The sequence below is a fragment of the Rhamphochromis longiceps genome, linkage group LG5 (assembly GCF_057381845.1).
Source record: "Rhamphochromis longiceps isolate RC_006_pf linkage group LG5, R_longiceps_female_GT1.1, whole genome shotgun sequence".
Lineage (NCBI taxonomy): Eukaryota > Metazoa > Chordata > Actinopteri > Cichliformes > Cichlidae > Rhamphochromis > Rhamphochromis longiceps.
Window position 1 is genome coordinate 14097483 of NC_140561.1, and position 55024 is coordinate 14152506.

General features: G+C 43.5%; 3 protein-coding genes across 7 annotated transcripts; all 3 read right to left on the reverse strand.

The window, feature by feature from the left end:
• Nucleotides 1–1528: 1528 nt before the first annotated feature.
• LOC146669419 (interferon-induced GTP-binding protein Mx-like) lies at nucleotides 1529–41853 on the reverse strand. Of its 5 annotated transcripts, none has more exons than XM_085405993.1 (18): nucleotides 41703–41853; nucleotides 32025–32057; nucleotides 23143–23206; nucleotides 14190–14291; nucleotides 13444–14105; nucleotides 13209–13352; nucleotides 8659–8763; nucleotides 7408–7545; nucleotides 7137–7291; nucleotides 6694–6832; nucleotides 4230–4428; nucleotides 4059–4137; nucleotides 3844–3966; nucleotides 3619–3760; nucleotides 3303–3461; nucleotides 3126–3202; nucleotides 2839–3042; nucleotides 1529–2137 (listed from the first exon to the last, which is right to left on the reverse strand). In XM_085405993.1, the coding sequence occupies exons 8-18, from the start codon at nucleotides 7511–7513 to the stop codon at nucleotides 1892–1894; spliced, it is 1629 nt and encodes a 542-aa protein (XP_085262119.1). In that variant the 5' UTR covers nucleotides 7514–7545; nucleotides 8659–8763; nucleotides 13209–13352; nucleotides 13444–14105; nucleotides 14190–14291; nucleotides 23143–23206; nucleotides 32025–32057; nucleotides 41703–41853; the 3' UTR covers nucleotides 1529–1891. The 5 variants fall into 5 exon arrangements, with proteins under 5 accessions (XP_085262119.1, XP_085262117.1, XP_085262120.1 ...); XM_085405991.1 differs by having other exon boundaries at nucleotides 13444–14120; XM_085405994.1 differs by having other exon boundaries at nucleotides 13444–13470; nucleotides 13561–14291.
• On the reverse strand, nucleotides 12976–21464 carry LOC146669420 (uncharacterized). The gene is made up of 5 exons (XM_085407799.1): nucleotides 20496–21464; nucleotides 14190–14291; nucleotides 14071–14138; nucleotides 13209–13352; nucleotides 12976–12984 (listed from the first exon to the last, which is right to left on the reverse strand). Exons 1-5 carry the CDS (start codon nucleotides 20848–20850, stop codon nucleotides 12976–12978), a joined length of 678 nt encoding a protein of 225 aa, XP_085263925.1. The 5' UTR covers nucleotides 20851–21464.
• Nucleotides 41854–48401: 6548 nt separating the features above from the next.
• LOC146669421 (uncharacterized) lies at nucleotides 48402–50709 on the reverse strand. Its single transcript, XM_085407873.1, has 3 exons — nucleotides 50517–50709; nucleotides 50109–50435; nucleotides 48402–49702 (listed from the first exon to the last, which is right to left on the reverse strand). The coding sequence occupies exons 1-3, from the start codon at nucleotides 50698–50700 to the stop codon at nucleotides 48867–48869; spliced, it is 1347 nt and encodes a 448-aa protein (XP_085263999.1). The 5' UTR covers nucleotides 50701–50709; the 3' UTR covers nucleotides 48402–48866.
• Nucleotides 50710–55024: the final 4315 nt, after the last annotated feature.

Genomic DNA, 55024 nt, shown 5'->3' on the forward strand with positions numbered 1-55024 from the left:
TCCCTTGCTGCTTTCCTGTCCCACAGTTTTCATTCTCTTGAACCTGAAAAGTGGACATGGATCAGGGACTTACCACACGTTTTGGTAGAATCGTTAAACCAGTTTGTCGCTTGATTGAATCAATGGCTCCACCTGAAACACTTCTTGGGCTTGAACCTGTTCGAGCAGCGGTTATTGATGTGTGAATTTGTTCATTACTGTATGTTGCCAATCGGTATTGTTTTTGGAAAAGGAAAATCACATCACAGAGTTGTCTGCACCTCTGTGAGGTCTGATTGCTTTATGGTGATGCCCATAGATATTATGGTCTGTTTTGTGTGGTGTAAACTGCACCTCATTTTGTCTATAGTGTGTCCTGGGATCTTTCTAGACGCTGAGCAGGTCTCAGATCATTTATAATCTTTGGAGGTAGTTATGTTGCTGATCTAATTCATTGTACATGTGATGTGAATTTGTTTGACATGACATGTATTATTATTATTATCACATGTGTTATTTGTTAATGTGGGTGTATTTATACATATATTTTTTGTATTTGTGTGTGTGTGTGTGCTCTTCAGGATTTTATGTAATTCTTGAGGGGTGAATGTAATCAGGTCACAAATGACATATTGTTATAATTACACAAAATGTGTTCGAAACCCAAGCTGTACCTGGTATACCTTACTTTTAGGACTACTAAGCCTGTAGTTATGTTGATTATAAGTTAGAGCCCTTCCTCATCCCTTTCTTCTTCTTTGGTTCAACCCTGTACCCCTTTGGCCTCTCCCCTTTTCTACACTTCTCATGTGGGAGAGGAGCTGGTGTGGGCAAGTTATTTACTTGGAAGTCTTTCTTTTTACCTTTCATTGTCAGACATACGGTTACATATACTCTTCCTGTTATTCTGGTACATCTTGGTGTTTTTGGTTAATGTCACAGCTGTCTGATTTTATGAGGCTATACTGGATAAAAGAGGCTGGTGTGGTGTAGAGATTTACTTTAATTTGCCAGTTTTATTTGACTTTACATTTACGGAGAGAAATTTTCAATAAATAGTGTTAGAAACGCAGCAGCTTATGTAGTTTAAATACTAACCTTTATGGGCTATTGTAAAAGCGTGAGGGATCACTATGTATTCAAATTTGAAATTTGCGTTTGTAAAATAGTTTAGAGTGTGGTCAGAGTCCTCAAAAGTTGCGCATAAATTACTGCACACAAGCGTTTGTAATACATTTCAGCTAAGTTTCACCATGTAAGGGTTCAACCAGCCACAAAGGGAATGGGTCAAGGTTAGAGGAAAATCAGATGTCAAGAGGGAATGTGACACTCTATCTTGAAAGATGATGGCTAATTCAAACTTTTTTTTAGTTCATGTTTATCAATTCTAGGAACATGACCACATTATTGACGTTTACAGAGTTCCTTTGACTGCATGGCCTGATTTTTGTCCAGAAGCAATGTGACATCTGTATGTACACAGCTGTGGTTCAGTGCAGTTATGTGGAGCCTCAGCAAAAATGAATACTGTCAGAAACATCAGTTTTATTGTTTCACTGCATTTTATTAATTTATGTATTTAATACAACTGAAGATGAATAGGAAACCTATAACAGATGATAAAACACGTGAAGATACAGAGCACATAATAATGAAAAAGTATTCCTGTCCAAAACACAGAATCTGATTCAGTTGAGCAGAAATCTGAAAACTCTGGATGTGTGTTGTTTTTCTGTTTTTCTTCTTCTAGCACTTAAGACTTCTTTGTGCAACAGTATCTGTTTTTTATGATACCTGTATAGAAATATTCCTTTCTTATAAATGACTATAGGTGCAAAACCCAACCCTTTCAATTCTAGTAATACTTGGAGAGATTGCAGTGAGGTCCAACCTCGTGCTTTGTGCTGCCAGGTTAGGAATCTGGTTGAAAGTTTTGAATGTCAGACAGCAGAATGTGAGCTTGTGAGAGACGCTCAAGGCGCATCTTAAGATCTTCTCTTTTATTTTTTGTGCCACTATCCTCTTGAAGCAGGTACTCTTTTCTTTCCTTGTCCAAAAATGCGTCCAGCATCTTACTCTGCAGCTCGCTGGCAAACTCCTGCAGCATCTGATACCGGATCACCAGGGGGATCTGGTCAGCAAGACGCTGACCAGCAATCTGTAAGCAGAGAAGACAAAAATAAGAAGTACTAAAGAGCTCACTGGTTTAGGACTGAATTTGAGACATTTTCTAGTTTGCTTATTAAAAAATTCCTTAAGGTTTTATTGCAAATTACATGTAGTTATCAAAAAATATTTCAGGTCACTCTAGACATATTTAATCACACCATAAAATAATAGATCTTATTTTATGCATCTAAAAGTGTGATTCATGGGTGACCATGGCTCAGGGGGTTGGGAAGCGCATCTGTAACCGGAAGGTCACTGGCTTGATCCCCGTACTCTCTGTCCTGGTTGTTGTGTCCTTGGGCAAGACACTTTACCCTACTGCCTACTGGTGTTGGCCAGAGGGGCTGATGGCGCGATATGGCAGCCTCGCTTCTGTCAGTCTGCCCCAGGGCAGCTGTGGCTACAACTCTAGCTGCCTCCACCAGTGTGTGAATGCGAGAGTGAATGAATAGTGGCATTGTAAAGCGCTTTGGGTGCCTTGAAAAGCGCTATATAAATCCAATCCATTATTATTATAAAATATGTAAGTTTTAGGTATTATTTTTTTCTCTACGAGGTTTCAGTGTTTGCTTTTCTTAATATGTTAAAAAAAAACTAAAGTCAACTATTTCAATGGGATACATGTGGATACAATGAATTACATGCTTCAAACAAACAAAAGCATTAAAAAAGCAATTGAGTGACATTTACATTGTAATATGCTTCAAAATGTCTCATCATCTCCTTTGAGGTCATCCCACCAAAGTACAGCTGGCCGTATTTGGAAATTCCATTTCGTATATCTGTGATGTATTTGCTGTCCTGAGTGTAAACAAGCATCTCCATCTTAAACTGCATCCCCAGAATGGACTTTGCTTCCTCTTCCCTTTCATTCCTGATGGTTTCAATGTTCATCTAAATCACACAAAAAATGTCAATAAATATTCATTACCGTTTAGTAATATGTGCACAGTAATACATTATAAAGAAGACGATACCTTCGCTGTATTGATGAGGTTCGGAAAGCCCACAAAGCTGTTTTGTGCCAGTTCAAACAGCTCTTTCCTCACAACCTCTAAAAGCAATAAAACGATAATAAGTTAGTCAAAAAAATGTACCAAATGAAAGATTACCTGCAAAGTAAGATTCAAGTATTTTGAGAAAAAAAAACATGCCTGACACTTCCTTGAGTTTCTGGATAGCAGGCTCCTCCAGCTGTTTGATCTGCTTCTGGATTATGGACTCAAAAGTACTGTAGCTCACAAACAATGGCAGTTCTCTTCCACGGTACGTGCGCTCAAACTGAGACTCTTCTCTCAGAATGTGCTCTTTGACTGCAGTGCAATGAAAGTTAAGTGAAGATGTAAAATATGTTTTTTTAATGACAGTAATTTTTTTACTTTAAATGTTAGAGTTACTTTATGTAGTAGCTTGTAAGCAACAGAGGGAATCTTAAAAACTGATGAATGAAAAAGTGGTTAATTAACTTACATGATGATGCAGAGTCTTTTATGATTTTCTCCCATGCTTCAAACTTATTTCTGAGTGTGAAAAAGATGCTGGAGTTGTATCCACATTTTAATTCTTCACCTTTGGTCAGACTGATAGCATCCTGTGCGAATGCTAACACAAGCTAAGATAGAACAGATTCAATTAAATGAACAGGACGTGTGTTTTCCAGAAGCTCTTATTCATTTTGCTTACACTTCTACTCACATCACTGAGAAACTTTTGTCTCTGAGTTGCATCAGATGGGGGTCCAGTCCTTAATTTTTTTAGGTTTTCCTGAGTCTGTTCCAGTTTCTTATGTGTCTGCTCATCAAGCCGTGGCAGAGATTTCTACAAATCACATGGACAAATCACATCAAAGTTGGAGTGGGTTAAAGCTCTCCCCAGTAACCTACAAAGGTAAAACAGTAATAGGTATTCACCTGAATATGATGCACCAGTTCAAGAGTGAGTTTTTCTGCCAGTTTAGGAACAGAGGCCTTGCCCTCATCAAAGAGAGTCCTACAGTACAAACAAAAGGTTAGAGTATAAGCAACACAGCCTAACACACCACAAACACTTCTTTGCATAATTTCCAAAAAGAGCAAACTTACTGGAAATGGGCATGCTCTTTGAAGAAGGCTTCCTCGTTTTTTAGTGCTTCAGAAAGTGAAACCTTCCCTGTGATCTCCTTCTGACCCCTGCATTTGACCACCATGTAGCCCTTCTTCAGCGGGATGACTTCATTATGGACAATTTTAACCACGTTCTCTTCTGTGCCTTTGTCCACCAGGTCAGGTTTAGTCAAGACACCTGACAGAGAGAGAGAGTGTTGGATTCCCCACCTTATGAGAAGACTGATAATTTGTATTGATCACTGCAAGCTCCAGTCAGAGTTTGGTGCCAGTCATCAAATGTTGCCAACGTTGTTTGCTCAGCAGGAAAGGGATCTTTAACATGATCACAGATGTTTGCAAAAGAAATCCAGTGGATGTCAGAAATGTTTTGGAGACATATAAATGCAGCGTTTCACATTACTGGACATGTTTGTCTGGCAGTGATTGCTTGTACTCAGTCAGTTAAAATCCATCAGGAATGCACTGTTTATTTAACAGTGCATTCTTTCTTTCATTTTACTGTCTCATGACACGTTACCTTTAAATTGTTTATATATAGCTGTCGCTCCATTCATTTATGGTTTTATCTTTAATAGTAATTCAGATGTACATGTTAAAACACTGCCTCAGATATCATTTTGCAGGGATTAAAGTAAGTGGATCCAACAGGTTTTTAACAAATTGGTCAAAAGTTTTAGAACACCCCCATTTTCCCAGTTATTTTTTGCAATTCAAGTAGTTCAGGTCCGATAAATGGTTAGAAAGGCCAGAGGTAAAAAAAAATTAAAAAGTAAGGTTAGCCAAAAAGGAAAAAAGTACATTTCAGAATTATACAAAAAGGTCTTTTTCAGGGAACACAAAATGGGTTAATAAATTTCAAGCCTTGAAAGCTGGTGTTCCAACTTTTCAGGATTACCTACAACCCCCTCTGTCTGCATAAAAGCAGTGTTGGAGCATGTCAAGGTGCCTTTTTTCACCATCAAAAGGCACTCTGAAACTGGGGCAAACTCTGATAGGAAGAGGTCTGGCAGACCCAAAGCCAACTGAATTTGAGGACAGGTTTCTGAGAGTTGATAGCTTGCGTAACTTTGCTAAGACATCAGAATAAGACAAAGAAGCTTGCCTGGGCCATGAAACACCACCATTGGACTACTGTAGACAGGAAGATGGTATTATAGACTGATGAATCAAAATTTGAAATCTGTTGCTCATCACGCAGGATCCTTGTACACCGTCGAGTAGGTGAAAGGATGGTTCCACAGTGTGTGGCATCACCTGCCAAACATGGAGGAGGAAGTGTGACGGTCTGGGGCTGTTTTGATGGATCCAGGGTCGGTGACTTGTACAGACTGAGAGGCACCCTGAACTAAAACAGCTACCTTAGCATTCTTCAGTACCATGCAATACCCTTTTGTATGTGTCCAGTTGGTCAGGGGTTCATCCTACAGCAAGATCATGACCCAAAACATAAGTCCAAACTATGCCATAACTACCTCAGGAAAAAAACCCAAACATGGTAAGCTTCAAAACATGGAGTAGCCAGCACAGTCTCCAGACTTAATCCCCATCGAGCTGGTTTGGGATGAACTGGACAGAAGAGTCAAGGAAACGAAACCTACAAGTGCCACACATTTATGGGAGCTTCTGCAACAGATATGGGAAGGTGGGGCCAGGTACTTTGATGAGTCACAGTGTGTGAATGTGTGTGTGAATGGGTGAATGACTGAGTGTGAAGCGCTTTGGGGTCCTTAAGGACTGAGTAAAGCGCTATACAAATGCAGGCCATTTACCATTTATTTAACGGTTTAGAATAAATGATTGTCTATAAATTTATGCCATGATTTCTTCTCCAATTGCATATTTGGACTTAGTTTTAATTTCAGGGTGCAATGAGACATTAAACTGAATAATTTTAATAAATATTTTTCATAATTATCAATTGGAAAAAGTGGGGTGTCCTAAAACTTTTGACCGGTAATGTAGGTTCAAGATTTGGACCACAAAATCTTCATGCAAATCAGAGATGGTCAAACAGAAGGCCTGTATTGACTAAAGATGGAATGACCAATAGAAAAAACATGTATTTCCTTCTGAAAGTCTCTCTCAATAAGTTGCTGTCCTATTTTTAACTTGTTCCTCTTGAATATTAGTGTACCTGAGTCAAATTTGTAGGCTCAGTTTTTTATACCAGTTTTTTCTTTTCTGCCCAAATTTTCTATTGAATTACCAACAGGGCTTTGCCATGACCACTACAACTTGTGCTAAAGCGATTTGGCCACAACTTTGGAAATGTGCATGGGGTGATTGCCTGTGTGGAAGAGCAATCTGTGGCTCTTCTCCAACTTCCAGGCTGATGTGCTGCGTTTGTGGTTCACTGCATCCATATGATGTTAATCACTTGGCAGCAGAAACAGAATCCAAAGTAAAGAAACTAAATGACTTAAGAGAGACACTTGCTTACCCAAAGTCCTCTCTCCATCAGGATCCACCAGCTTAGCCATATTCAAAGCCTCTGTAGTTGCAATGTCCACGTTGCATGGAACAACCACCAGGTTGATAGTTTCTTGTTTACTGATGGCAGTCTGGATTATAGTTTTAATCTGAAAGTATCCATTCAAAATAAAGTATAAAGATTAAAAATATTATTTCATAAATTGCATAAATGCAGTTATGAACAATACAACCAAATAACTGATGTAAGCAGGAATGTCCAGATAAAGTAGCAAACTCATAACAATAAATACATATAATACCAAAAACCAGCAGTCACACTGGTGTGTCAGTGTTGTCCCTTTTTAACACTAACATGCCAATGCCTATCAAACTCTGGGTTTGTGTTTTATTGGATGAAATTTCTACCAAAGAAATGGCCTTAAAATTGTGAGGGAGACTAAGGTATCATACCTTATCACCAATGTCTGCCGACTGCCCATCTACAGCCACCCGGGCAATGCCAGGCAGGTCGATGAGAGTAAGGTCTGGAACATCCGGGGAGGCAATCTCCAGACTGATGAGCTCACTGCTGATCCCCATCTCATTCCCGATCAATTTAAGTTGAGCTAAAGAGAGAATATGATGTCACGTATGCCCAAGCAACACATTTAACTTGCCTACTTTGTGCTTCCACCTTTTACGTGGTTTTTAGTAGTGACATGAAAGAATTATGTAGACTCACCTTCTCGAATCATTTTCTCGACGACTGCAGGCTCTTTTATCTTTTCTTCAAAGTCGCGGTAGCTTATCTTTCCATACCACGCCTCTCCTTTCTTCTTTCTCATCATCTTCAGTTCCAGTGGACATCTTGTCACAATACCTGTGTTTTAAAACACTGAGTGTCAGACAATTTCTCTCTCTCTTTTTTGGACAAATTAATGAACGATTTCCGATGTTTTCTATTATGACATTTAGCCTCCCGTGATTTTGGTGATACAAATATGTAAAAGGTTGTTTTTTTTCTAGTTGGAGTCTAATGCTCTGATAGACGGTTTGATTTGTACAAGATCAGGGGAGAATCCATCTTGCCGAAATGCTTTCAGCCAGAGTGATTTGGACTAATCAGCTTCCTGTGAGCATTCTGTTTTCCAGCCATGCTTCACCCTTTAAAATAAACCGTTTTTAACAACAGAGGGGAGGTCATGGACAGAAGGGAGGAGCTGCTTTAACAGCAAGCAGCTCCTAACCTAACCAGGTAGTTTAGATTCCTAAAACTAAAATCATAAATGTAACTGAAAAGAAAGCTTAAAGTTTCTGGCAGAAAACTCCTAGGCTAAACCTTTTCCATTAGTCTGAAGCAGAGGAGTTTCTCTACCAAAGGTGAAACTGAGCAAGGTTAGCTTGAAACAGAGCTGCACTTTGTTCAGCATTAACGAGTTTGCAGGTTCAGACTAGTTTTTTCTGTGGTCTCCATTTCCTTCCCTCCTTTGACTTGTTTGAAACTTCAATTTATAAGAAATAGGCCCCAAACCCAGACCAACCTCCTTCCTCTACAACTCATACACACACACACACGCACACACACATATGTTTTCATATCTTAGTAATGATGGTTTATTTGATCCAATTGATATTTGTTCTTATGGATCACCAGCAACACTTCAGCTGAAAATCTGTCACATTTGTAATTTTAGTTCAAATGTACCATTATGTACATTAAAAAAATTCAAAATAACAAAACAAAGTCATGAAATTGTCAACTCAAAGTTCAAACCCTGTTCTAGTTATTTTAATGAAATAAAGTAAAATAGCGTGTCATTAAATTAATCAAGTCATTAAATATAGATTTTAAGGAACAGGCTAGTTCCCAAAGAATGTGTTTTGCTGCCTGATACACGCCCTGCACCACCCCCACCTCTCTGCCAGTCTTGATACAGTTCCGTTATCTGCTTCACTTTGACACTTCTAATGTACGGAAAGTTTCTGAGCTCACCGCTGCCTCTCGGCAGTGCCACCCCGGACAGCGCCTCCAACACAGAGCTCTTCCCCGAGCTTTGGTCTCCAATCACAGCGATAGCAGGCAGCGCCAGGTCCTTCTCTACACCGAGAGAGCGGAGAGAGTCAATGAGGTCGATGAGGGGACGGACCTTCTCATCATACTGCTGGTTCAGAGTGCTCATGCTGGTCTCAGCTTGTCTTACGACAAAAATAAAAATTAAAAATGGACAAAGTGATAACATGCTTCGTGAAAAGCAGACCGTGGGTTCGAAGAGAAAGAAAAAGTGATGTGTTTTGTTTCACTTTCTGTACCTCGTGGTGTCTGTTTCATTCAAAAATACAGGAAGCAGCAACAGATGGCATGTCCCTTATTAAGCTGTCACACTTCTTCCTTTAATTCCAGGACTTTCACAAAGTGCATTAACCGTTCAGAAACGACAGCCATTTTCATGCACTGTCCCCCAATTTCAGAGGCTCAAAAGTACCTTTGACACCCTGATATGACTTTAAATGAAATCATTGTGTTTAAAACTTTGATGAAAATCCTTGGCAGTCAGTGACTGACTGAAGTCTAAATGCTCTGCTGGACTTTTTGGCTTGTGTGTGTGTGTGTGTGTGTGTGTGTGTGTGTGTGTGTGTGTCTGTGTGTGTGTGTGTGTGTGTGTGTGTGTGTGTGTCTGCCTTCAGTTTTGTTTTTAGTAACTGAAGAGCGAGCTCTGTTGGCCTCAGATCATGTGATTGGTTTGAACATTTAAGAATATCCCATTTCTTTGCCTTGGGATATTTTGGGTTGTTTTTGCAGTACACTTTGGGTCCTTATGTAGTAACACTGTTTAAATGCTTTCCAATCAACCAACATCAGCCAAATCTCTGAGTTTGAGCAGATTACAGTACTCGCTGCACATTTCTGAATTCATCACGCTGCTCCTATCAGCAGTCACATCATGTGAGGGGAACCAGTGCCCTGATTCCACAGCAGGCAGTATGGTATAACATTGCTTCCATCATGTTTGACAGATAATGTGGAATATACTTTAGATTATGAGCTGTTTGTATCCTTCTCCATACTTGAAATTTGCACTGTCCACTTTCTGCTGTGGCACAACAAATTTCCCACGTGTGGGACTAGTAAAGGTTAATCTAATCTTAAGCGTTAGCAGTTCGTCTTGTAATCAAAAGGTTGCCGGTTCGAACCCCGGCTCCGACAGTCTTGGTCGTTGTGTCTTTGAGCAAGACACCGGTTGCGTACTGGTGGTGGTCAGAAGACCCGGCATCACCAGCGTGTGAATGTGTGTTAATGGGTGGATGACTGAATGTAGTGTAAAGCGCTTTGGGGTCTATAGTATGGAGGACCATAAGAGCCACGCGCATCGAAATAAAGAATTCTGTGCTTAAATAATGAATTGTAGAATAAATTCTGCATTTGTAAATTCATTTTTGAATTCCAATTTAATAAACTGCATTTCAAAAACCTTTTTCCCATTTGCACTTTTATATGTACTAAACGCTGGCTACGTAAACGCTGGCCCTCCTCTCAGAGCCTACGCTCTATCTGCTATTCCCGAACAGAGATACGCAAGTTTCTCCGTGACCGCAGCTGCCAGTCAAAGCTGCTATGATGACGTTTCACCCCAATTTAACATCACTGCGAAATAAGAGCTGCTTCATCCAAAGTCGGATTGTCTCCCAACAAGACCAAGTTTCCTCCAGAAAGTTTCCCAATTATCTATAAAACCCACATCGTTTCTTGGACACCAGTCACACAGCCAGCAATTTAAGGAGAACATGCTTAGCCGCATGACACTCCTGGTCTGATTGGAGAGGGGACTACAGAGTCTGACATTGTTTTGGCAAAGTTACACACTGATTCAATATTGATTTTAGTGACATCTGATTGATGTAACCGGGTGTCATTATTGCTGATGTGAATTATACTTTTACTGAATTCAGGTTTACCCTCAGCCAGCATGTTTTATTTCCCTCAGTGTTGCCTGCTCTGGCCCCTGGAAGACAATTGACTATGGTTGCTGCTGTCTTCATGTGTCTCAGAACAGAATCAGCAATTACCAGAGTTTGATCCCTGGCGGGTGTGTCGCCGAGTGGAGGAAACAGTTAGACACATGAACACGGTGGTGGTGTACCAGGGCTTCTGTTTAAGACTATGCTCCCTCCTCACCGTCACCCAGCCATCATGTTTTCCTGTCTGCTGAGGATAACCTGCTGGGAGACAGTTAGCAGGGCCTACGCCACCTTCCGCTGCTCCGGCTACAGGGGCCTGACCAGCTACGGGGTTTTCAAGGGTGGGATTTCAAGTGTCCAATTCAGCAATCCAGGCCTCCAGAGCTGCATAAAGGCTACATTTATTACAAGTATCATTACTGCTCATTTAAAAAAACAGAAAGCATAACTCTTCTCCAGAGTCAGAGCAGTCTTCAACAATAATTGGGTTTGACATATCAGGTTAAATAAAGACTGCTGAGGAGCAAGCATGGCTTGGGCCCATCTCAGAGCTCACCTTTGCAGCAGAATAACCATGAAAGAAATTTTACACAGTCTAAGGAATAAATTCTCCTTTGTTGATTAAACACTAGGAAACACTGTGAGGAAACCTCAGTTCTTTTCACTGGTAAAAACCTCAGGTGTAGGATAGGGCCTCTCCAGAGGTACAACCTCCCTGAGCTGTGCTGCTGACCATGCCCATCATTTTATGACCACAGTATACTCATCTTATAACAGATGTCAATCCAGCAGATTATCTTTGGCATGTGGTGGATCAGTAGATTTGCAACATGGATGCACAGCCGACAAATCTGAAGCAACTGTGTGATGCTATCATGTCAATATGAAACTAAATCTGTGAGGAATGTTTCCAGGTCTTTGTTGAATCTGCGCCACAATGAATTAAGGCAGTTCTGAAGGTGAAAGAAGGTCCAAAACAGTACTGGCAAGGTGTAACTAATGAAGTGGCCAGTGACTGTATTTAGTGTCTAGATGTTTTTTCAGTATTTTATTCACTTAATAGCAGGACAGAATACCACATGACTGTGGCCTTGTGTTATACCCTCTCTGCTCCAGTGATGCTGCAGACAAACACAAACATCGTGATCAGACATTTAAGAAGAGCCTCTTGAAGATGAAGTTCTGTGTCTCTTGACCTAAACACATAATCCAGTTAAATCTAATTTATGTTAATCAATGTCCCTCACACTGTAACTTGAAGTAATAAATTGGTTACTGATTAATTACAGAAGTATATTTGTGAGCTTAAAGATGTAAGCCTTGGACCATCGAGATGAAATGTGGTTGGGAAGCATTAATAAAACTTCATCAGTAGCTCGAGCAAGACCTCAAAACCTTCGCTCACCACGGGTGGTTAGCAGACTGTGGTTGTACCATGCAGCCTAACAACATGCAGTAAATTGCAGGTTAAAGCAGTCTGCTTACACGTTGTTAAACGAGGGAACTAATGTGTCTGTCACATTACCCTTTTGTCCCATTACATCCCAGGACTCAATTAAATTGCTGCTCACTTTCTACAGTACTTAAAACTGATCAGTAGGACCTGAAACTGCAAACATTCAAACATTCAGGCCAAGTAAGAATCAGCAGGTGAACGTATTAATCTTCTAAAAGTTTTTGACCAGGAGGTTAAACTCATACAAATTAGCTTCACCCAGGCTCATGAAAACATTTTCCTGCTTACAGATAGCAGATCATTTGTGTCAGTAAGGTTTATATTTGAGCTTCTTGTTCACACAGAACAATTTTTCTTCATTTTTTTAACGATTACCAAAGTCTGTGAATCCCAAAATTGTTCAGTTGTTCTTTTTGCTCCCCCCGAGGTCACTTTCACCATGTGACAAAAACAACACCCCACCGTACACACTCGGGCCACCAGCAGCTTTCTAAATCCTCAATAAAAAGCTGACAGGTTGCAATGATGTTCCAAATAACTTATTAAAAAAACAACTAAAGAGACAGAAACTATTATGAAAACTGGTTTATTTTAAATGTCCTAGTTTGAAATGAAGCAATAAAAACATGTATAAAACATCACAAACTGTAATATTATACAAATGCTTACGTCCTGTCCTGCTGATGCAATAGAGACATCTTCCAGTGACAGTCTTCATCCGTGCGTGTGTGAGGAGGCTCCTAAACCCACCGGTACAGAAGTGCATGTTCACAACTCCCTCTGTGCAGGCGGGGTCAGGACCCTCCTCACCCTGGGTGAAGAAGGGTGGTGCTGTGGCCAGTCAGGTATGAAGTGCTGAGAGTGGATCTTTGGTCCTCTGTGCAGCTCTGTCCACTCTCAGCTGCCCTGCAAAGCAATAACACAAGAAAGATGTAATTTTAACACAAAACAGCATTTCCATTGTTGGCAGCTGCAGCATGTTGTTAAAATGCTATTTTAAACTCAACATATACACACAATAACTATAAATAAACTTAGACCTACAGTACTGTAGGACGATGATTTATACCAGCTTTTGGAAGGATTTAGTCTTCAAGACAGTTTGTAGCCAATGTGAGGTGATAACTTACATAGCTGGAACACAGCACCACTCTCCAGTTTGTAATTTGGTCATCCATCCTTCTCATCGGGTTGGGGTAAGGCTGTCTTCTGGGTAGAGCATCTCTCTGTGTTAGTGCCGTCTGGAATGCTGGGAGAGGACAAGTGTAAAGCACCTGAAGACAAAAAGACAAAGACAAAAGGATGAATTCACAGATCACTGATTTGTTCAATTTACTTTTCTTCTGTTATGTGTTTTTACCTTACCTCTGATCCCTTAGCCACAGGCTATACCTTATGTATAAACAAGAGACTACAGTCAGTTCACGACATCATTTTTGAACCTTTTCTACTCATTTGTGTTGACATTAATTACGGACTTACCTTTGTCCTGCATGGTGAGCTAGCGCTTGAGAAAAAATATGTAAGTCATTTAAACAGTTACCTGTGATATTAACAAAAATAGAAGTAACAACACCTAAAACACTACCTTACAGTCACACAGGCAATGTCACATATTAAGAAAAAAACAATACATTTCACATGTGTTAGTTAATATTCTTTAAAAGTCAGATATTCTTAGTTAGCTGTGTTACAAACATCACAAGACACAAAGGCTTAAGTTAAACATTACAAAGTTATTTAAAAAGTAAAGGATATTTACAAGAAGCTGTCCTCAAAGCAAGAAAGTGTCTTATAAACACTGCAAGATGCAAAGGCCAACTTAAACGTTTAAAGTTTAAAAACAAGTTCTAACATTACCTAGTCAGAGTCCCTGTCATCAAGTGAAAGGTTAAAAGGCCTTTCCCAGAAGCGTCTGACACCAAAAGAACCTGATGATGTTGAAGGGCCACAGAACGTGCCATCACTTACCTTGCACCTTTTTGCACTTACCTCTTCAGTGCAGATGTCTTCTCTGCTTCTCTTTGCTGAGGAGGTGAGAACTGAGGTTGAAGGAGAAGCTTCGTGAGAAGAGGGGGAGGATGAGAGAAGGATATACTCACCATACTCACCTTTACTGACACGCTGGGCATCAGTGTCCTGTTCTTCATCAGAAGAGATGGTGCTCGGGAGTCTGTCATCCAGAATCCTGATGACTTCAGGAAGGCCTTCTTCTGCGGGACGTTCAACCACGTAGTCAAGACGACATGTGAGGAAATAAGTTTAAAATAACATTAGGAATGTAATAAACACCAAGTGCTAAAGGAACAGAGCTACATCTGTTAGTTTCAGCAGATGATGAGAGAAAAGCATTTTAGGCTACATTTATGTCAGACTGAATGACACAAGTTTGACTTTATTTGACCTTGAAGGAGAGGTCAGAGGTCAGATGTAATGTGATATTTTAAATCTTTACACAGTACTTTTGTATATGACCACAGACTCCACACTTTTAAGAATCATAGCTTCTAAATTGTAAAGATTTTTCTTCATTTTTGACCAATAATAAAGTTAACCTTGAAGTGGGTGTAAGCTAAATTTACATAACCCCACTCTACACCCCTACAAAGTTTGATCAGGATTAATTCAATTTTTTTCAGCTATGATGTTTACAAAAAAATAACAGGCAAGCAAAAGTTACTAAAAACATAACCTCCTTGGCATAAGTAAAAATTGCAAACACACAAAGCTGTGCAGGTATGTCTCAAAACCATGGTCAAGCAAAAAACAAACAAATAAAAACTCTTAACACAAAATCTGCATTATTAGGAATGTGCACAAGGACTGTGATAGGTTTGTAGCTTGAATCTATCCGCTGGAACGTTGAAGACAATATAATTACACTGCAAAGCAAGACACAAGTAGGCAAGCTTCTTCATGTTTCTCGTGCACGGGAGAGAACCGGACAGGCACCGTTCCTTCGCTTGACCCCAGTTGCTCTCGTCCGTTCTCCCGTACCACTGTTCTTTTATTGAGGTTACATGAATATGCATAAGTTCATTAACATATGACGTCTACATACACACAAAGAGTACCTTGCCTGTGTGTGTGTGTGTGTGTGTGTGTGTGTGTGTGTGTGTGTGTGTGTGTGTGGACTGCTGATCAAAGGGTCAAACATCCTTGGTCAGGAAGAGGGTAGCCTCCCCCTCACCCTAGATGGTTCATCCTAGATAACACGGTGAGGAAGTCCTGCAGTTCATCTAAACAAAGAGCACTTAGACTAGAACAGACGCAACTACGTTAATCCTACCATAAAACAATAAGACACGGTATGACCTCTCATGCTCCCAAAGTGCTGTCTAATACACACAAAGTTTGCAGACTATCAAGGATCAAAACCTCTACCAATCTACAACTAATTACAAAACTCTAAGCATATATAAGTAAATATTTCTAAGCATAAATGACAATCAACAATACAAACCTAACATTCTCCCCTTTTTGACCTTTATGCTTGAAAAGTTCCCAGGTATGAACACCTCATGTCTGACAGTTTCAATGCAAACATTTTTATACTCAGCATATGTCAAATCACCCTAAATTACTGAAAAGGTACACAGTTTAACAAATGTATTAGCAGTTATCCCATTCCTCATTGATCTCATCTCATGGCAAACTGCATCCCACAAACAAACAAAGAAATTGTTAATTTAATAGTGAAAATAAGAAGATAACATTTTCAAAAACATCTCAGCTTGGTGGTGCTTCCTCCGGGTGTGCACATCACATGTCTCTCTGCAGAGTGGTTTAAGCTCTGCAGGGCGTCATGAATGTCTCTTCCAGTTGTTTCCATCACTGTCCATAGGACCAGAGTCCAAATGTATGTAGGATAGACATTCAAACATACCAGTTGGTTTTGTTGTTCGTCAACATGGGTCTCAGCTATTTCCAAGCTGCAGACCTCTCAGCACTCCAGTTTTATGGCCTCTTACCAGCCCCCATCACCTGACTTCAGACCTTCGTCTTGTGAGGGGGATATTTATGACTCTGCCATTGTCCACGCTCTGCAGAAAAAGCTCTCTGTGGAAAGGGTGCTGGGTTCCGTCATCTTACTGCTGTTATGATCCCAGCAGCCTTCAGAGTGTCATCGTATGCACAGTACAGTGGCACAGCGTTAGGTGATGTTCATAGGAAACTGCTGTTATCACCACCATAGCTTCTGGTTCCTGTGCTTTTCACAGAATCATGATGTCATCCTCGAACTCCTTCTGCGCTGTCGATGGAGCTTGGCACGCTCCCCTCATCCCTCGAGTTTTCATATCCCAACGCTGCTGAAGATTTAAGGCAGAGCACGTCGTACACCTTAATTGTCTTTCTCAGCGTCAATATTGAATCTTTCATTTTATTTAAAATCTTGCTGTGGGAAGTCTCCTCTTGCTGTCCTGGAAGCTCAGTAGCACAGCTCTCTGTGTGATGTCTGCTGTGCTGAAGATGATCTCTGATCCTCCTGAAGCCTCTCTCCTGGCCTCAGCTCCCATCCTGTGGACGATCCTCTCAGGCACTCCTTCTCGTCATGCATAGTCCTGATTTTGGGCCTGCTGGATCTGTCTCTCTTAGGTGAGAGTTGTCATGTGTCCATCTCCTCTGCCTTCCTCCTGGTTCAGCTGTTTCCGGCACCAGCTGGGGTCCTATAAGGATGAGCGTCGTAGTCAAGGTAACCAAGAGGGTCCTGGTCGCACACAGGTCCGTCACGCCTCGCACTTGGTTGCCCTAGAGTTGATCAGAGGCTGGAGGTTGAAGTGCGAGCTTACCCTACGGGGGCTCAATCAGCACTCCCCCCTCACCACTGAAACAACCAAGTGTGAGATTTCTCTATTGTGCTGTCTTGAGGGTGCCGGGGTTTCCTGGGACCTCGACCTCTTGCAGTGGCTCTGATAAATCCAGGAGGGTCTCTCGCTATTTTGCAGGCAGTTAAAATGGTCCTTGCTGTGGCTCCAAGGTCTGATCTCATGATGGGCCCCAACCAGCTTGACCTTTGACCTCAACCACTGCCTGGTCCTGTCAGCTATGCGCTTCTCACTGGGCCTCTGAAGATTTCTCAGGAGATTACTGCTGCACTTGTATTTCCTTGCTAGGAAGACAAACTATTTGGAGAGTATGTCAACAATCATCAAACCACATTCTTTAGTTCAGTGAACTTCACTTATAGGCCATCAAAGCCTCATCTGAACATGGGTGCACCACTTGCATAGGTTTAATATTTGTAAATAAAACGGCTAATCACACAAATCACTGCAACAATAATAAAAAAACATTGTTTAATGTTAATCCTTGGACCCCTCCTCTTGACGCATGGACACACCCATGCGTCAACTCACCAAACCTGGATTCCTGTCTTAAAGAAAAAGATTAGCTAGATCATATCCCAGGCAACATCAGGGCATCTCCTCCCCTGGAGCAGCACCACCCTGGACCTATAATCCTGCAATAAAAATGTTAGTGTGTTTTGCATATTAAGGTTGCTTAACACCTGGCTCTCCCAGGAGCCTGCATACACACCATCATGGCCTGGAAAGCAAAATCTGGAAGTAAAATCAAACTTCATACCTGTAAACAATTGTATCATAAGAACAAGAAGCATTCAACATCAGCAAGACAAGTGTCATGTGCAGGTTTTCTCAAATCAGTAAACTACAATTATTTTCATAAGTCGCCTCAGACATGGATCATCCCATGTACTCAGGCAACATTAATGTAATCGGTGACTGCTCTTAAGCAAAGTCACTCCACTTATATATTACTATGGGCTCAAAAGTGGCCAGCTAATGAGCCCATATCAAACTATCCCAGAAACACTGTATCTCTTATTTGTTTTTCTCATGTCACTTGTCCGTGTCTGCCGAATCCTCTACACGCAGTCATAGAAAAACAAACATTAGCAACACAGTGACCATTGGTGGTCAGACGCAGGTCGACAGGTTCCAGAGGTGCCATAAAAAGACCATAAAGTTAGCCATCTATAGCTGTGGAAAGAAGTAACACCAGTTCTCAACACAGGAAATTTCACACATGTTATTCACATTATCAAAGTAACCTTCACATTTTCCCATCAACACAATGCAACAGCATCACCACTCATAACCTGTAAACACAGTTTTCCTCACACATAAACCCAGAAATCCTGTAGTAGGAAAAAACATCAACCAGTTGTCCTGGTATAAATCGCATCATCAATTCACATGAAGAACTGGCATGCTGTAAGAAAAGAAAATGCAAATATTAGCGCTCGCGCAGGCGTATGCATACTTTGTCACAGTTATCTCTGTGAGCAACACAAGCCTATGAATAACACACCTGATAAATGCACAGACACAGAAAATGGCATTTAAAAGGTTAAATCATCATGCAACCTCGAGTGTTGCTGTCATCTTTCCGCTCCTGTAAAAGGAAACACATGGGTTCATCTGCACCTTTGTCAGGTGGGGGTTAACTTCACACAATCATATTCAGTCAGTCAGTCAGTTATTTTAAAATTCTCACTCATCCACTCAGTGGTTCCTTCTTTTGCTAATTGTGGAAATTATCATCGCATTCGTTTCCACGCTCAGCAAAACGACGTTATTTCAAAAAGAAAAATAATTTAGACTGGATTTCCTCGTTGAATCCTTTTTGGGGGGGACTCTCATTTCCTAATTGTCCCAAATAAGTGGCTTTCTCCTGAGCCCATTTTAAATGTGGAGAAACTCACTTGCAACAATTTTCTTGACGACGTGTAACGCTTTTAATTCCCGACTTGCAGATCTGCTCAAAGAAAAGAAATTCACAAGCAAAAATCAGTTCTTGTTCAAAAATGAAAAATAAAAAATAACAGAGATTATCAAACCAAACTTTCAGTGCACTGTGAAAGTATCAAAATAAAAAGGCCTTGTTAAGTCATGACACAAACTCCTCATCAATGTCACAACAGGAGAAGAATCATCAGCTAGATTCACTCCAAACCAACCATCAACTGCACAACACACAACATAACCCTAATGTCTTATTAGCTATGAGTTTAATCACCCGGTCTGTGCTCTTCACTCATTTAGGCCACAGATCTATTTTATTCAATTTTCCTTTTTTTCCCCGTCATCATAAAACATGTGACATGCTGTCATGCACTTCACAAAAGACGTTTGTTCTGACGTATTCAGAGTTGTGTATCTAAATACAGGATTCACTCGCACATCAAAACAGGAAACTCAGTGTTTTAGAGTCTCCACTCTAACAAACCCCAACACATCCCATTCACTCGTGCTAGAATTCAGTCACCTTTCATTAATCTAAAAACCAATCAAATAATTTGCATATCGGCTATTAACCCACTAAGTTGACAGGACAACAGAAATGCATGTTCAAAATAGTATCACAAAAGACAATTTCCCTCATACAGTAAATTACTTGTGCTGCTCAATCAAGCAGGAAGCTTCTCCCAATTTACTATATCAACAACTAAATTTATTGTCTGATCTCTGGTTGGTCAAACCAGGATCTTTTTTCCCCACAAAAGTTAAATTGTTGTCCTGCAACCTAGAGAGTCAATTTTTTGCATTGGATAAATTCAGCATTTGATAACAAGTGTCTGCTAAATTGACACTATTTTAACACTGATGAAAGATAACAAGCTAATTTTCATTGCATGTGTGTTTGTGTTATTAGGCAGGTCTAATGCATGTCTGTGGAGCTGCATATCCAGCAGAGCATGTTCATAAAGCTGCCTTTCCTACACATTTCTCTACTATTATTTAATTATTTCTTAACTAATGTGCTGTGAGTCCACTGGTCTTTGCATCACACTAAGTGACTTGGACAAGATGATAAACAGACTCACATGCTGAAGATGTTGTCTAATCTTCATAAGCTCTCTTGTGTTTGTGTTAGTAGGGTTAATGCATGTTCTGCTTGTGTGTTGTGATTCTGTATATATTTCTATTTTCGCAGTGTTTCAGACTCCTTCACAATTTTCCAACTTAAGCAGTCAGTTTTGTTTTCCCCAGGTTTGCTAACCCAAATTTTGATTTCCCACATTTAATAACAAAATTTGTGTTCTCACCACTCTCACTATTGTCCTCTGCCACTTCAATAGTCCAATAGCAGGCAGTTTCTCCTTCAGCTTTGTCCTGTCCCTCCTCTGATAATAATAATAATAATAATAATAATAATAATGGATACTTTATTGATCCCCATGGGGAAATTACTTGTTTTTCTCTGCATTTGACCCATTCACTCAGTGAAGCAGTGGGCAGCCCACTAAGCAGGCGCCCGGGGAGCAGTGTGTAGGGATGGTACCTTGCTCAGGGGTACCTCAGGGTAGCCGTTAAGTGGATTCGAACCGCCGACCTTCCGATCATGGGGCGACCACTTTACCTACTGAGCTATCCCTGCCCTATGCGGTTGACTTTGTGCTAGTGGCTGAAGTGGTGCCGCTGCCTTCTTGGGCGACTTCTTAGCAGCTGCTGCCGGTCTCTTGGCTTTGGCCGCGGCGGGCTTCTTGGCTTTGCTCTCAGTAGCCTTGTTCATCTTGAAGGATCCGGAGGCCCCGGTGCCCTTGGTCTGCACCAGAGTGCCCTTCGCCACCAGGCTCTTGATGGCGGTCTTGACACGGGCCTTGTTCTTGTCCACATCGTAGCCTCCGGCAGCCAGAGCCTTCTTGAGAGCGGCCACGGACAGGCCGTTGCGCTCCTTGGAAGCGGCCACGGCTTTCACAATCAGCTCGCCCACGCTGAGGCCGACCTTCTTGGGCTTGGAAGTCATCGTCTTCTTCTTCTTGGCCTGAACCTCTGCACAGGGCGCAGGGCGTGTTTATGATGGAGCCTTTCCCACCACAGCGCTGGCACGTTGAACGCATCATGAAGGGTCCATTTCTTTCATGTCGCTAGCCAGCATGCTAGCCGCATGTGGCTTGCCCGAGTCACTCAGTCCTTTCTGAGCATTTCAACATGCTGCCACCGCCATCTTGCTCGCCCCTCCGTGGAATTCATCCAATCAGACAGGAAGATGGGTTTGCTTTCTTCTGCTGCTGCTGTTTATCCACATTGCTGCTGCTTTGCTGGGACTTTTTGTGCTCAGGACTTGCTGCTGTCTCTTTATCATGTTATTGCTTTGGAGCTGCATTCCTTATCTTCAGGGAGGAGTGAGCTCGCTTGTGAGGTTGAGAAACACATGGCACTGTAAATAAGTCAGCCAGAAACTTGGCCTGCATGTTTCCAATGATGTTAAAGTATAACTTTCTTCCGACTGCTGCATGTGGAAAATTGATTCAGGTCTGCTTTTCACCTGAAAGTGACAAACTAAAACATGTTCATTATTATCATCACTGCTTAATCAACACACATCTCTCTCTCTCTCTCTCTCTCTCTCTCTCTCTCTCTCTGTGTTTTTGTGAACAATCCTTTCTTAAAAGCAGAAAATGAAATTGTAGTTGTCTTTTGGCTGATCAACACAAAACCTTTTTCCTATGATTTATTTTTCATCTACAATATAAATTCTTCCTCTTTTTCATCTGCATAAATAAATCACATGGCTGATGATACCATGGTGATCCATAAATATAATCACCAGTTTATTTAATTATTTTTAACCCAACAAAACAAATAAACAAAAACATGATGCTGATGTTATGAACACTCTACACACAAGTCAAGATGCGGGAAAACTGCTCACGGAAACGCTGCACACTCTCTGTTTCCCCCTCTTTGAGTAGTTCCCAGACAGCTCTTGATCTGATAATGTGTAGCTTGCTCATCAGCTCAGAAAAAAACTGCAACGCAACATCACACAGTAGTTGCATGCTCTGCCCACAGCGGCAAAGTCTTACACTTTCATATTCAACACAGCTTCTCCATCATGTACTTTTAGATGTTTCATACAGGGTTCAGCATATTAGTTGTTTTTACAGGTGTGCTCCATATCTCAACAATGGCGCATAACAAGACGACAGTCTTTCACACAGGTCAAGTGCCTCTATGCACTTCATTAGTTTAAATATTTACCTATATCACTTCACCTCACATGTCATTGTACTGAATTTAAGCAACCACAAGCTTAATGTAGATTACTTTTAACAACTATCCACCTCAATTACGTCTATGGTCTGGCACACAGGCTGCTGTCGATCAGGGCAAGCTAAAGAATAAACATTTTGTGTCAGCAAGGGGGTGGGGGAAAGCCATTCACCAGAGCACATCTTATGTGCTGCTGATGTGGCAGGCCCTCTCCACACGCTCTTCTTTTATTCATTTAAATACTTTGTGCTGCCAGGAGCAAAGTCCAGCACAAACGTCTGTCTCCCTCCGACTCACTCTTGGTTGCTTAGAAACCCATGATAACAACAACAGTCGGTGTCACAGACCACGTGTTCTGCTCCACACACACTCACACAACAACAACAACAACAAAAACGACGATGACAACAATGACAACAACACAAAATAGGCCTACTCCGGACTCACACCGGACCGCTCGGGACCCTGACCCAGTTGTGGGACGCTCACCCACTCGCGCGACAAAACCCAATGAAGGGACGCTCGGGACACACACCCAGGGCGATTTCAAAACCGGACACTCACCGGACGCTTGGGACCCTTGGGCGATTTAACCAAAACCTCTTTTTCGGGACACAAACCCAGTTATCGCTCCACAAAGTAGCGAACTTCTCAACGCCTCACCAAATGGCGGAGACTGCACAACGACACGGTTATAGAGTCGGCCTCTTTAAACTTACTTGGCGTTGCTTAGCGTGTAATATCAGCTTTGGGGCATTTTACAAATTTTTGTCCATTAAGCTATTTTTAACCATTTCATTTAAAAAGTGTCAAATTTGAAGCCTTCAAATCAAAGTAACAACTTTTTTTCAAATTCATACACCAGTCGTTAATAATTTATACACCTCTCCCAGAAAATTTAAAGCATACAAACAATTTATGGGGAAAAATCTTGGAATACACATATTTTGATAACATTAAAACGTGACATTCACACTAGAACTTATAAATTATTACAGTCATTTAGTGACTCTTAAAATAACTGAAGAAATGTTAAAAGTACCTGCAGCGAAGTCCAGGGGACTGTCGAGGAGTCGGGGTCCACGACAAGCCATTTTCAGGCTTTGCTGTTGAGATGAAAAACGAGTACAAACAATCCAAAGATGAAGTACTTGTTGTGGCTTGCAAGTAAACTCCGCTTTCAGAAAAATATTTTCCAAAACTTAGCTTTCCACAGGCTGAGGATGGAGCAAGTCAAAACAAGTCCAATAGCAAGGGACGAATGGAACATTGTGCAGCATTTATATACCCTCTGCAGGCCATGGTTACAACTATATAAATGGAGCTCACCGCAATGTAATTTACAGTTAATTCATGATCATTTATACTTACTGCCTTTGTCAGCCTTTATGTAACATGTATACTAACCACATAGGTATAGGTATACCAGGAAATAAACACAGATATTAGAAAGCAGCAAATCACTCAAGCAAACATCTGGTGACTAACATTAGCATATAGCTCATGCTAATATTACGTCTTCACATTTTTCTTTTCAAAGCTAACAATAACTTAGCGTTCTCGCTACTCACCATGCTTTTAAACAGTTATATGTTAGCAATGACAACATTTAACAAATGTTTTTAAAATGCTAGCCATGCTAATTAGCCTTAGCAATTGCTTGAGGTCTTGTTTCCAGCTCTAGTGGTCATTAGTGAGCCAGCTTTTGGCATGAAAATCAATCTTGTAAAGCTCACTGACAAAAAGCCTTAGAACCTAGAAACTATGATACTTACAACTTTGCTATGTTTGTGTCATAACATATAGCAAGACCCCATAACGATAACTGACCTTTGACCTCTTCTCAAGATTAATCTTAAGGTTAAAGAAATAATGCTATATAGAGCTATTTTAACACTATATTTTTTACTGCCATTGTTTGACAACATATAAGCATAAAGGAAATAGGGATTCTAAATATCAGGTTATTATGACTTTATTATAACCTTTACAGTAACAGGTTAGAAGTGTTAAGCAAGGATTAGTTTAGGAAAAATCACATTTGTGATTAAAACTTTTTACTTCATATTTATTACTAAATAATTCAATAAATTGCACTCAAGTACTGAATTCTCACAAAAAAATAGTAATTATACTGAAAATTATGTCAAGTATTAAAATAGTTTTCAACTGAGCATATAAACCATTGACTGTAGAAAAGATCTTTTAGAAAAACGCTTAGCCGTGTAACTTCAGAGGTAATGTTCATGTGTTGATTAATGGTTTTCTTTTATTTTTGATGTACTGCAGAATATTTTTATAAAATCCAGGCCAGGAAAAATCACCTTCATGTTTTTCTGTGTTTTATCTTCAGCTACTTTGACACACAGGCCTCTGCTGTGATGCTCACACCTTTGATAAAGTCTTGCGTGTGTCAGCTTCCTTTTTATAGATACAAAAATATGTAAATGTACTGATCTGAATTATAATATTTCTGACTGTCAAAATTTCCCAGATTCAAATCGAATTGAATTAAATCGAATCGTGGATCGAATCGATTCAGGACCTTGTGAATCGGAATTGAATTGATTCTAGAAATCAGTGACGATACCCAGCCCTAATTTTGACTATACCGCTCTATCGTGATAGCGCATGTCGATGATGTCATCAAGCTGCGCCTGTTTTGGTCGAAAGCATCGCAGCGGGTACAACCATTATCATCTGCAAATTATGCCGGGATGACAGTCTTAGCAAAGAGATGAAGCACTTTTGAAATATTGGGAAAGCCAAAAACTGCGCTTCCTCCACTTCCGTAACATCCATCCATCTTCATCCGCTTTATCCGAGGCCGGGTCGCGGGGGCAGCAGCCTAAGCAAAGAGGCCCAGACCTCCCTCTCCCCAGCCACCTCCTCCAGCTTATCCGGGGGAATACCAAGGCGTTCCCAGGCCAGCCGAGAGATATAATCTCTCCAGCGTGTCCTGGGTCTGCCCCGGGGCCTCCTCCTGGTGGGACATGCCTGGAACACCTCACCCAGGAGGCGCCCAGGGGGCATCCTTGTCAGATGCCCGAACCACCTCAGCTGGCTCCTTTCGATGTGGAGCAGCAGCGGCTCTACTCTGAGCCCCTCCCGGATGGCCGAACTTCTCACCCTATCTCTAAGGGAGAGGCCAGCCACCCTTCGGAGGAAGCTCATTTCTGCCGCTTGTATCCGCGATCTTGTTCTTTCGGTCACTACCCACAGTTTGTGGCCATAGGTGAGGGTAGGGACGTAGATTGACCGGTAAATTGAGAGCTTCGCTTTTACACTCAGCTCCCTCTTCACCACGACGGACCGGTGCAGCGTCTGCATTACTGCAGCTGCAGCCCCAATCCGTCTGTCGATCTCCGGCTCCCTTCTCCCATCACTCACGAACAAGACCCCGAGATACTTGAACTCCTCCACTTGGGACAGGAACTCATCCCCGACCCGGAGTGGGCACTCCACCCTTTTCCGGCTGAGAACCATGGCCTCAGATTTGGAGGTGCTGATCCTCATTCCCGCTGCTTCACACTCGGCTGCGAACCGTTCCAGTGCGAGCTGGAGGCCCTCACCCGATGAAGCCAACAGAACCACATCATCCACAAAAATCAGAGATGAGATTCTGAGGCCACCAAGCCGAAAGCCCTCCGCCACTTGGCTGCGCCTAGAAATCCTGTCCATAAAAATTATGAACAGAACCGGAGACAAACGGCAGCCCTGGCGGAGCCCATCACCCACCGGGAACGAGTCCGACTTATTGCCGGCAATGCGAACCAAGCTCTTGCAACGGTTGTATAGGGATCGAATGGCCCGTAGCAATGGGCCAGACACCCCATACTCCTGCAACACCTCCCACAGGACACCCCGAGGGACATGGTCGAATGCCTTCTCCAAGTCCACAAAACACATGTAGACTGGTTGGGCAAACTCCCATGCACCCTGAAGTATCCTCGAGAGGATAAAGAACGCTGGTCCAGTGTTACTGCCTGACAATTTTCTCAGTCGACGTCAGCAGCGCTCCGCCAGCACTATACACAGTGCCGGTAGAGCACCGCTTTCCCCTCCTGAGACGCCTGACGGTTTGCCAGAATCTCTTCGAGGCAGTCCGAAAGTCTTTTTCTATGGCCTCTCCGAACTCCTCCCACACCCGAGTTTTTGCTTCAGCCACTGCCCGAGCCGCATTCCGCTTGGCCTGTCGATACCTGTCGGCTGCCTCCGGAGTCCCACAGGCTAACCAAGCCCGATAGGACTCCTTCTTCAGCCTGGTGGCTCCCTTCACCTCTGGTGTCCACCATTTGGTTCGGGGATTACCACCACGGCAGGCACCAACCACCTTGCGTCCGCAGATCAATGCAGCAGCTTCGGCAATGGAGACGCTGAACATGGTCCATTCGGACTCAATATCCCCAGTCTCCCTCGGAATGCTGTTGAAGCTCTGCCGGAGGTGTGCGTTGAAGATCTCGCGGACTGGGGCCTCTGCTAGACGTTCCCAGCACACCCTCACTACGCATTTAGGTGCACCAGCATCCTCCCCCGCCACCTGATCCAACTCACCACCAGGTGGTGATCAGTTGACAGCTCAGCCCCTCTCTTTACCCAAGTGTCCAGAACATATGGTCGCAGGTCTGGTGATACGATTACAAAATCGATCATCGACCTATGGCCTAGAGCGTCCTGGTGCCACGTGCACTTATGGACACTCTTATGTTCGAACAAGGTGTTCGTTATGGCCAAACTGTGATTAGCACAGAAGTCCAATAACAAAGCACCGCTCGGGTTCAGATCAGGGAGGCCGCTCCTCCCAATCACGCCCCTCCAGGTCTCGCTGTCGTTACCCACGTGGGCATTGAAGTCTCCCAGCAGGACAACAGAGCCTCCAGGTGGAGCACCTTCCAGCACCCCCCCCCCCAGGGACTCTAAGAAGGCTGGGTACTCCGAACTGCCACTCGGTGCATAAGCGCAGATGACAGTCAGGACCCGTTCCCCGACCCTAAGGCGCAGGGAACAAACCCTCTCATCCACCGGGAAAAACCCCAACGTACCCGCAGCAAGACTGAGGGTATATTAGAATACCCACCCCAGCCCGCCGCCTCTCCCCAGGGGCAACTCCAGACTGAGACAGAGTCCAGCCCCTCTCCAGGAGACTGGTTCCAGAGCCCAAGCCATGCATAGAGGTGAGCCCGACTATATCTAGCCGGTACCTCTCAACCTCACGCACTAACTCAGGCTCCTTGCCCACCAGAGAGATGACATTCCATGTCCCTATTGCCAGTCTTGGCAGCCGGGGGTCAATCCGCCAGGGCCTCCGCTCCTGGCCGCCACCCGGCACACAATGCACCCAGGCCCCATGGACTAAGGCCCGGCCACCAGACGCTCGCCCTCGGGCACCCTCCCTGGGCCTGGCTCCAGGGCGGGGCCCCGGTAACCCTATCCCGGGCAGGGTAAACTGTTCCCTCGATGTTCTTTTCATAAGGGTCTTCTGAATCGCTCTTTGTCTGGTCCCTCACCCAGGACCAATTTGCCATGGGAGACCCTACCAGGGGGCAAAAGCCCCCAGACAACATAGCCCCTGGGATCCCTGGGACACACAAACCCCTCTACCACGATAAGATAAGATAAGATAAGATAAGATAAGATAAGATAAGATAAGATAAGATAACCTTTATTAGTCCCACACGTGGGAAATTTGTTTTGTCACAGCAGGAGTGGACAGTGCAAAAGTCATGAGGCAAAAATTAGAATACAATAAGAATAAATACAGTACACAACTGTACAGAATAGAATAAAATAAAATACTATATACAGTAGAATAAAATAAAATAAATATGCAATGAGATAAAAATAGAATACAAATACAAATACTATATACAACTGAGTAAAAATACAACGATGACAGAAAGGATTATTGCACTTAGTATTATTGCATATGTATGGATGTGTGTGCTTGATCAGTTAAAGTCTTTATTATGGAGTCTGACAGCAGTGGGGAGGAAAGACCTGCGAAATCTCTCCGTCCCACACCGTGGATGCCGCAGTCTCCCACTGAAGGAGCTGCTCAGTGCTGTCACAGTCTGCTGCATGGGGTGGGAGATGTTGTCCATCAGGGATGACAGCTTAGCCGCCGTTCTCCTGTCACTCACCACCTCCACTGGGTCCAGAGGGCATCCTAGAACAGAGCTGGCCCTTCGGATCACCCTGTTCAGTCTCTTCCTGTCCCCAGCAGAGATGCTGCCGCCCCAGCAGACCACGCCATAAAAGATAGCAGAAGCCACAACAGAGTCATAGAAGGTCTTCAGGAGTGGGCCCTCCACTCCAAACGACCTGAGTCTCCGCAGCAGGTACAGCCTGCTCTGCCCTTTCCTGTAGAGGGCGTCTGAGTTATGAGTCCAGTCCAGTCTATTGTTCAGATGAACACCAAGGTACCTGTAGCTGTCCACAGCCTCAATGTCCATACCTTGGATGTTCAGTGGTTGCAGTGGAGAATGCTTGTGCCTGCGGAAGTCTACCACCAGTTCCTTGGTTTTACTGGCGTTGATCTGGAGGTAGTTCAGCTGGCACCAGTCCACAAAGGCTTGGGTCAGACCTCTGTACTCCTTGTCGTCCCCATCAGTGATGAGGCCGACTATTGCAGAGTCATCAGAGAACTTCTGCAGGAAGCACTGGGTGGAATTGTGGGAGAAGTCTGCAGTGTAGATGGTGAAGAGGAACGGAGCCAGAACCGTTCCCTGTGGGGCCCCCGTACTGCAGACGACCCTGTCCGACACACAGCCCTGAGTCCTCACATACTGTGGTCGGTCGGTGAGGTAGTCCAGGATCCAGGTAGTGAGGTGATGGTCCACTCCAGAGTTCACCAGCTTGTCCTTTAGAACCGAGGGAAGAATAGTGTTGAAGGCACTGGAGAAATCAAAGAACATGATTCTCACAGTGCTTAAGGTAGCGATTCAAGGAGGAGAATCAATGTTACTTCCGTAACATTGATTCATTAATGTTGAATTCTCTCGCAGCTGTTCTATTCCCATGTTGTTGCAGTATATTAATAACTAACCTTGTATTGTGGATGAATAATCTCAGTTGTTCTCCTGACTGAAGTTTGGCCCGTGTATAGCATCCTGCTATGCGATTGCATTTGTCCCTAACCACCAGAATCCCTCACGTTAACTTTTATCGAGTGGAAAAAAAGTTGGTGTTCATCCTCCAGCTTCACTGTGCTAATGTTATGCTAACATAGCTGTGTCGCTAGCAATCACGTAGCACAACATTATATACCAGGTAGTCCAACTTCATTAACCCTGCAAATGCCACTGCTGTTTAGTTTCCTGTCTTCATTTATGTTGGAAGTGACAGCAGAGATGTACGTTTTACTTAGTTTCAAAAATCTCTCAGTCAGAACATGGTATGTCTTGTTTAGGTGGAAACTAGCGAGCTAACTTCCTGTTAACTTCTAACTCCGTTAAATTTAATAACTTCTGTTTTCATGGATGCATGGATGTTAAACTTAATTGTTACACCTGCTAAAGCAGCAACACTGATGATTTTATTAAAGATTAAAGAATTTAGACCGTTTTTAACTCTCAGTGTTCGTTTGACTTTGGGACCTGAAAGGGATGGAGTTTTGGACCCAGATTACTCCGCGAAGCTTCTCACTACGGCAGCCGTAATGCTCTGACAATCAACCAAAACATTTTTAGCAGATTTCTGCTCGCCAAAATCAGTTCGAGGTCAGTAAGCACAACCAGAATTCATACATAAGGCACACTCAATTTTTGAGAAAATGAAAGGATTTTAAGTGTGCCTTATAGTGTGGAAACTACGTTATACAGAAAAAAGAATACATCGCGATATATATCGTTACGCACATGCTTCAAATTATATCAAGATATGGATTTTAGGCCAGATCGCCCAGCCCTAATTATATTAATAATTAAATTTCATTATCTGTGTCTTTGCCACACAGGTGTAGATACTGTAGGTTCAGTGAATGCTTAAATTGCATTGATTAGAATATACTGGACCAAAAAAAAAAAAAAATATATATATATATATATAAACACCCAGCACGCCCCTGCGGGCGGTTTATCCTTCAAGCTCGGGTCCTCTACCAGAGGCCTGGGAGCTTGAGGGTCCTGCGCAGTATCTTAGCTGTTCCCAGGACTGCGCTCTTCTGGACAGAGATCTCCGATGTTATTCCCGGGATCTGCTGGAGCCACTCGCCTAGCTTGGGAGTCACCGCACCTAGTGCTCCGATTACCACGGGGACCACCGTTACCTTCACCCTCCACATCCTCTCGAGCTCTTCTCTGAGCCCTTGGTATTTCTCCAGCTTCTCGTGTTCCTTCTTCCTGATATTGCTGTCATTCGGAACCGCTACATCGATCACTACGGCCGTCTTCTTCTGTTTGTCTACCACCACTATGTCCGGTTGGTTAGCCACCACCATTTTGTCCGTCTGTATCTGGAAGTCCCACAGGATCTTAGCTCGGTCATTCTCCACCACCCTTGGGGGCATCTCCCATTTTGACCTCGGGACTTCCAGGTTATACTCGGCACAGATGTTCCTGTACACTATGCCGGCCACTTGGTTATGGCGTTCCATGTATGCCTTGCCTGCTAGCATCTTGCACCCTGCTGTTATGTGCTGGATTGTCTCTGGGGCATCTTTACACAGCCTGCACCTGGGGTCTTGCCTGGTGTGATAGACCCCAGCCTCTATGGATCTTGTACTCAGAGCTTGTTCTTGTGCTGCCATGATTAGTGCCTCTGTGCTGTCTTTCAGTCCAGCTTTGTCCAGCCACTGGTAGGATTTCTGGATATCAGCCACCTCCTCTATCTGCCGGTGGTACATACCGTGCAGGGGCCTGTCCTTCCATGATGGTTCCTCGTCTCCCTCCTCTTTCTTGGGTTTCTGCTGCCTGAGGTATTCACTGAGCACTCGGTCAGTTGGGGCCATCTTCCCAATGTATTCTTGGATGTTCCTTGTCTCATCCTGGACTGTGGTGCTGACACTCACCAGTCCCCGGCCCCCTTCCTTCCGCTTAGCGTACAGCCTCAGGGTGCTGGACTTGGGGTGAAACCCTCCATGCATGGTAAGGAGCTTTCTTGTCTTTATGTCAGTGGCTTCTATCTCCTCCTTTGGCCAGCCTATTACCCCAGCAGGGTACCTGATCACGGGCAGGGCGTACGTGTTGATGGCCCGGATCTTGTTCTTACCATTCAGCTGACTCCTCAGGACTTGCCTGACCCTCTGCAGGTACTTGGTGGTTGCAGCCTTTCTAGCGGCCTCTTCATGGTTCCCATTTGCCTGCGGGATCCCCAGGCAAATATATATATATATATATATATATATATATATATATATATATATATATATATATATATATATATATATATATATATATATATATATATATATATTATACTGGACATTCAAAGCTAAGATTCAGCGCACTGTGTTAGAGGCTGGGATTTGATGATATGATATTTGATGATCATATATACAACCTTTGATCATTCTTTATGTCCAGTTGAGAATGAATCTGTGCACTCAAATATTAAATGAACTGAAATCAGTAGTGTGGTCTCCAGTCTTGATATAAGGAATGAGAGAACTGACAGCTGTTATTTTAATCAGCCTGTCTCAGTTGTTTTAACTCTAAGTACCATAGAGTAATGTGGTAACATCTGGACTGACGAGTTTACTGTCAGCATTTTAATCTCTAGTTTAAAGGCTGTAGGCTGCAGCCATTGCTCTAACACTGTATAAATGTAACAGGGCTCAGTGCTGGTTCTAGTAGTCTGAGCTGCTTCCAGCTTTATTTGTGAAGAGCACAGCAGTTTACAAAACACGTAGCTAGCTCGTACAGCTGCGACCTTAAAATAACGGGGCTACATAAGGTGATGCTAGCGTTAGCCATGTTAGCACGTTACCTTCAACAGGTGGTCAGACTCAGTTGTGTGATTCTTACTCTGAATCTGAATAAGTACGCGGGACCACTGTGTGCGGTAAGACCATCTCTTTTACTTCCTGTATTACCCTCTACCGGCACGCATTGCCAGTGCGTAACACGTAATTACACAATCAAACAATGAACACATACTGCCCATACAACAAATGTACCAGAGACAATTATGAATACACCACATCTCCCCTTGTAAACAAAAACAGAATATTACTTTTCTCAGGACAGAACTTTCAACCAGACTACCTCTTGATTTTTTTTTTTCTCTTTTTCAAAGCCATACAAGAACATCTGGCAAACAATCTGCATTACATTTTTAACCTTTTGTTTTTGTTTTCTTTTTCTTTTCTTTTTTTGACAACTCTCTTTAGATTTATTTTACTGTGCTCTACAAAACCATTATAACACAGTTATATAACAACTTTTTTTTCTCTTACAGATCTAACTTTTTAGGTTTAACTATTGGCCTCCCTCAGGGCCGGCCCGTGGCATAGGCCGTATAGGCAAATGCTAAGGGCGCCGTCCATCAGGGGGCGCCACGCCAGTGCCACAAATGTTGAAAAAAAAAAAAAGAAAAAAAAAAGTTCGTACTATTATTTCTAAATACAAAAAATAATCCCACGTTAATTAAAATGCAAAGTAAAGCTTATTTAATAGAAATATTATTTGTTACAACATTACACTACACTGCTGATGTAGGGGGGCGCCACCTAAAATCTTGCCTAGGGCGCCAGATTGGTTAGGGCCGTTTCTGGCCTCCCTGACTTGGTTCTGACCACATTAGTGTTAACAGGTGTAGCAGGGATCACACTGGGTGTTTGAGGCTTCTGCAACACAGGCACATTAGCAGGTTCATGCACAGGTGAACTTAAAGGAATCAAATGCACACGATTACGCCTCACAGTCCCTTGTGCTAACTCCACTGTGTATGATCGGGGTGTAGAGTGCTTTTGGATAACAGTGCCTGGAGTTTTGACATCAGTCACCCAAACTTGCTCTCCTGGGGACAGGCTGCATAAAGGTTTTGCGCGGTGGCGCCTGTTGAAGTTTGCCATGTCCATCATCCTCTTCTCCCTTTCCTTTTGAGCGAGCAGTGCGTTGTCCGGCAGTGTAGGCTCCAGCTGCAATGGAAGCATCGGCAGTGTGGTTTGCAGACGTCTGCCCATTAAAAGCTCTGCAGGGCTGTATCCGGACTGCAGTGGTGTAGCTCTATAGGCAAGAAGAGCTAGATAAGGATCAGCTGCTTTTTTCAGAAGATTTTTTACAGTCTGCACAGCACGTTCTGCTTCTCCATTACTTTGCGGAAATTTGGGACTGCTTGTGATGTGTTTAAAGCCGTATGCTGCTGCAAAGTCTGTAAAGATTTGACCTGAATACTGTGGCCCATTATCAGACATGAGGACCTCTGGGATGCCATGACGGGCAAAGAAAGATTTCAGGTGAGTAATGACGTCGTTTGATTTTGTCCTGTTTAACAAAGCAATCTCGACAAATCTAGAGTGATAGTCAAGAGCGAGAAGGTAAGTTTTCCCTCCCAGCTCGAAAAGATCTGTGCCCACTCTCTGCCATGGGCGGGCAGGGTATTCTGTTGGCATGAGTGGCTCACTGTTATTGTGTCTTTCTTGAATACACGTTTTGCACTTGAGCACCATCTCAGAGATTTGTTGACTCAACCCGGACCACCACACTGTTTGGCGTGCACGTGCTTTACATTTTACAACACCTTGGTGTCCTTCGTGTAGTTTTTCCAGCACCTCGTTTCTCATTGCTGAAGGAATGACAAGCCGTGTGTCTTTTAACAAAAGGCCGTCTTCAACAGTGAGTGTGACTCGGTTAGGCCAGTAATTTCGCAGTAAAGGCTCTTGTTTTGCATGTTCTGGCCAGCCTTCGGTGCACATGTCCATGACGCGAGCACACACACTGTCGCTTTTCAGTTGCTCCTTCAGTGTTTGCATATATGATGAACTGACAGGCATGTTTGCTACAATACTGTCCACATATATGTCTGTGCTTTCCATTAGCTCTTTGTCTGACAGGTTCATTGGTTTTTTTCAGAGGTGAGCGGGACAAAGTATCTGCTGTCCAGAGCGATTCCCCTGGGGCGTACTGCACAGTGTACGAGTAATGCATGAGTCTCATTCTGAATCGCTGGATCCTGGGTGGCAAGAGATCCAGAGCTTGTCCTCCCAGTAAGGAAACAAGAGGTTTGTGGTTCGTTTCAAGACAAAAATGTTTACCAATCAGGAAATCACGAAAACGCTCACACGCCCATGTAGATGCCAGTGCCTCTTTTTCCACTTGTGCGTATCGTTGTTCTGTAGGAGAAAGGGACCTCGATGCATACGCCACTGGTCGCCATCCTTCTTCCCACAGCTGCAAAAGAACACCTCCGAGACCATAGGATGAAGCATCTGCTGATACTTTAATGTCTCTGTTCGGGTCATACATTGCGAGCACTGGGGGTGAGGTCAGGGCATCTCGTAATGTTTTGAAAGCTCTCACTTGGTCAGTTCCCCAATACCATGCGTTCTTTTTGGAAAGAAGATCTCGCAGGGCTTTGTCTTTTTCAGCTAAATGGGGGATGAACTTGCCCACTTGATTCACCATGCCCAGAAAACTGCGCAACTCTGACACATTAGTTGGCTCTGTCATTTCTGTAATTGCCTCCGTTTTCTTCGGGTCAGGACTGATTCCTGTATCCGCTATGATGTGACCCAAGAAAGCAACCTTGCTCTGGGAGAGCTCGCATTTTTCAACATTCAGCATTATGCCTGCTTTTTCCAGTATTTGCAGTGTAGCATGGAGACGGGAATCATGCTCCTGATGGTTACGTCCCCACACCAACACATCGTCAATGTGACACACCACTCCTTCGAGACCCTCGACGACCTCCGCCATCATGCGCTGAAAGTGTTCGGGTGCTGAGTTGATCCCAAACGATAGGCGGTTAAAGTGGAACCGCCCAAAGGGTGTGATGAAGGTGGTGAGTTTGGCAGACTCATTGGACAGGGGAATCTGCCAGAAGCCCATGTTGGCATCCAGTTTGCTAAACACTTTGGCTCCTGCGAGCATTCCGAGACTTTGTTCAACCGATGGCAGCACATATTTTTCCCTGCACACATACTCATTTAGTCCGGTAAAGTCTACGCAAAGTCTTAGCCTAGGGCTGTTTTTCTTTGGAACAACAACCATGCCGGCACACCAATCCGTTGGTTCCTCAACTCGGGTAATGACACCAAGCTCTTCCATTCGTTGGAGTTCCTCCTTTACCCTTCCCATTAGAGGCAGAGGAAGCCTTCGCGGAGTTTTGAGTGAGCACGGCACAGCATTGAGTTTAATGTGAAAGGCCCGCTGCACTTTCCCTAGACCATTGCAAAGTTTAGGGTAAGTAGTCTTCAGAGTGTCCATTGAAACCGCGTCAACTCGCACCAGCAGGCCAAGAGCTGTAATGGCGGGCAGGCCTAGCAGTGGAGTGCTCAGGTTTCTTACAACATAGACCTTCTCTGTTGTCTGTTTCGCTCCATACTTGAGCTGTAGCTTTGTAAAACCTGCAACTTCCAGTGGTGTTTTTCCAGGGCCTAACAAAGGTTTTTTTGGCTGCTGGAGAACTGGTCGGTGCTCATTAGCAAAAATCTTTGATAAGTCCGAGTCAGCTATTACAGTCACATCTGCTCCAGTATCCAGTTTGAAAGTGATTTTTGCATCTTTCACTTGTATGATGGCTGTCCACGCCTGGCCGTCACTGGAAACTGAGCCTAGGAAGAAACCTTGCTCCTCTTCCTCCTCAATACTTTGCACTGTCTTGCTTTGTCTGCAGACTCGCTGGTAGTGACCTTTTTTTCCACATAAATGACATTTTGCATCATTTGCTGGGCACTCAGGTTTCGGATGTGGAGAGCCTCCGCACTTGTAGCATTTATTACTTTGTCTCTTGCTATATTGCTGTTGTGTTTTGACAGTTTTATTTTTGAACATGTTGAACTTTGTTTTGTCGTGCTTTTGTATCACTCAACTGTTTTCGCATTTACATGCATTACATTTGTTTCACTTCTCAAAGCTGACTGTTGCTTTTTGATTTCTTCTGACTGCCTGGCCATATTTATAGCTTTATCCAAGTCCAAGTCTTTTTCCATCTGCATGCGCTCAGACAGCCTTGTGTCGGCCAAGCCCACTACTATTCTGTCTCTTATCAGCTCATCGTGGAGCGGTCCGTAGTTACAGTGCTCTGCTAATGCATGCAAGGCAGTCACGAATGCATCAACAGTCTCATTCGGCTCTTGTTTGCGCATATTAAAACGTGCGCGCTCATAAACAACATTTTTCCTGACAATGAAAAAGTTGTGGAAGCTATCTCTCACTTTAGCATAGTCCCGTTGGTCTACATCACTTAACTTTAGTCCTCTCAGGACGTCATCCGCTTCGTCTCCCATACAATATATGAGAGCGTTCACTTGATTTTCCTCCGAACTCGAAGACAGATTACTTGCCTGACGGAATCTCTCGAAGCGACGGACCCATCTTGTCCATTCGTGTGGTTTGGAAAAATCAAAGGGCTCCGGTGGTTGGATGCTAAATGTAGCGTTGGGATTGCTAGCTGCGGTGCTAACTCCTGCCCTCGGACGATCGTCTACGTCGTCATTCGGCATTTTGTTTCCACCTTCCCCTTCTCCTCACACTCGGCAGATGTATGGAGCCTTACAAGTCACACAGCACTTCTGACACCATGTGTGATTCTTACTCTGAATCTGAATAAGTACGTGGGACCACTGTGTGCGGTAAGACCATCTCTTTTACTTCCTGTATTACCCTCTACCGGCATGCATTGCCAGTGCGTAACACGTAATTACACAATCAAACAATGAACACATACTGCCCATACAACAAATGTACCAGAGACAATTATGAATACACCACATCTCCCCTTGTAAACAAAAACAGAATATTACTTTTCTCAGGACAGAACTTTCAACCAGACTACCTCTTGATTTTTTTTTTTCTCTTTTTCAAAGCCATACAAGAACATCTGGCAAACAATCTGCATTACATTTTTAACCTTTTGTTTTTGTTTTCTTTTTCTTTTCTTTTTTTGACAACTCTCTTTAGATTTATTTTACTGTGCTCTACAAAACCATTATAACACAGTTATATAACAACTTTTTTTTCTCTTACAGATCTAACTTTTTAGGTTTAACTATTGGCCTCCCTCAGGGCCGGCCCGTGGCATAGGCCGTATAGGCAAATGCTAAGGGCGCCGTCCATCAGGGGGCGCCACGCCAGTGCCACAAATGTTGAAAAAAAAAAAAAGAAAAAAAAAAGTTCGTACTATTATTTCTAAATACAAAAAATAATCCCACGTTAATTAAAATGCAAAGTAAAGCTTATTTAATAGAAATATTATTTGTTACAACATTACACTACACTGCTGATGTAGGGGGGCGCCACCTAAAATCTTGCCTAGGGCGCCAGATTGGTTAGGGCCGTTTCTGGCCTCCCTGACTTGGTTCTGACCACATTAGTGTTAACAGGTGTAGCAGGGATCACACTGGGTGTTTGAGGCTTCTGCAACACAGGCACATTAGCAGGTTCATGCACAGGTGAACTTAAAGGAATCAAATGCACACGATTACGCCTCACAGTCCCTTGTGCTAACTCCACTGTGTATGATCGGGGTGTAGAGTGCTTTTGGATAACAGTGCCTGGAGTTTTGACATCAGTCACCCAAACTTGCTCTCCTGGGGACAGGCTGCATAAAGGTTTTGCGCGGTGGCGCCTGTTGAAGTTTGCCATGTCCATCATCCTCTTCTCCCTTTCCTTTTGAGCGAGCAGTGCGTTGTCCGGCAGTGTAGGCTCCAGCTGCAATGGAAGCATCGGCAGTGTGGTTTGCAGACGTCTGCCCATTAAAAGCTCTGCAGGGCTGTATCCGGACTGCAGTGGTGTAGCTCTATAGGCAAGAAGAGCTAGATAAGGATCAGCTGCTTTTTTCAGAAGATTTTTTACAGTCTGCACAGCACGTTCTGCTTCTCCATTACTTTGCGGAAATTTGGGACTGCTTGTGATGTGTTTAAAGCCGTATGCTGCTGCAAAGTCTGTAAAGATTTGACCTGAATACTGTGGCCCATTATCAGACATGAGGACCTCTGGGATGCCATGACGGGCAAAGAAAGATTTCAGGTGAGTAATGACGTCGTTTGATTTTGTCCTGTTTAACAAAGCAATCTCGACAAATCTAGAGTGATAGTCAAGAGCGAGAAGGTAAGTTTTCCCTCCCAGCTCGAAAAGATCTGTGCCCACTCTCTGCCATGGGCGGGCAGGGTATTCTGTTGGCATGAGTGGCTCACTGTTATTGTGTCTTTCTTGAATACACGTTTTGCACTTGAGCACCATCTCAGAGATTTGTTGACTCAACCCGGACCACCACACTGTTTGGCGTGCACGTGCTTTACATTTTACAACACCTTGGTGTCCTTCGTGTAGTTTTTCCAGCACCTCGTTTCTCATTGCTGAAGGAATGACAAGCCGTGTGTCTTTTAACAAAAGGCCGTCTTCAACAGTGAGTGTGACTCGGTTAGGCCAGTAATTTCGCAGTAAAGGCTCTTGTTTTGCATGTTCTGGCCAGCCTTCGGTGCACATGTCCATGACGCGAGCACACACACTGTCGCTTTTCAGTTGCTCCTTCAGTGTTTGCATATATGATGAACTGACAGGCATGTTTGCTACAATACTGTCCACATATATGTCTGTGCTTTCCATTAGCTCTTTGTCTGACAGGTTCATTGGTTTTTTTCAGAGGTGAGCGGGACAAAGTATCTGCTGTCCAGAGCGATTCCCCTGGGGCGTACTGCACAGTGTACGAGTAATGCATGAGTCTCATTCTGAATCGCTGGATCCTGGGTGGCAAGAGATCCAGAGCTTGTCCTCCCAGTAAGGAAACAAGAGGTTTGTGGTTCGTTTCAAGACAAAAATGTTTACCAATCAGGAAATCACGAAAACGCTCACACGCCCATGTAGATGCCAGTGCCTCTTTTTCCACTTGTGCGTATCGTTGTTCTGTAGGAGAAAGGGACCTCGATGCATACGCCACTGGTCGCCATCCTTCTTCCCACAGCTGCAAAAGAACACCTCCGAGACCATAGGATGAAGCATCTGCTGATACTTTAATGTCTCTGTTCGGGTCATACATTGCGAGCACTGGGGGTGAGGTCAGGGCATCTCGTAATGTTTTGAAAGCTCTCACTTGGTCAGTTCCCCAATACCATGCGTTCTTTTTGGAAAGAAGATCTCGCAGGGCTTTGTCTTTTTCAGCTAAATGGGGGATGAACTTGCCCACTTGATTCACCATGCCCAGAAAACTGCGCAACTCTGACACATTAGTTGGCTCTGTCATTTCTGTAATTGCCTCCGTTTTCTTCGGGTCAGGACTGATTCCTGTATCCGCTATGATGTGACCCAAGAAAGCAACCTTGCTCTGGGAGAGCTCGCATTTTTCAACATTCAGCATTATGCCTGCTTTTTCCAGTATTTGCAGTGTAGCATGGAGACGGGAATCATGCTCCTGATGGTTACGTCCCCACACCAACACATCGTCAATGTGACACACCACTCCTTCGAGACCCTCGACGACCTCCGCCATCATGCGCTGAAAGTGTTCGGGTGCTGAGTTGATCCCAAACGATAGGCGGTTAAAGTGGAACCGCCCAAAGGGTGTGATGAAGGTGGTGAGTTTGGCAGACTCATTGGACAGGGGAATCTGCCAGAAGCCCATGTTGGCATCCAGTTTGCTAAACACTTTGGCTCCTGCGAGCATTCCGAGACTTTGTTCAACCAATGGCAGCACATATTTTTCCCTGCACACATACTCATTTAGTCCGGTAAAGTCTACGCAAAGTCTTAGCCTAGGGCTGTTTTTCTTTGGAACAACAACCATGCCGGCACACCAATCCGTTGGTTCCTCAACTCGGGTAATGACACCAAGCTCTTCCATTCGTTGGAGTTCCTCCTTTACCCTTCCCATTAGAGGCAGAGGAAGCCTTCGCGGAGTTTTGAGTGAGCACGGCACAGCATTGAGTTTAATGTGAAAGGCCCGCTGCACTTTCCCTAGACCATTGCAAAGTTTAGGGTAAGTAGTCTTCAGAGTGTCCATTGAAACCGCGTCAACTCGCACCAGCAGGCCAAGAGCTGTAATGGCGGGCAGGCCTAGCAGTGGAGTGCTCAGGTTTCTTACAACATAGACCTTCTCTGTTGTCTGTTTCGCTCCATACTTGAGCTGTAGCTTTGTAAAACCTGCAACTTCCAGTGGTGTTTTTCCAGGGCCTAACAAAGGTTTTTTTGGCTGCTGGAGAACTGGTCGGTGCTCATTAGCAAAAATCTTTGATAAGTCCGAGTCAGCTATTACAGTCACATCTGCTCCAGTATCCAGTTTGAAAGTGATTTTTGCATCTTTCACTTGTATGATGGCTGTCCACGCCTGGCCGTCACTGGAAACTGAGCCTAGGAAGAAACCTTGCTCCTCTTCCTCCTCAATACTTTGCACTGTCTTGCTTTGTCTGCAGACTCGCTGGTAGTGACCTTTTTTTCCACATAAATGACATTTTGCATCATTTGCTGGGCACTCAGGTTTCGGATGTGGAGAGCCTCCGCACTTGTAGCATTTATTACTTTGTCTCTTGCTATATTGCTGTTGTGTTTTGACAGTTTTATTTTTGAACATGTTGAACTTTGTTTTGTCGTGCTTTTGTATCACTCAACTGTTTTCGCATTTACATGCATTACATTTGTTTCACTTCTCAAAGCTGACTGTTGCTTTTTGATTTCTTCTGACTGCCTGGCCATATTTATAGCTTTATCCAAGTCCAAGTCTTTTTCCATCTGCATGCGCTCAGACAGCCTTGTGTCGGCCAAGCCCACTACTATTCTGTCTCTTATCAGCTCATCGTGGAGCGGTCCGTAGTTACAGTGCTCTGCTAATGCATGCAAGGCAGTCACGAATGCATCAACAGTCTCATTCGGCTCTTGTTTGCGCATATTAAAACGTGCGCGCTCATAAACAACATTTTTCCTGACAATGAAAAAGTTGTGGAAGCTATCTCTCACTTTAGCATAGTCCCGTTGGTCTACATCACTTAACTTTAGTCCTCTCAGGACGTCATCCGCTTCGTCTCCCATACAATATATGAGAGCGTTCACTTGATTTTCCTCCGAACTCGAAGACAGATTACTTGCCTGACGGAATCTCTCGAAGCGACGGACCCATCTTGTCCATTCGTGTGGTTTGGAAAAATCAAAGGGCTCCGGTGGTTGGATGCTAAATGTAGCGTTGGGATTGCTAGCTGCGGTGCTAACTCCTGCCCTCGGACGATCGTCTACGTCGTCATTCGGCATTTTGTTTCCACCTTCCCCTTCTCCTCACACTCGGCAGATGTATGGAGCCTTACAAGTCACACAGCACTTCTGACACCATGTGTGATTCTTACTCTGAATCTGAATAAGTACGTGGGACCACTGTGTGCGGTAAGACCATCTCTTTTACTTCCTGTATTACCCTCTACCGGCATGCATTGCCAGTGCGTAACACGTAATTACACAATCAAACAATGAACACATACTGCCCATACAACAAATGTACCAGAGACAATTATGAATACACCACATCAGTCAGAGGTTGGGCTCTCCGTTGCGCTGCAGGGTCCCTTCATTCTTCACATATCCGTGTCGAGCCGAGTGGTCATCCTGAGGCTGAACGGCCTTTGTACAAGCACACACGCTTCTTAGCAGGGCGAAGCTATGAGCTAGAAAAATCCAGGCAGACAGCCTGTATCTGTCCAACCAATCAGAGAGCTCCTTACATCCCATGGTGTGGCTAATTTGAATAGCCGCAAAGAAGTTGTTAATTGAAAAGGTAATCCAGCAGCTAATCCCAGAGCGAACAGGAAAAAGAAATGGATTTTGAAATGCAGTTTATTAAAGTGCAAATGGAAAAAGGATTTTGAAATGCAGATTATTAAGTTGGAATTAAAAAATATATTTTGAAATGCAATTGGAAAAATGATTTTGAAATGCAGTTTATTAAATTGGAATTCAAAAATGAATTTACAAATGCAGAATTTATTCTACAATTCATTATTTTAGCACAGAATTCTTTATTTCGATGCGTGGCTCTTGTGGTCCTCCATACCATAAGGATTAAGTACGGCGCTATAAAAATACAGGCAATTTAATCGAATCAATTATTCCCGTTATTCTGGTACATTTAGGTGTTTTTGGTTAATGTCACATCTGTCTGATTTTATGATGCTATACTGGATAAAAGACGCTGTACAGTTACTTTAATTTTCCCGTTTTATTTGGCTTTCATTTGACTTTACAACGTTTGCTGAGAGAAATTTTCAATAAACGCAGCATCTTATTTAGTTTAAATACTAACCTTTATAGGTTATTGTAAAATCGTAACCAGTAGCGGTTTTTACACGGTTGCCCAGGGCGGCATCATGGGCATCGGCTGCCCCGACATCCTGCCAGCGCATTTTAGGGATGGCAAACCAATAGAAACCAATTGGTTTTCTATCGCCCATTTAGTAAGGGCGCCCTCCGTTTGCGAAGTGTGCCTGCTGCTTGCGGCACAGGGAGGAGAGGGCGGGGCGGCGGGGGATTCACTGGCTGGCTGGAGCAGCATCTAATAACCAGGGCCCTGTTTCAGGAAGCCGGTTTAGTGGAAAAACTGAGTAAGTATACCCTGAGTTAACGAAAACTCTGGGTTTTCGGTTTCACAAAGCGAGTTCAGCTGCAGCCTGAGTGAGTCACTATGACGACACACTCCGTGAAGCTAACCTGCCCCCTAGCAGGTTTACTACAACTAACCCTGACTGTCTCCGCCCCTTTGTCGGAAACCTGACAGTAGGAAGTGTCGGACATGGCGTGCCACTTCCTTGAAGAGCCAGTAGATCGTGAAGCCCAAATTCTCCGCAGAGCTCTCCGCCGGGAGAGAGTGATCAGAGCGCGTTTGGACATTTTATCATTTCCTGATGATTTTCTGTGCGAACGTTACCGTTTCTCAGCACAATCTATAATTTATTTGGATAACATCCTCAGGCCATATATTACGCATGTGACACATCGCGGACATGCTCTCAGTTCATTGCATATTATTTGTATTGCACTTCGGTTTCTTGCAAACGGGAGCTTTCTGTATAATATTGGTGACGCTGAGCACGTTTCCAAGGCTACCGTCTGTCGGGCAGTCAGGAATGTTACAGTTGCACTGAAACGTCTCCTGCACTCGTTTGTGGTGTTCCCCGGTCATAGACCCACAAGATTTATCAAAGAGGGATGCCACAAAATTGCAGGTATCAGGATGACCAAAACTTAATGTATGATGTGGTGATACTTGGACTACTACTTAAATTGCACATTTATTTTCAGGGTTCCCAGGCGTGATTGGCTGTATAGATGGCACTCACATTCCAATCATTGCTCCTTCAGTAAATGAAGGAGACTATGTGAACAGGAAGTCTTTCCACAGCATTAATGTACAGGTACATAGTTCCCTGTAGCATGTCAAACTAACAAATTATTTCATTATAGTAATGGATGCTAATTTGTGTTCTCTGCACTGTGAAGATCATATGTGATGCTGCCAACATTATCACAAATGTGGAAGCCAAGTGGCCAGGCTCTGTCCATGACTCACAAATATTCCGTGAATGTACACTGAGCACAAAATTTGGACATGGTGAGTTGAGAATACTTTAAAATATATAAAGACCAATTGCTTCAGGGACATTTGAACTGAAGTGTACCCTTCTGTCTTAGGAGAGTTCACTGGCTACTTGCTTGGTGATAGGGGGTATCCATGTTTACCCTATTTGCTTACCCCTTACCCTGACCCTGAACCGGGCCCACAGCAGCGATATAATCTGGCTAATTGCAGGACAAGAGCCAGAATTGAAATGACTATCGGAATGCTTAAGGCCCGGTTCCAGTGCCTGCAAAGACTCAGGGTCACCCCAGAAAGGGCATGTGACATTATTGTGGCATGTGTGATTCTTCACAACATTGCCACAATTAGAGGAGAACACTGTCCTTCTGAACCAAACATCAGCAGTGATCCAAACCATGAACATCCTGACCCTCCCACGGACATACAAGATGGAAGCGCAGTCAGAGACACCATATGTCACAATCATTTCTTTTGACCCATCACCTCAACATGTTGAAAGAAGAATAAACAGATTTTTTGTTCAACTGGCTTTATTGGTCGCCTGTGTTTCCTGTACACAAAGTATTAAAAGATGTAAACCTCATAAAGTGTCTCTGTTGCTTCCTCCTCTGTAACAGCTGTCAATGTTTCTTCATTATTTTCCTGTAGTAAAGAAATAGACAACATTGCTGTTCTACTGTAAACTCATATAATCTGTGGAGTATTACTCACAACTGCATGTTGGTCTGGCTCAACAGGAGGCTGCACCAGATGCAGTACACCATCACCATCAACTGATAGAATATGAGGTTTATACAGGTCACTTATAACTTACAAGGGACCAAATGGCAATTAACAAACATACCAAGCACCTTACACTTCATTGTCATTATGCTCTCAAAGACAACCAAGGCTGAGGGAAGGCAAAATCAGTAGGAAAATAACTTCACTACAAAATAATCCATTATGGTAAAGAGTTTATCAAATGAATGAGTAGCACTGCAAAGGTGACTGTGAAGAAAGGATGTATGCACATCATGTATTATTTTGAATTTACCCCTTATGTAGGCACTTGTGTCTTGCGGGGTTATTGACTCAGAGGATGTCCCCGCAGAGATGCCTTCGGCCACAGGGCGCCCACTGTTTTGGCTGAGGGCCAACTGCTCAGCCTCTGTGAGTGGTGGTGGTGGAGGACCCCCACCTGTTTTTCGGGCCTCCGCTTTTTTTCTGTTGGCTATAACGGGCCACATTTGAGCATACAGAGTAAGCAAATATGTACTTGTAATGTGCTCAGATAATTTCAATAAGTGCTTACAGAAAGAAAATTAATGTAGCCTCTAACTGCAATTGATTTACATGGGACAAACAGACCAAGCACTATGGCTCATAATACAATTACACCTTACCTGTTTGGACTATATTTTTATATTTCATTTTTACTTGCTGCCAGGCACGTTTGGGGCCTGTTGGGTTGCACCTGCGCTCACATCACATCACAAAATAAAATGTATAAAATAACAAATAAAATAACATATGATAAAATAACGTGTTAAATGGGTGGAAATCCCTAGATCAATGTTTATATTAACACTCACGCATTGACTCTGTCGGCTATGTTTTGCCATGCATGCTTTTGCAGCTGTGGCTGTGTTACTTTTTTCCGCGGAATTTGCATGTTATCGGCATATGCTGCCATCAGAATTTCGGCCTCAAGCGCTGTAAAATACATTGACCGCGCCTTCTTTCCCTCCGTCTCCATGGTGACTCGCTTAATCTGTGCTCCGCTTATCAGGGCTTTATGTATCCTCGTCCGCGCGCTTCACTTGGGGTTAAAGCAACTCCGCGTTGACTGAACTAATTGTTATCAGCCTTTCTGAAACGGAATATTCCGAGTTGGACAGTTCGGGGTTACTCAACCGTGAGTGTCGTTTTTCACTCTGAGTTTTCCAAACCGGCTTCCTGAAACAGGGCCCAGCTCGCAAAATAAAACAAAATAAAAACAAAACAACAAACACGAAAACACCAAACATTATGATACAGACTCATAATTTGCACCGATGTTTTTTCGAAATTCTACGCGAAAAGTGAGCGCGAGAGCCCTCGTTGCGACTGCTTGCTGAAGTCAAAGTAAACTTTATTGTCATCTCCGCTACATACAGTCCAGTATATAGAGAGACGAGACGACGAGGCTCCAGTTACAGCAGTGCAAGAAAACAAACAATAAATATAAGAAGAGTAAGAAAATAAATATACACTTTAGGACTCCGGGTAAAGGGATCAATAACAATTTAAAATTTATAATTTACAGTTTGATGATTTAAAGTCTCACACACAACCTGTCGACAGGGCAGGGGGCCGGCTGCTGCCAAATAGAGCATTTCATTCATAACGCTGTAAATCCAAGCCCATTATGTATTCATGATTTGAATCCTGGTTTGTTTGAAATCCCAGAAATAAACCTTAGACAAAGCATATCTGTGAACTAAGGTGTAGGTCTATTAAGTTATCTTGTGGTGATCCTCGGGTTGGGGGATGGGTGTTCATACTGGAGCACAAAATTAAAACCAATGGAAGATGGACAAGAAAAGTTCAAAGCCACCAGGTGCTCAGTTTAGAAAAAGGAGAAAACAAGAGGATGAGAAACAAGAAAAAGATACAGGTAAGCGGACGTGTCATTGGATAATGGCAGGTCATCCTGAAACAATCAGAATCAGAATACTTTATTAATCCCTAAGGAAATTATGTGGGTTACAGTTGCTCCAAGACGAAATTGTAAAAATAGCAACAGTAACAGACTAAACTCCAAACAATACATTATGTTACAGATTTTACACATTTAAGAAATAGCACTAATATATACAGATCACTCAGTTATAAATATCAAGGATTAACAGAGGCGATTATAAATAAATATCAAGAAAATTGACAAGAATATTACAGAGTAGGGTGTAACTATTGCAATGTTTACAGTGCATTAGATGGAGGAGTTGTCCAGGGAGATGGCCACAAGCCACAGATTTCCTGTGTTGTTCAGTGGTGCTTTTTGGTAATCAGTCTCTCACTGAACGTGCTCCTGTGGCTAGCCAGTAGGTCATGGAGTGGGTGGGGGGTATTATCCATGATTGTCCTTATCTTGGACAACATCTGCCTCTCAGACACCACCCTAACCACCCTCCAGAGGGAGTGGCACCAAACAGGCTAGGACCGCGAAGTTTGAAATTCGCGTTTGTAAAATAGTTTAAGGTGTGGTCAGAATCCTCAAAAGTTGCGCATAAATCACTATACACAAGCGTTTGTAACACATGCAGCTAAATTTCACTCTGAACTACAACGGAAAAAGGGCGAAACGTCTTTATCAAAGGTGCAGTTAAATGCTGCGACAATATTTTACAGTACGGCAACTTTATTGTATATATTCATTTTTTATTCGTTTTCTGCATGAAGATGATATTTTCTTTAAATATTTTTAAAAAAGTGATCGACTAACGCAATTCGTTTTAACGAAAGAAATAATCAGACTTAATTAACGTGATGTTTTCGTTACGATTTTCAGTTATTGATACTTCTTGTTTATAAAGTGATGAATTAATGATTAAAAATACAAATATATATATAAAATATTACAACAATACGTTTTTGGTTTTTTTTTTAAAAAAACGTTTGAATCGAAACTGTGAAACTAAATGAGAAATAATTTTTACGGGAAACTTATTCTGAATAAATAAAGCCGACATGTTTATCACTCCACTTTGCTTGGGTGACACTGGGAGTCAAGGTGATGAGGATGACGTGTTGAGCGGCAGGTATAAAAGCAGAAGCCAACAATCGAATGTGACTTTCACGTGTGAGCGCTTCCAGGAGCTTTTTCTACAAGTACTTTGAAAACTCTACACCAACGACTTCCAAAGTTCAGCCGCCTCTTAGCCGCCGCATAACATTTCTTGCGCTTCTACACTAGCCTGTACGGCAGCGCCTTTTCTCCTTCTTTACCGATCGCAGACCCGAGCACACTTACACGCGCGCGCACAATGCATTGGGACAGCCTGGTTGCATCATATTCAAAAATTCATTAAAAATCATACTTGACTACTGTCCCTCTGAGCCAAGTTTCATCTATATCTGCTGTAGTATTCCACAAAAAATACAGGAAAAGTCTGTTCACATTTAACAACTTTCAAGGAGTGTAATAGCGTCTTATTAAAAATGTAATAAAAAACATCTGTGATAGTTGACATGAATTTCTCAACAGACTCCTCTTCTTTGACACCTACACAATGCTACACATGCTAAAGTGGCAACCGCTAACAGTACTCAAGCAAATTTAAGTAAATGTAAGTTTTTGGAAACAGTACTTTATTGCACCATGTTCATTCACTCATGAGCTGCTGCAATATGAATCAAATGGCTGAATTACCACCTCAGCATGCAGTCAAGTTCTATACTCTTGGTAATGACCTACTAATTATATTCAGGTGTGTTTCAACAGGCACACATGGTTTCAGAGACTGGAGTTCGAGACCCCTGTTGTCATGTAATGCTTATGTTTTCATTTAAAAAACAGACACAATGAAAATATTCAAAAAAACGACAATTTATTTACTTTGGAGACACAAAAATTGTCTATTAAAACTGAGACATTGTGTTCATCTCCTTTAACTCTACAGTTTGCGTTACAGCAGCTTTCTTTATTAAATTTGTCTTCACTACAGAATTTCTGGTTTGCATTAGCACTGATACTCAGAGACATCTGCTCACACGAGCTCTTTCAGTTTGTGGCGTAAAAGTTGCACATATTACTTATAGAGATTGTTATATGACTCACATCTAATGTTACAATGATAATGATAAGACACAGTTTAATAATATTGTTAGTCTCTAATGAAATGAAGATATATGGTTCTAGGCTCGGCAAGAACCTGGTTTTACACAGAGAAATAACGTGTTGTTAGGAGAGGGATTTGCATTGGTGAAAGTGTTGAAGTCACTGATGATGAGAACTGTGGACTGCAAATGGAATGATTTTATCCTAGCATGCTTCCTTGAGTCCTACAGTTGTAACATCAGTTGCAATTAAAAATAAAGGGTTTTAGACATGTTACTTCTGTCTCCTGTGAACAGTCACAGTGGGTGAGTGTAATCGGTTCTGTCCTCTTCATGGATCTTCAGATGTGTGTTTAATTGGCTCTTCCTTTGAAAAGTTTTCCCACAAAACAAGCACGAATGAGGCCTCTCCCCTGTGTGCGTCACCCTGTGAGTCTCCATGTCACCTTTACGATTGAAGCGCCTGCCGCACTCTGTGCACTGGTACGGTCGCTCTCCTGTGTGGATTCTCATGTGTAACGTCAGGGCTCCGCTCTGCCTGAAGTTCACGCCGCATTCCTGACAGCGGTAAGGCTTCTCTCCTGTGTGGATCCTCACGTGATCTTTCAAATGACTCGACTCTTTAAAACGCTTAGCACAAATGGGGCATGTGTGCCTTCTCTCCCTTATGAAATGATTTCCATCTTCTTCCATACTGTCTCCGTCCTTGGAGTTCAACTCGGAGATTTGTCTTTTCTGTTGTCTTGTTCCCGATGGTTTGAGCAGCTTAATCCCCACACCCTCTATGTTTTTAGTATGCTCACTCTGACCAACAAGCTGCTCTGGCTCTACAGAGTGGACAGACTGAGACTCTCCAGACAGTGTACAGCCTTCAACATCTGTCCTGTTTTCTGTAGTAAATGCATTGTTGCTCAGACTGCATTTGGGGCTCAGGGTTAGAGAAGGAGCCTCATTATAATCATCTAGTGGCTGATGAGGTAGTGTACAGTCACAGTCCGCCTCTTCCTGAGGTTTAGATGATGTAAACGCCTGCACTTTTATGATCTTAGATGTATGACGGTTGTAGCGGTGCTGATACTGGCTCTGGTCTTGTTGAGTCCCATGATTCTTAGAATAAGTGATCTCCAGTGGATCTAAAAAAATATTATATTATTATTATAAAATATTATATTAAAATATTAATAATAAATTGCCATCATTTTTAATTATTTATATCTAATTAGTACCACGGTTATCAGTATATTTGAACACGAGAGACGGCTGCGTTTGACATTTCCTTTCACCTTTCTGTTTAACATTGAAACACAACATGAATGTAAAGGAAATCTGTCGTTTACTGCAGTGATACACTTGAGATTTGGTCACTCAGACAGGTATTAGCTCATGAATGTAAACAAACCTGCTCATTATGGGAAGCATCTCCAGCTCATGCAATGAAAAACACACTATTTTTCTCATTCCAGCGCTCGGACTGATATAAGAACAAAATAACTGATGCCAGCTTTTGCTGGATGTGCTTTTACTCAGTCCTCTCCTCACCTTCTGGGTTAAGTTGTTGAACTTCTGACTCCGCGTTTATTCCGCAGGTAGATGTTAAACACTCATCTCCGTGTGGCTCAGCTTTGATAGCTGCTGCCTGCTCAACAGTTAATACAGTGTATAGGTGCAAGGGTGGATCCTCGTGATCTCCTCTTGTCACAACCTCAGGTGACACTGTGGCATCACTCTGCTGCCTACAGGAGGCTCCTTGCTGAGCATCCCTTTGATCATGCTCCTCTTTAATGTGCAGGATGCTCTGGGGCTTTGGGCTCACATGTGAGCCCTCAGGAGGAGCCTCTTCATTACTGCGGGCACTCAAAAGATGATCTGCTGAATGGTACGACAAAAGTCTAGAGGTGAAACAGCTGCAGCCTTTAACATAAAGTAATGAGTATTACATTTACACACCTGATCTGTGTAGCCTGACTTCAGGCCAGGAGAGCAGTGATCGCAGCTGATTTATCTCCTGCTTGGATCGGCTGATCTCTCCCTGGTAGTCTATTAAGGTTTTCTCCACAGCCCCGAAAATCTCCACCGCCGCCGCGGTGAGCCGCTCGGTGATGAGCGCGTTTAGGTGGTGCAGTGTGCCCATGTCTGGTCTGATCCGGTGGAGGTTTCACTGATCAGCTCCAGATATTGGCTTCCTCGTCGGTGTCAGCGACAAGCGTTAAGCTGTTGGGATATCTCCCTCTGCTGGTCACACGCGATGTTTTCTGCACCACATGCTCGCAGTGGAAAAGCAAGTCACACCTGACTTGTAGCCATGTTAGCGCAGATAACTGCAAAAGCCCCGTTTTTGTTTTTTTTTTTACATGTAATTAAAATTACTTATTGGGAAGAAAAAGCAAAGTAAAGTGTGTTTTTAGATGACACAGACTATATTAGACACACAAATAAGAAAACAAACACTGCAAATCTTGAATTAGGAGTATAACTTATGAAGAAAAGCAAGAGTTCAAACAAACTACTGTGGTTTTAATTTTCATTTTAATATATTCCTGGTCTTAGTGGAAACTCCTGCATCAGTGCGCATGCGCCAACCAGCGTGCAGCCTGTTACAGTCGCTCCTGCTTTTCTCTTAGTTTAGCTCTTTTTTCTTACGTATTCTTTTTTTTTCTGACTTGTATTTTCCTCCGTTTTCTATCTCTTACTCAATCATGTGGATTGAGAGAGTTTTTGTTCTTCTGGTGGCCGTGGAACTGTTACTTTTATCATGGAACGGGACCGCGGCACATCTCCTACACGCACGGACTGTTTACTCCAGAGATCAGCTGATCGCCCTGATGCCGGCCGGCTCGCTGGCCAGGCCCGCAGAAGTGCCCGCAGAAGTACCAGCTGAAATTTGGAGGAAAACACATCGGGGATGCAGAGGTCAAGGACAGAAGAGAAGAAAAAAGGTGACGGTGAGACAGCGGAGGCTCGAAGCGAGGAGGAGGTTTAAACCGTGTCTGCCGTCTATCGTGATGGGAAATGTGCGATCGTTGGCAAGTAAAATCGACGAGCTCTCAGCACTGGTACGGAGTCAGAGGGAATACCGAGAGTGTAGCCTGATGTGTTTCACCGAATCATGGCTGCACCAGGTCATTCCCGATGAGAATGCTTCCGTGGAAGGCTTCCACACTGTTCGGGCGGACAGGGACAGCATCGCTAGCGGTAAGCGTAAAGGAGGTGGGCTTGCTGTTTTAGTTAACAACCGGTGGTGTAACCCTGCCAACATAACAATCAAAGAAAGGATTTGTTGCCCGGACACTGAACTGTGTGCTGTTGGACTCAGGCCGTATTATTTACCCAGGGAATTCTCTCACGTCATCTTGGTGGCTGTTTATGTTCCCCCCTCTGCTAACCCCACAGCTGCATGTGACACTATCCACTCTGCCATAGCTCGGCTACAGACTCAGCACCCGAGTGCCTTTATTGTGATCTCGGGTGACTTCAACCATGTATCACTGGACAATACACTACCAACATTCAAACAATATGTGGACTGTCCCACCAGGGGAGAGAAAACTTTAGACTTACTGTATGCTAACGTCAAGGATGCATACAGCTCCTCCTCCCTCCCCCCACTTGGTAGGTCAGATCATAACCTGATTCACCTCACCCCCCGCTATGTGCCAATTGTGAGGAGGGAACCTGTGACCACCAGGACTGTTAGGAGGTGGTCAGAGGAGGCAATAGCGGAACTACAGGGCTGTTTCGAGGTGACCGACTGGGAAACACTCTGTGAGCCTCACGCCGAGGACATCAATGGGCTTACTGAGTGTATCACAGACTACATAACTTTCTGCACCGACTCCATTGTTCCAGCTCAGACTGTTCATTGTTACCCAAATAACAAGCCGTGGGTGACTAAGGACATCAAAGCCCTCCTCAACAACAAGAAGAGGGCTTTCAGAGGGGGCAACAAAGAGGAGGTGAGGAAGGTCCAGGTGTTACTAAAGGACAAGATCAGAGAGGCTAAGGACAATTACAGGAGGAAGCTGGAGTGGAAACTCCAGCAGAACAGCATGAGAGAGGTGTGGAGGGGCATGAAGACCATCACTGGATTCAGGCCAACCAACAGCAGGGGAGCTGAGGGAGGTGAGAATAGAGCCGACGAGTTGAATCTGTTTTTCAATAGATTCGACACCACAGTGTCTGCTCCCACCCCCACAACCTCACCTGCAGTCAGCCTGGAATCCAGAGCCACACCACTGTGCCAGCCTCTCTCTTCACATGTTGCCTCCTGTGAGATTCCTGACACCCCTCCCCCACCCATCACCTTCACTCAATACCAGGTTGAGATGCAAATGAGGAGACTTCACTCAGGCAAGTCTGCTGGACCAGACGGAGTGAGTCCCCTTGTCCTCAAGGCCTGTGCCCCCCAGCTGTGTGGAGTCTTTCATAAACTGTTTATGCTGAGTCTGAGTCTGCAGAGGGTCCCGGTGATGTGGAAGACATCATGCCTCGTCCCTGTACCAAAGACGCCTCGTCCCAGTGGCCCCCAGGATTACAGGCCCGTGGCACTGACCTCCCACATCATGAAGACCCTGGAAAGGCTCATCCTGGACCAGCTGCGACCCATAGTAAGACCACATCTGGATCCCCTTCAGTTCGCTTATCAGCCTCGTCTCGGAACAGAGGACGCCATCATCTACCTGCTCAATCGTGTCTACACCCATCTGGACCAGCCGGCGAGCACTGTGAGGGTCATGTTTTTTGACTTTTCCAGTGCTTTCAACACCATCAGGCCGACCCTCCTGGGTGATAAGTTAGCAGCGATGCAGGTGGATGCTTCTCTGGTGTCCTGGATTGTTGATTACCTGACAGGAAGACCACAATATGTACGTCTCCCACAGTGTGTGTCTGACAAGGTGATTAGCAACACAGGGGCACCACAGGGGACTGTCCTCTCCCCCTTCCTCTTCACCCTCTACACCACAGACTTCAGCCACTGCACAGAGACCTGCCATCTTCAGAAGTTTTCTGATGACTCTGCGGTGGTTGGATGCATCAGCAGGGATGATGAGACAGAGTACCGGGCTGTGGTCGACTCCTTTGTCACGTGGTGTGAGCAGAATCATCTGCAGCTCAACGTGGCAAAGACCAAGGAACTGATCGTGGACTTCAGGAAGACCAGGAAACACTTGACCCCTGTTTCAATCCAGGGGGTCAGTGTTAACATTGTGGAGGACTATAAATACCTTGGAGTACACATTGACAATAAACTGGACTGGGCTAAAAACACCACAGCACTTTACAGGAAGGGCCAGAGTCGTCTCTATTTTTTGAGGCGACTGAGGTCCTTCAACATCTGCCAGAAAATGCTAAGGATTTTCTATGAGTCTGTTGTGGCCAGTGCGATCCTCTATGCTGTTGCATGCTGGGGGAGCAGGCTGAGGGTCGCAGATGCCAACAGACTTAATAAACTGATCCGTAAGGCCAGCAATGTTGTGGGGATGGAGCTGGACTCCCTCAAGGTGGTGTCGGAGAGGCGGATGCTGTCCAAGATAAAGACAATGTTGGATAACACCTCCCACCCACTCCATGACATGTTGGTCAGTCACAGGAGCATGTTCAGTGAGAGACTGAGATTACCGAAAAGCACCACTGAATGACACAGGAAATCATTCCTGCCTGTGGCCATCTCCCTGTACAACGCATCCACTTAACACACTGTTTGCTGCTACAACTACACATGTTTCTTTTCCAAATATTTATTTATAAGTGACTTATGTATGTATGTATGTATATATATGTATATATTGTACTATTCTTAGTTAGCGTATTGTCTGTCTTGTCTTAATGTTGGTTTAAAATGGAGCACTGTAACAAAAAATAATTTCCGCCAGGGATCAATAAAGTATTCTGATTCTGATTCTGATCATTTGGAGGGGAGTGAGTGACCTTTTAGAGAGAGAGACCTTTAAAAATGCACAGGCTTACATTTCAAAATACTGTTGAGACAATTCATTTTTATTATTGATGCGCAAATTCCTGAGACATAGACTATGATGTTATAATTCTGTATTCATTTGGATTTTAAGATTTGGACTTTAGGCCACTGAGTGCTACAAAGGAAAACACACTAAATCATGAGGACACATTACTGTTATTACTATTACTGTACATAAAACTGTACAGTCCATCTGACAAGGATGCCCCCTGGGCGCCTCCTGGGTGAGGTGTTCCAGGCATGTCCCACCGGGAGGAGGCCCCGGGGCAGACCCAGGACACGCTGGAGAGATTATATCTCTCGGCTGGCCTGGGAACGCCTTGGTATTCCCCCGGATAAGCTGGAGGAGGTGGCTGGGGAGAGGGAGGTCTGGGCCTCTTTGCTTAGGCTGCTGCCCCCGCGACCCGGCCCCGGATAAAGCGGATGAAGATGGATGGATGTACATAAAACTATTTAAATACACATTTTTTTAAGTAAACAT

Coding starts and splice junctions, on each gene's coding strand:
- LOC146669421 (XM_085407873.1), bottom strand. CDS start 50,700: ATGGGCACACTGCACCACCTAAACGCGCTCATCACCGAGCGGCTCACC. Junction 50,436..50,516: donor AGTCAGGCTACACAGATCAG/GTGTGTAAATGT, acceptor ACCATTCAGCAG/ATCATCTTTTGAGTGCCCGC. Junction 49,703..50,108: donor TCAACAACTTAACCCAGAAG/GTGAGGAGAGGA, acceptor ATATTTTTTTAG/ATCCACTGGAGATCACTTAT.
- LOC146669420 (XM_085407799.1), bottom strand. CDS start 20,850: ATGACTTCCAAGCCCAAGAAGGTCGGCCTCAGCGTGGGCGAGCTGATT. Junction 14,139..14,189: donor TGCCCAGCGTGTCAGTAAAG/GTGAGTATGGTG, acceptor CTTCTCACGAAG/CTTCTCCTTCAACCTCAGTT. Junction 13,353..14,070: donor AAGACATCTGCACTGAAGAG/GTAAGTGCAAAA, acceptor TTTTGTCTTCAG/GTGCTTTACACTTGTCCTCT.
- LOC146669419 (XM_085405989.1), bottom strand. CDS start 8,905: ATGTTATCACTTTGTCCATTTTTAATTTTTATTTTTGTCGTAAGACAA. Junction 4,429..6,693: donor TGATGGAGAGAGGACTTTGG/GTAAGCAAGTGT, acceptor TCTCTCTGTCAG/GTGTCTTGACTAAACCTGAC. Junction 3,043..3,125: donor ACCTCATCAATACAGCGAAG/GTATCGTCTTCT, acceptor TGTGTGATTTAG/ATGAACATTGAAACCATCAG.